We start from the raw sequence: 67191 nt of genomic DNA, 5'->3' as shown, positions 1-67191 counted from the left end.
AAGTAGAAATCGAACAAGAATATGAAAGTAACATCAACGATTTATTCAAAATAAAAAACTAACACTACAGGCATACCAGGAACCACATAGGAAGCTCACTTATGTCACTCTCGTGAATTCCTCCGTGAAATCCAGTAACAAAATCCCTACTCTACAAAAGCGAGTAAAACCCTAATCTAAAGAATGGAGAAGTGTAGCGAAAAGTTGTATGTGTATCTTTACATGGTGAAAGCCATTTATATAAGGTCGAATAAAGAATGAAAGAAAAAGAAAAGAAAAGGGGAACCTAGACGACTCATCAATCTTCTCTTCGATGCTTCCTCTTCTCAATCGGACGACCCTCTTCATCTTTCTTTCCAAGCCCTCCAATCAACTTCAATCTCTTTTTCACCGGTCAGGTCCAGTCAAGGTCAGTTAGGGTCGTGAGCTTTGCTCTTCTTCCTCTCTTCTCTCACGAACCCTAGAGGAGGGTTGTTTTCTGCCAAATGACTTGCTCGAGTGTTTTACAATTGAGAATGAGGGTACAAAGGCAGTTGCTGCCAAGACTCCAATACATTGTGTTTCACTTAAGATGTGGCCCAATTGTAATAGCAGCAGCGGCCAAACCCAAAGCTTCCAAATGAGATGCACAGTCATGACCCTTTCAAAAAGAAAAACAACAGCCCAAAAAAATTCAATCAGCAATCAAAGAAAAACTTTTCAGAAATTAAGGAAAATAAAAGCCTATCTAAACAAAAATAAAGAAAAGAATTCTTATAAAAAAAATACTAATTTTCTATTTATGAACAAACACTAAAAAAAATACTCCTAAAAACCTAATTTTAACTACAATTATGCAAAACTAAAGAATTTAAAGAAAAACCTAAAACTAATCTAATTCTACAAAATTAAAGACAAAAATACACTATCCTAGACTCCTAAGCACAGAAAAATATGCAAAATTGGAGAGTTATCATTAGCTCTCTTATTTTATAGCGGTCAACGCCTTCTAGAGCTGCTCAACGCTATACCAGATGACAACAACCCCTAAACTTGATTTAGATGCACTATAAACACATTCAAAAGACCAAATTGGTATCTTTAGCATTGTATTTGATTAGTAAACATGTTGATAACTTAGTTTGGATACAAATTTGATCAATTAAATATGAATTCAATGCATTTACACCAAATCAAGCATCCAAACACTCATGTGACAGTTATTGCTCTATAAAAACCATATTTGTTCTGCAAAATAAAAGGCCAACTAAGTCCTAAAAGGCCCAAAAACAGTTTCTAAAGCTGTTGAATTTCCCCAAAACAATTACTGTAGAATTTGACCTGTCAAAACCCCATTTTTTGCCAAAAAAAACTCATCATTCTTTTAACTTATTCCCAATCAAAGTTCTAGAACAATTCATTAATTGAGAATAACCAATCTACATTCTCAAATTCATTAAGAAACAACTTTCACATCAACAAACCAACTACACATGAGCATTCATAAGTTTTCAGTTCTATATACCACTTTTACAAGCAACTCAACATACCAAATTTCATAATTCAATTAAATTTTACTAATCAACCACCATCTCATCATACAAACATTAAATATAACATGTTTATCAATCAAAATCAAATAAACTAGTTTTCTTTACCTGGTTTATGCTAGATGGTTCTAAGAACTCTATAATTCCTCCTGTGACTACAAGAACTCTATTTGCTCCTACAATTCATAATAATTTGATCAAAACATACCCTTAGTACCATCGATCAACATAGAGTCTTAGAGAAGACTCAGACCCTAAAAGAGTGGAGAAAACACCTACTTGCAAAGTCACCTAATTTCAAGGAAAAAAACATAAATCAACTTACTATTTAGTTGAAATCAATCGGCTATAAACGAAGATCTCGCCTCAAGGATCCTTCAGGCAGTCTCTGACATTCAGATAGATGAGTAGGGAGTTAAAATTTCTATAAATAAGATAGAGAATTAGAATTTTTATAAGAAAGACGATGAGTTTTAAAGAAAGGAGTTTTAGAGAATAAGTGTGTGTTTTTTTTCTCCAATTTATTATAGGAAAGTTGTATTTTGTTTTAAAACTAATTTATAAAATATGTAATCTTTAGTAAATGATATGGAAAATGTTTTGCATATAAAAAAAGAAGTTTCATTTGATATAATCTTCACAATGAAGATATTTCATATGAAATTTTATAACATAGAGAGAGAAAATATTTTATAATTTAATTTAAAAATAAAATAAATTTTTTATAATAGTTTAAAAGAATATATTTAACTATTTTATTGCTAATTGATGCATAGTAATTTTAATAATGGAGAAGTTAACTGAATCTTTGTAAATAAATAAATGAATTATATAATTAAAACTATTGTGAAACTTTTTATTACCCGTGAAAAAAAAACCGATTCAAATAAATAAATAATATGATTAAAAACATTTAATTTACAGTTTACAAAAGTAATGTTTAAAAGGGGTTTCCAAATAAGAAAAATCAAAAGGGTTCATCTTGTTGGTCCATTCGTGCCGTTAGTGGAGAAAAAGAGCGTCTCCGTGACTTACACAGCTCAGAACTTCAGTATCGTTATCCGTCACAATTCAACATTCTTGCCCAAAACCAACTTCAGATTTTTCTTTTCGCTGGGTACTATTTCTTTACGCTTTCTTTGTCGTTTTTAACGTTATCTGATTTAAGTTTGGACTCTTTCGTTGAATGAGGAGTTTTTGTGTGCACCATCTGTTTGATCATTTGCCCAAGGGAGTTAGACGCTGGAATATGTGCTTTTGGTTTATGTTTTACATGGACCTTATTGTTTGGGCTTTGACTAGGCTGGCGGGGTTCCAATTTTATGAGCTGAGTTGTCGATAGCAGCTTTGGAATTGGTGGAGGGTTTGTTTAGTTTGTTTTTGGAGGGTTTAAAAGGAGCGGTTGTAGTCAGAAGCTGGGTAGTGTCTATTCACTTTATGGTGGATAAAACTTAGATACAGTTCCTTAAGTACTTTTGGTTTTTGTTTTCCATTTGAAATTGTTTTATCTCAGTAATCTGTGTTCACTTTTTGTGCAATCCTTTATTGCATGAATTTACAAGATGAAACTACAATTTTGACAGGAAAACATCACCCAAAAGACCTAAACAACTGCTTATAATATTTTTCATTTTACGTTTTGATGGTGGTTTGTTGGTAATGTGTTTTCGTGCTTATATTGCTGTTTAGAGAATGAATGGAGTTGGATTTTAATGCTGTAGAGGTTGCTGGATGAATTGCAGAAGGAGAGCACTGAAGATACTGAGTGTGTTTGTTGCCACTGCATCTTGCCTGTGTTGGATTCCTGTTTACATCAACGGGTTATTGTTGCTGTCGTTGTGATTCCTAGTAACTCACCGTATCAAAGGATATGGAACTGCTTTCATCCAGTGCATCTTTGGTTTTGTGATATTTGTGTACTTTTCTCAAAATTTGATTATTATTTTCCCTCAAACAATAATGGAAGCAACAAAGGTTCTTTCACACTCCAAAATTGCCCCCTTTGGTTTCTCTATTGTGAGCAACAAAGTGTCTCTGAGACCTTTCAGCAAACATTTTCGTGTCGATGTACTTGCTAACCGACCCAAGAGCATTAGTTTTCAATTGAATTGTACCCATGGAAACCCTTTTTCCTCTGTGCCTAAATCAGCAAGAAAAAGGGCTGATTTGTTGCCTCCTCTCAGTTGCTCGATTTCTAGCAATGCCAGCACTGAATCTGAAAATCCAGTCCTAGAGTTCTTCGGAAGTCTATCATTTGATTCAATAAAAGCTACTCTTCTGCACTTGACTCCAATTAAAGTTGTGAAGTGGTCTGGGTTATTGTGCATCATAATTGCAGCCACAAAATGGACAATGAATATGCTTTTCAGTCCCTTCTTTTGGATGTATTTTAGCTGGACTTGGTTGTTCTGGCCATGGTGGGTGGCCATAGCGCTTGCAGTTTATGGGTTATATTGTTTTCGGAGACATCTGCTTGGTGAGGCAAACATATTTGAGCAACTGGCAATTGTTACATCTGTTTTTACATGGCTCACTCTTGTTCCTCCTGGTCACTTCAATGGCTACCTTGAAGGCTGGCCTTTTGTTTTCTTTTTTGTGTATCATTATTTCTTTTTCTTCAATGTTAGCATTAGAAAGCGGTTATATGGAGATTTTTATGCTCGGCCTCATGACCCAAAATGGGACATTAATGTGTCAACCATGTCTCGCCTACTGTTCAGTGCAGGGGTCATGGTTGGCCATTGGCTTGCAGCATTTGAAGGGCCGGAGCTTCACCTCATTCCCGGTGGGTGGAGCAATCTTGGAATCTGGGCTTTAATCATCACAACCTTACTAATGCAATATAATGCAACGTTGTATCTTGCCAAGTATTCAGAAAATGTGGTGGAGCCAAGTGCCGTGGTGCAATTTGGACCTTATCGTTGGGTTCGTCATCCGATATATTCATCAACAATGCTTTTGTTTGTAACATACTGCATTGCGCTACGAGCACCTCTTAGTCTTCTATTTATTGTAGCAGTATGCTTGTTGTATTATAAGCAGAAGGCAGAGATGGAAGAGGCTTTGATGGTTGAGACTTTTGGCCAGAGTTACACAGACTATGCAAGCAAAGTAAAGTTCAAGCTTATACCCTTGATTTATTAGTTGATCTCCCGAAGTTTAGTCAGTCATCAAAATCTGATTATAGTGGCAGGTTTAGGCAAAAGAGTGTCAATTCTCAAAATCCAAGTGTATTTTGTCTCCTCTTTTCTTTTTTATCTTGGTGTTTTTAACTTGCCTTAGGTTTCCATTGATGTTCTGTTCAGCACGTTGCAAACTTTGGCTGTATATTTGTCTATCTTGAGCTATTTGCCTTGATTGGTGCTAAACTATACATTGCCTATTTTTAGAAGCTAAGGTTTCGACCATACAGCTCCTTTCTGCCTCCGGTTTTTACTTGAAATGAAAGGATTTTCTCGTGGATTTTGCTGTTGTACGCAGACTTAACAATCAATCATGTTTTCCTGTTATAATATGAGCAGTGATGAAAGTCTCATTTAAATATTTGAATACTTGGCATGCAGATATGGGGGGTTTCCAGTACAGGTGTTAGCACATTACCTTCCTCTAACCTGTGTTAGTTAATTTTGTTGAGTTTTTGTTTTAAAGATTAGTTATGATGTAATTTGAGAATGATTTCAGGTTATATGGAGTTATCTTAGTCTATAGCCTAATCTCTTGTATTCTTTAAAAAATTAAACATTTTTTCTGACAATTCTGTATTTCTCGACTTAATAACTTTTTATATATTATCATATTCTATCTATATTGCTAATACTTACTTAAAACTATATATACACACACACATTATAAAGTAGCAATTTTAGTTCTATACTTTTTTAATTTTATGATTTATAATTTCAACCATTACTTTTTAATTAATGCTATAATTCTTTACCTTTACAGTCAATACACACACACAAGTCAACCGCTTACAGGACCTAAATACATGCGTTTTAATTGGTAAATGAACTGCACTCGGGAGTGCGAAGAATGAAATCATGGTTTGCACCTACCATTGCAAATGGTGTATACATAATTAAATTTACCTTTAGTCCTATATTTATCAACTTAGATTTTCTGTGACCCTTTATCTTAAAAAAATGTTCAATTTAGTCTTTTATATTTATAGCAAGTTATAGTGGTTCTTTCTATTAGAATGTTAAATTTATCATTAAAAAGTAATACCAAAGGATGTGATGGAGGAAGAAGGAGGTGAGGGGGAAGAAAAATGAAGACAAATTTTTATTTTTAATTGTAGTTGTAATATTTCATACAACTATTAAAAGAGACATTACCTACAAAGGAATGAGAGAAAAAATTTCTCAAAGAAAATACATACAAAAGCCTATTAAAGTTATATCTCACATAACTATAAGAGTAATTGAATATATTCATACAAAGATTCTATATTTCTAAGAGTACAGTTGTACCAAATCAAAAGCCTACCACTATTTTACAAAATTTAATAAGACAAAAAATCTAATAATCTAACTTTAAACTTCAACATCAGTACCGATCCTGCACTAGATCAATTAGAATATCTTCATTTATTCACTCCATTAAGGTGATCATTGCAAATAAGAAGAAATACACAAAAAAAAGGATACGCTAATGTTCCAAAAATAATCATATATCCATTTATAGAAGTAGGCATATAACAAATAAAACAATCAATCTTAAGTCATACAATCTTTCCCTCTAGACTTGACCATTCAAATACATGAATTGATATCAAACTTAGGGGTCTTGCACCTAGTGGTGGTAAAACAACTTGCCTACACATACTATCACATACTGAGGTTAATTTGTCAAACATTTATGGTCAAGAAACAACCACTAGACTAAAGACCTCCTACTATTCTTCACGACGTAATCATCCTTCTCTACTTGAGATTGAAAGCTATTAAGAGTGTCGAGATAACCCCTAATATACAGCTCCTATATCAACATGTACACTATACATAACCAACTTAAGAACTTCTCCTTGAAATTCTTCTCATACCATATACCATCCACACTCACCATATTATCACATACCACTTATAATCATATTCATATAACATCCATTAAACATAAACATATAATTCAAAATAACTCAATTTAAATAGATTTAAGATCAAAACAACACAAAAAATATGAAATATCATTTGAAGCAGGGAACACTCAACGCCCATTCTTGACGCTTATTGCTAGTGCTCACGCAAACAAGCTCACTCAATGAATTAAGAGAAACATATGTACAAACCTGATACAAAGAAGTGGCACTCAACCCCACTCCATACCGCTCAATGCCCAACAAACAAAGAGCACAACGCTCAATGACCCAAAGTGCCCCCTTAGTTCCCAAAACACAAAGAACTCATTATCTTCACAGTTCTCAACATCACTCCAAGCCCCTTAACGCCATACCAAAAACTAGCAACTCTGATTCTTGATCTTTGTGTACTCAAGTCTTATCCAAATAACCATATTGGTATCTTAATACTTATAATTTTTTGGAAAGCATGTTTGAACCTTTGTTTGGATATCAATTTGCTCAATTAGTTAATGACTCAGTCCATTAGATCAAACCAACATTCACCACAACCCAATTACAACTTAACATACTTAAATATCAGATTTCAACAAAACAAGAAGGTAACCAAGTCTTATATACCACAAACACAGACCTTTAACCTCAAACTCAGTCAATAAACAATCCTCACAAAATTTCACATGTCAAGCCACTAATTATAGACCAATTTCCAATCACCTCTCCAATATATTATTAAACCAAATTTCATCAACCAAAAGACCAATCAAAACAAAAACTCTATCATCCACAATTCATCAAAAACTGATACAATTTAACAAGCGGTCTACAACAAGAATTTCACCATACCAAACCACCAATATCAACATATCACACAACCCCATTATCATATAATTCAAAACAGATTTCAAAAAATTATTCCATACAATTACCACGTACAAATTTAGGTTATTCAACTACAAAAATTTAGAAACAAGATATTTAGCTTTATTTCCTTATAGATGACCAAATCGCACAAAAAAACCTAAAACATATCAGCTCCTACGAACAATATGAACACGATCAGGGTACACTATTAGAACCACTTATCAGTATAGAGTTTTATAGAAGACACAAATGTCACATGCATCCACATCAGATTTGCATGCAAAGAAAAACAAACCAGACCAAAAAGAGGAGCAAAAAACAAACATGCTCTATTTGAATAACTGATTGTTCCAAACTAAAGAGTTTGCCGCAATGATCAGTTCTACCGTATCGGTTCTTCAATCAGACGAACAGAAGACAAGAAATCCTAGAGAGAAGTCAAAGAACTGTAACAAAGTAATTTTTAGAGAGATAATGTGTTTTAAAATTATGAAACTCATTCATAATGAAACTATTTATATTAACACCATTTAATATTAAAATAATCAAGTCTCACTATTTTAAACTATCACTTTTAAAATAATGTAATTTTTTAGGTCTTTACAAGAGTGGTAATCAAAAGGTATCACTACAATTTAGCATAATATATTCAATACACAAAATGATATAAAAATAATTTTTGTTCACTTTAAAAACACACAGACTCAATTTATTTTTAATATATATGATTATTTTCTACTTAGACAAATATTTTAATGCATACTAGGGTTAGGCGACATGTAGAACAAAGCCAACCAGAGATCAGATTTCAGATCTCAACACCAACTATTATGCCACAATAAAATAAGAAGGAAAAGGAAAAGAAAGCCAGATTATTTAAACAAAGGAAACTTTGTTTTGCATTTTGCACCCCAAATGCTAAAAAGGTTTTGATCTTAACATATACTGCATTTTCTCCTAAGATGAGGATTAGTTTAATTTCCCCTCTCCATCTACTCCCCCCACCCTCCAAATCAGATTTTTGGTTTTTGCACCTTTAAACTAAAATCCATTCTAAAATGAAAAGAGAGTGTTTGAAGAAAGTAAATCCTAAAACCAATGAACACTTTCACAAGTCATCTATTGTTCACACCCATCCACCACCTATCACAACAAATCCCAACAACATACATAACAAACCCAATAATCTAAGCATAGTTACAAGAAACTGAAGTTGTTGTAGATGATGGAGAAGAAGATGCAAAAGATAGTATCTCCTTCTGCTTGTTATCCCCATGCACCATGTTTCCACCACCCTCACCACATTCAATGCTATCAAAAACTGCTCTCATATTGACATCACTCCCAGTCTCACAACAAGGCTCTGTGCTCAACAGAAAATCAATGTCTTCCTCAAACCCTGAACCACCTCCAAACATGGCTACTAAATCCTCAGCTTTGCTGAAAGCAAAGTCTTGATCTTGAAACTCAGACACCCCAGTGTACATGAAGCTCCATGGCAGATCCTGTTCAAGCACATGATCCATAATAGTGACCAGTGATGATGACTCTTCCTTAAGGGGTGTGTGTGGAACTTGGTTGTGCTGCACTGCTGCCATGTGCAGATTCTCAGAAGGGGTTGGCGTAGTTGTGTTCTGTTGTTGTTCTACTTCTGCTTCTTCTGAGTCTGAGGAGTTGGGAACTGTTTCTCTTTGTGCTACTGTTTCTTGAGTTTGGTCCTTTTTCCTTTTGTCAATGTAGTTGCTTATGTCAAAATTGGTCACTGCATTCAGTCCTCTGTACTCTATTGCTGCTAAGTCATATGCCACAGCTGCCTCCTCTTGAGTTTCTTTGCAGTTCAAATCAAGCAAAAGAAAAAATAAATACCCCTAAATGATTAGCACTTAAAACAGAAGAAATGATTCTTACACAGGGAAAATATATGATCATATGATGTTTTAAAGACAAAATTCTATATGATCTTATGATGTTATCTTAACACATTTGAAGTGATAATTGTAGACAGTTTATTTGATGACATTATCAGATTCAGAATCTGATCACTGGATTAAAAGACAATCAAAATTGTTAAGAAACACAGCAGTGTTAACTAAAAGTAGTTGGTGATTATTTAATTAAGAAAGAATAAGGTTTGAAAAAAAGACAACTTTATGACATACATAGAATCTCACAAAGTTAAAAGCTTTTGAAGTATGAGGACAGGATTAGTGTTCACGTGCTTACTGAATTTGGGGGGTGTTTGTGTCCTGCTTCCTGATCTACTTCTCTTTTTAATTCTTAGCATATCTTTTCAGCTATCTATATAACTATTCAAACAAGCCTTTTATTTTATTCTGCCCTCAAGATTGACAATTTTTAAATTCATACTTTTGACCGACATGCTGGCAAGAGATTGTGGACACTGCATATGAACAAAGTACAAAGTCAAGCATATGCTGTACCCTCCAACATGCTTGTCTATGAGGTTTAGGGTTCTATTGTCAAATGTTAGATTCAACTTGGCCAACTAAATTCTCTTCAAACTAACCTAATTATCACAAATCACATTGCTTAAACTTTCAAAAACTTCTTAATTAGAACAAAATATTTCAATAGAAGAAATGGCATAATGTTTTTACTTGCTTACACTTGTCATTTTATGAATTTGATCTCTGTAAAATTTTTGACATGATAAAAAATCAGCAGAAGAATTAAAATTTTACCATGAATAAAAGTTAAAAAGTTAACTAGTATAAAAGTTATATAAAATTGCAACTGAATTATGGTTATGATAACCCCACAGAGAAGGGTGTGGTGGTGACTTTGAATAAAGTGGACCCATGAAGAAAGGAAGAGGGGGGTAATGCACGTGCCATGTTGGTGAGTGTTTGCAGCTGTAACTTTCCTATGCTGCTATTTTTATGTGATCCACAGCCACATATTGTAATGTCAGACCAGAAATTGATGCATACTGCAACTACTGGACAACACTACTGCAGCTACAGTTCAAGCAATGAGAACAACTCACACACATGATGCATCCTAGAACTCAACCTTTTCTCTTTTTTTCTTTTTTTCACTGTCATTAATTATGAGAACTGCAGGTTTACAACCTGTACTTGTCAAATATTTTCTTAAAAATTAAGGAAACATTTATTTGTTCTTTTATTTTCACCTTTCATTATAAAATACCATGTTCTTTTACATGTCACACACACAACAAAGAGATTTTATGTCAAACACCCCTTCTCTTCAACTCAACAAAAAAAATTCTTTAAAAACTATTCTTTCGGAATAAAAATGAAGCTAAAACAATTCTTGAGTTTTTTTTTTCTTTTACTTGTGTTTTATTTCTTGAACAATTTTTTTTTGTCAAAATTATTTTTCAATTACAAAAATAAATAGAGTCAGACAAAGAGAATAGAAATTTTGTAATCAGCCGTGACATGTACTTGGAATTTGTGAGCGAATTTTTGTCTTATATAACGTGAAAATGTGATTTTGAAGAAGATTATAACCAAATACTATTTTGTTTAACTAGAGGGAGGTTGAGTATAAAGAGAAGATTTTGAAATTTGAATTGAAAATTAAAAGAAAGAAAACTAAAATTTTGTAAATTTTCTGTGTCTCTTCTATTTACACATATTTTCTTCAGCTGAATACAAATACTGTTTAACTCTAACTTTTATCATTCAATTATTAGTATTTTGTGGATGTTATCTTTAAATAAAAAAAGAGGGTATAAATCTGATTGAAAGTTTGACTTATTTTTGTGCAACATATGGATAAGAAAGAAGCCGAAAAATAGCAAGTTTCTAAATTGTAACCAAGATATGAGTATTCATAGCTTTGGGGTCTACAAAGTGTACTTTCTCCCACTTTATCAATTGCCACATGTGAAATTATCTGTATTTTTATTTAGCTTTGGAATTTCACAAAAAAAAAAATATACAGTAAAATTTAATGATTGAAAAATAGAAAATAAATGTGACTACTTACTATATGTTCCCAAGTAAAGGTACTTGTTTCCACACACTCTTCCTATGCGCGCTTCCCAACGCCCATTATGATGATGCCTGTGCAAATATAAACATAAATATATTAATATCAGAATAACAATATTTACAGAAAAAAGAAATTTAATTTTACCCTTAATTTATTAGGAAAATTACAATTACAATTGTAAAATACAGTGAAAAAAAAAAGTAAAAAAAGAAATGATTTTAATCACAATTCAACTAACCTAGCAACCCCACGATACTTAGATATGCCTCTAGAAAAACCACTGCTTTGGCGCCGCAAAGAAGCTAAATATTCTTCTTTTGAAACTTTGTCAATTTCCTCAAGATCCTTTGTGTAATTTCCTATCTGAACAAAACAAAAACACTATATTGTCACAATTTTTTACATTACACAAAAAAATAAACTTTTTAATCATATGATTATATTTTTTTAGGTTAAATATTTCTTCTAAACTATTATAAAAAAATATTTTTTCCCTAAATTAAATTCTAAAAAATTCAGTCTCAATGTTTTATAAAATTAATATAAAACATTGATTCTAATGAACAACATCTGAAATATTTTTTATATTATAATTAATTTATCAAGGAACTGTAATATATTATTTGTCAAAAAAATGATTTACTTTATTTTTATAGAGAATAAAGATTAACTATTATATAATACATTATAAAGATGAAATACAACTTTTTATAATTTAAAAAATTATATATTTAATATACTTTAGAGAAGAGAATTTTACATCATATTGTAAACTTTAAAAAGATTACATTTTTATCTATGGGATAAATTGAAAAAAATTGATATACCGGAAAATTCAAAACTGCATCTTTTCCCCAGTACTTCAGGGCTGCAAGATCATAGGTACGGGCTGCAGCTTCTTCAGTATCGTATGCTCCTGCAGAAAAAAAAAAAGGAAAATATTAAAAAATAAAATTAAAAAAAGCAGAGAATTGGGTCCAAACAACAGCATCATGATCAGAATCTTTCTTGACATTAAAAAAAACAATAACAATCCAGAAAAAGAAATACTGCAGTTCAATTAATAATTAAGAATTCAGAAAAAAAAAATGAAAAAGTTGACTAGGATTTTGTGAGATCCAAGTGCATGAGAAAATGACTTACCCAAATAAACTAAACAGCCCCAAAAGCGTGTAAACGTTGCAATCAGAAAGATTAGCAGAAACAAAACAAGGTCAGAAACTGATAATAACAGTAATAATAATATTAATTAAGAAAACATAAAGAAAAGATGTTAAATTAGATTAGATCTCCTTGATTTTCTCTCTTGTTAATTGGATAATTGAAGAGAGAAAAGCAATTACCTTGTTTACCCTTCTTGCTTTGAATGTTGTTCCAAGAGGTCTTATCCCATAGGTGAGCTTCAAACCTACCTGTCCACCTATGTCTGATGATCAAAGAGAAATGAGAGACATGCAAATGCAGATGAAGAATCACTGAGGAGAATTCAAAATTTACAATTGAAAAGTGAAATTCATGAACCTTGTAACTCCTCTATAGACAGAACTTCTTCTGCAAGTGGTTTGATTCTGCTTGCATTTCTGTGACTTCAAGTTGTTCCTCCTTGGATAATTAGGTCTTCTTTTTCCTTGCTCAGCAATGGGAGTTTCAGAAGATGATGAACAAGAAGATGATGGAGACCTCTTCATTGGTGCCTCAATCTGAACACCCTTTTGCCCCAAAAGAACAGAAATGGAAGAAAAACTCAAATGGGGTGTGTGAATGGAGATAAAAAATGGATTTTTAAATGTTTTGCCTTGCCAAGTTTCTCTCTTTTTCCCTTCTATGATGTTCTATGATGGCATATTTATATGTACAGTTGTGGGAGCAATCTGGTTACCTAAAGTGGTTCACCAAAATAGAGAGAAAGAAGGAAAAAAAGGAAGAAATTTGGATGTATAAAAAGAAGGGGAAAATAGTTATATAGACAATTGAATCTGCAATTGTAAGAAGGGTGGAAGTGGAAAAAAGGAACTGAAAGTAAATGGAAGAAGAGAAAAGGAAGTGATGATGGTTGGTTTAACCTTGGGTTGGAATTTAACTTGATGAATTAACCATGGCTAATTATGTGGCTTGAACTTGAGGAACAAGGGTGGTGCAGCCATGCTACCAATGGGATTATGTATTCTAAGCTGGCTTTCTTTTGTTTAGGAATCTCAACCTTATTTTTTAACCATTTTTAAATTGGTTCTCAGTCATTAAAATAATGAAAAAAGAAGAGAACTTTACCTGACTTAATTGGGTAGTGTCAAGAGTCCACGTCAGATACTGTCATTTTAGACTGTGTTTTTTCTTTTTTGTGTGTCTGTAATATTAGTTGTTGGCACAAACATGTGAGATATGAGAGAATGTACCTTAATCAGAAATTAGTTGAGAATGTTTTGTGCAAGAAACAAAGAAAATTCAGAAGTTATGAAAGGATGGAAACACTCTCAATCTTTGTTCTGTTTGTTAGCTATATATGTTTTAATCTTTTTATCTCATTCTCATCATAATTCTTGTGTGTGCAATTTACAAGATGAATAGTGCCACTTTGAAAGTTGAATCACATTAAGCAATGCTTCCTTTAAGTTATTTTCATATATGTATAAGTTTAGATTGTCTATTTTATCACTAACAACTCTTTGATCATTAAAAAAATCAATTTTTGTATTTGTAGAAAAAAGTTAAAAATTAAAATAATGAATTTAAAGTTATAAAAATTTATTGGGTATTAAAATAATAGTACCATTATTTTTAAGTTTAGTATTTGTTTCTTTTGTTATATTATCTGTGTGTTAAATTTTTAAAATATATGATATTGATATACTAAAAAGTTTTAAATATATTTTAAAAATTAAAAATCAACATCGATTCATATATTTTGAAAATACAAGAAAAATAACACACAAAAATAAATATGAAATTCAAAATTTTTATATATCAAATAAAGGAAATTCAAAATATATTACTTTATTGAAAGCAAAAAGAAAAAATAATACATATATTTAATCATTTTCATTCATTTATTATTTTGACGCATCATCTCAATTTGAATAGAGTTATGAATGTTTGAAACAATATTGTGTTATAGACCAAACATTAATGTGGTATTTTTTCCTTCCGTGGTGTTGTTGAAGATGAACTCAGTTATTCTTAATTATGCATGAATCACGTTTTCTCTCTTATTAATTACTTTGCAGTGATTCTCTTAACATCTCAGATATTGATTTACTGAACAAAATAACGTATAAAACTGTCTATAAAAGAATATTGAAACACCCAAATTCATTAATTAAAAAACATTTAAGACGTTGTTGTCTGAAAAACTATACATATTTAATAGTTAGCATTAATTTTTTACTATTTAAATGATTTGATTACATATCAATTCATACCATTTCAAATACCAACTCTGAATATTATTCATGAATAAAAAATAATCATCTTTCAACTCTTACAATTATATTTTCAATTAAAAAACTGGCTTGAAATTTGTCATTTCACAATTTCACAATGTTTATGCTTTAAAATTATTGTTAAGATATCTCTATGCTAATACGTATACAATTTCTACAAATTAATTTGGTTAATGAACAACGTTAGGCAAAGTGTTTGAATTTTTGGCACTCAATATATTATATTAATCTTACTACTTTTTAATCAAATATAAATAAGAATATTTAGTTTCCATAAAAAAAATGTTCAAACTTAAATATGAAAATATTTTAAAAATAATAACATCAAACATATTTAACTTGGTAAGAATTTACTTATAACTAAGTTCACTGAGCATGAATTTATATTGGTTAATTTCAGATAAAGTATCCTGAAAAACAAAATAACAGATGAATAACTGTAAGGTTAATTTTATAAAATAAGTGTTCTGATCTTATAATTATTTATTTTATTTTTATGCATAAAAAAATGGCAAACTATGAGAGAGAGTTTTCGGTTGACAACTTTAGATATTGATACTTTAGAAATTAAATATTTACTTTATAAAGTTCCTATTAAGGCATGTAGCATACATATAAAATTATTTTAGGAATTGATACTTTAGTAATTAAATATTTACATCTTAAAGTTCCTATTAAGGCACACATAAAATTAATCTATTAAATGACGTAAAACTAATTATTTGCATAACTTCTAAAATTAAATTTTAATTGATGAATTATTATTATCAATATATATATATATATATATATATATATATATATATATATATATATATATATATATATGTATATGTGTGTGTGTGTGTGTGGACAGTCTTTGATTTTGGCCAAATAGTTTGAATTTGTCTCTCTAAATTAATTGTTGATAGGTAATGAGTAGCACGTTTCATAGGCATTATGAAATTGAAAATAATATTATGAAAAAATAAAAAAAATGTTAATATATTAAACACAATAACATATATATATATATATATATATATATATATATATATATATATATATATATAATGGCTTTCATTCATTTATGATACGACATATATATGACAGTAACTCACTCACCTCTCAAATTTGAATGGAGGTTCTCCTAATCATGTATCACATTTTCTCTCTTATTTATTACTTTGCAATGATTTAAAAACCCAAATTTTGATTAAACAGTCTGTAAAGGTATATGTAGTTTTTCATAACTTCATAGTAGTGATTTAAATTTATTTTTTTTATCAAAATTAAGATTTTTCTTATGTAATTTTGAGTGATATCTATTATATTCTTTATGTTCTATATATTATTTCTATAATTATGATTTTGTATTGAAAATGTTAGTTCTATATTTCTCATATTAAATGAGAATATGATAATATTTTATGTTTAATTTTCCAAGTGACATGTCTAGTATTATGAACAAACTAAACAAGAAGAGTAGGCTACTTCTTAAAAACTTTTAAAAATAAATTTAGTTAAATGGATAAGGATTTTGAATTTTTGTACTATTAAGACATTTTCTTTATCATATAATAACTCATGCAAGTACAAATAACTGTTTTTTTTGTTCGTTTTCATTCTAATATTAATTATTTTTTTATTTATACTAATAATAGACAAAAAAAACTAAAACTGAATGGATAATGATATAAATAATTTCATAAATCTTCCACCTATTTTACGTATAATATATATATATATATATATATATATATATATATATATATATATATATATATATATATATATATCAAAATACACCAAGCCTAAATATGTAATTATATTCAAATTTAATTTTGTTTTACATAAATGTGTGTAGAAAATATAAATCAAGGAGTAATAATCAACTAAAACCATTTAAAGTATATAGATGTTAGGAATTAAAGTTAATTTTCAAATATTCTTATTTGAAACATATCATGATCTAACATAGTTGTAAAAAAAATATAAATAATAATTGAGTTGTGTGATTTATAAGCATATTTGGGGATATTTTGATTTTAGCAAAAATTTGGATTCACTCCATTCAACTTGATTGTCACTGTGCAATGATTTGCACGTTTCGAAGTGATTTATTTTACGAACACGTCAACTCCAGAGTTTCATTGGTGCGGGTTTCTTGATGCAAAGCCACTTCGTTTCTCATGAGGCTTATTTATTTTTTCTCCTGTTTTTTTCTTCAAAATTTAACAGGAAATAATTTAAAAAGCTCTTTTTATTTTCTGACAATAGATTCCATTTTATTTTTCCAAAATAATATTTAATTTTTTCCATAATATTTAATTTGTAATATTTTTCATTAAATCTTTAAGACTAAAATAGTTTTAATTAAAAGAAAAAAATGTTGTAAAAAATATCTTTATTTTAAATAATATTTCAAGATATTTTATGTTTATTTTAAAATAATAATTCTTTTTATAATATTTCACTTACTTTTTAAGATATTAGTAAACTTTGGACAGTAAAATTAATGCCACACAAATTTTATTTTCCCTAAAGAATTTGTTGAGAAAACATATTTAATTAACTTTAAGAGAGTATAAAATTATATTGTATTAAGTTAGTTTAGATTCACTTCCTGTGGGACCCTGGAAAATTAATTCTGATAAACTCGTTGTCAAATCAAAATTTATGAATGGAAAACCCTTCTGCAGTGCATTAAAAACGCACTTTCATAACTCTGCCACTCACTGCCAAGTGTCACCGAGAAAGAATGGGAGTCAGAAATGGGGATACAGGTGTCACCAGGAGAGACGCACGTTCGTGCGGATGTGGGAAGAAACAAAAAGAATTTTCTGGAAAAACCCTTCCTCTCTCCTGCACTCATCTTCTTCCTCCAAACTCAGACCCCATTCTCTCCTCCTTCTCTCTAGAACCCTTTCATCTTCTCTCTACCGTAACTCACCACCATCTCCTCCGATCCCATTTCAGAAACCGTAGGACCGTTCACGGCGTCGTGAGCTTTCACTGGAACCGAACACTTTAGAGTTCTGTGACCGGTAAGTTCTCAAACTCTAAACACCCTCTTCTGAGTTGCATGCGAACCCTGGTACAGCTGCATGTTAGAGTATGAGCTAAGTTCTCCTACGTTTCTTTTGGTTAGATTTAGTGAAGCACTTGAGAAGCACGTTGAGGGTAGAAAAACCATAGTTGGACGAGTCAAAAAATCCTTTGTATTTGGAAGTTCACTGCTGAACCAGGTAAGGGAAGCTTTAGTAATTTAATTGATACTTGTATGATGTGTGTGAAAGCATGAAGTGTACTGGATGTATGAAATGTATGATGTTTAAGTATGCATGAACGAGCCCTGTTGTACTGGTTGTGTATGAGTGATATTGTATGAACTGTATGTTGAGGATGAAACGTATGAATTGGAAAATGGATAATTTCTGGAAGGTATGAGATGATAATATGAATTCTGTAATGTATGAGATTTATGGTGGAGATAAGTTATAAGATGTGAATCATATGAAAAATGTGAAGTTATTGTAGATGAAAAATCTGGAAAATATAATAGTCCTTACTTTGATAATGCACGCTCGTCATCGAACGGTCTTCTACCGTTCGGTTTTCCCCTGAAAATGACTTAGAATAGGAGTTCTTTCATTTGGAAAGGATTATGCTTAAGAACGAGCGTCCTCTTGTGAAAGGCTAGGTTTGAGCGTTCGGCTCGGCCTAGTGGTATCCAACGAGCGAAATTAATTGAAGTTATATTAGTAACGCTCGGTTCTATAATCCGGCGTTCGTTATAGGTAGCGCTTAGTCTTATATTAAGCGTTCGTCCAAATGAGCTCTCGATCTTATATCGAGCGTTCGTTCTAGTTAGTGCTCGGTCATCTACCTAGCGTTCGTCCTAAGTAGTGTTCGGTTTTATACTGAACGCTCGTCCTTACCCTTGAATTTCCAACGTATGAAAATAGCGTTCGTCCAAACATTAAATTAATATCCGTTACCGCGTTCGGTCATTGACTGGCGGTTAATATCTTTTTATAAATTCGTATCCGTATCAACATCTAAAAGTCTTGCGATGTCATTATTCATTTGGATTCGATCCAAAGTCCTTGAATTTAAATTATTCTAAGTTTCAGTTGAATCGTTCTAGAGTCAGTCCATTTAACGGATTCAAGTGGTCATGACGTCCGTCCTTGGAAAGACGTTCGTTTTCTTTCTTTCAGAAACGAGTATCTCTTGGTATCATGTTAACGTTCGTCCTCATTATGAAGGGGACTGAACGCTCGTCTTTTTATGAAAGTGGAACTAAGAATGAAAATGTGATCTATAGGAAATTGTATAATGTGTGAACGGTATATGAGGTGATATTATGATTATGGAATTTGAACGAGCGTTCCAAGGAGGAACGTCTCTATGATTTGAATATGAGAAGTTGTGTAGTATGACCATGGTAAATCTGCTGATGGCAGTTCATCCTGATGTTCCGTGAGTGCTCGTCCTCAAGTAGAGGGGAGTAGTTCATGTGTGGGAACGGCAGGAGGTCCTAGTCCTTCTGAGTACTTTGGACTGATAGGGCTAACCTCGGGTGGCAGCTGTTGTGTGTTTATCAGTTACTACATCACCCGGGTGCACGAACGCCTGTAGATACATGGATACATACAGTCCGGACGGTCGGTCTTGTGAGAGTTTGGATGATTTGTTATATGCTTTGATATATTGTTAAATGTCTTGTATGTTAAATTTTATGTTGGTGGTATGAATTAAATTACCTAAGCTTACCCTTGTTATTTCCTTGTGTTGTCTACTGTTTATGTACGTCCGTCCTGTTAATGCAATGATCATCCGTGTGGATGTGAGCAGAAGGAGACACTCTTTTAGAGGAATTGGTTGAAGAAGAGAACCTAGTGGACGTCGAAGTGAAGGCCGAGACTTAGATCGTACAGTAGGCTTAGTTTACTTAAATTTTGTACGTTCGGTTATTAGCTTTTGTAAACCGTTCGTCATCGGGCCTTGGTTGTTATTGTATTATTAATCTTTGAACCCTGTATTTAATTAACGTTCGGCTTTGATAGCTGTTTTAGTTAAGACTGCACTGTTTAATCATGTAAATGTGATTAGTTCTAATTTATGGTAATTATTATATTTTGGGATGTTACACTTCCCGTGCCGTTTTATTTACTTTTTATAAATAAAAGGAGTCATTTCTTTTTTATTGTGATAAGGAAAAAAAATTCAATACCAAACATATTTGTTCTATTTTATAATAATCTTTAAGAGTAATTAATAATTAATACAATATTATTAATTTTTACAGAGGATATAAAATTAATTAAAAGTTATGAATGATTTTGGTGAAGTTTTTCTTAATTGAGTATTCCTTAACAAGTGTATTATTATTACTCCTTTAGTTATTTATATTTTAACGTGTATTTATTCAAAATTAAAATTCTTGTGATTTGTGTGCGTCTTTTTTTTTTTTTTTTATTTAAGTGCAATCTCGTGTAGTGGAAACTATTCAATACAATGTGTTTTTCATTTTTTATTATTTAGAAGAATGATTTGGTATATTGTAATTAGTTAAAGAAAATTTTCTACCGATCCACTAGATACATAATGTTCATTTCTACTTATGTAAGTTTAATAATAAAATGTTTCAACGGGTTGTGTATTTTGTCTTTAATTTACTAAGTATAATATTTATTGATTTTAATTTTTAATATTTTAAACATATTTTTATAAATATTAAAAAACGATATTTTACTATTCTTTTTAATTCATAAAACTCAAATTTTGTTGTAAAATTTATATTTTAAATAGATAAACAATAAACAAATTATATAAAAAGAATAAATATTATTATTATTATTTCATTGAAAATTTTATCTCACCAAAATTTAGATTCTTTGAATTATTTTTATGTTTAGAGAATATAATTTTAGGTAATTGGATTAATTAATTAATTAATTTTTTTTCTATTTTTCTATTTTTGGTGGTTTGTTAAAAAGTTTGATTTTGAATGTTTATAGGATTGATTTTAAATTCAAAAAGTATGAAAAAAAAGTTTTCGATAGAAGATATACTTACAAGTATGTATATAAGTCAGAAGTGAAAATAAGGTTGATTTAGATATATATATATATATATATATATATATATATATATATAATAACAAAATAAAAAATAAATAATTATTATAATGATTAATTTAGATATTAATTTATAAATTAAAATTTATTAATATTTAAAATATTTTTTATTTTAAATAAAATATTATAATTAATATTTGAATTATATTTTAAATTGATTTTTAACATTAAATTGACTGATAAAATAATTAGTATTTAAATTAATCTCTAATTAAATAATGACGGTGACATTCCTAAAATATACATCATGTATATATAATAAAGACGTCATTGGATTATAATAATAGAAAGCAGTTGGATACATAAGACAGGATATAAGGAGTTACAGTCATCCTTAATAAGCTGGGAATTCAAACATAAGGTACTAAAGTCTTCCAAAATGGCGTAGGTTCAACAGATACAGTTTCAAAACTCATAATTCAAAGTATAATTTCCTAAAGATGCTAGGATTCAACATTCTCTTCCTCCAAGGCTTGCTCCAAGGGTTCCTCTTCGGCATCTGCTCTCATCCAAGTAGATGATCATCACAAGAAGAAACATACGCAAACAACACAAACATGCAAGGGTGAACTAATTATATAAAAAGCATACAATAAGACAAGATGTGCATGCAAGAATTAAATTAAATTAAGCAAGGTAAGCACACATCCTAACATGTTACATTCTAGACTTGACTCGTCCGGATTTTAGAATGATAGTCGAGCTATGGTGGGTCTTGCACTCATGGTGGCTTATGAAACTTGGGCTCCCCCGCCCTACCACACTCACAAGGTTAGCCTGTTCCGGGCCTTGAGGCATATTGGAAGCCCCCAAGACTAAGACCTCTTACTACTCCTCACCACATGGTTTAGTCCTCTATACATGAGAAGAAAGACCATTGGAGTTTCAGGATGACCCCCAAGACTGAGCTCCTACTTTCATCCTAAACACTAAGAATCTTACCAAGAGATCCTACAACGATGGAACTTGGATTACAACTTTGATCATCTTACCACCACTTATAACCATACACTTTTGATACCAACCATATACTTGTTTGAACATCACATTACAGTACTATTGATACAAGGAGATACTTCACCAATCAACCACAGAACACATCAGAAGTTTCAATTAAAGAACTAAACTCAACACCTGTCGCATAGCGCACCACTCTCGCATGGCGAGACTGACACAATTCGCATAGCGCACCCACCCAGGTCACCTTGCGAACTAAGTCTGAATAAGCATCAGACTTTGGGTCTCTCGCATAACGCACTCAGGTCGTTATGCGAGAGTCCAGACAGATACCAACCCTCCCTACACTCTCGCTATGTGCCCCACTCACCCTTCGAATTAAATGGGCAGTGGTCCCAGACCACTACCAGTCGCATAGCGACAGGACTCGCTAGGCGAGTCCACAAACAGAGAGTAACACCCTCTGGTAATTCGCACAGCGCACCAGCTCGCACAACGAATTACCCAAGGTAACCACCTCTGGTAACACCCTCTACAAGGTCTCGCTATGCGAGATAGCTCGCATAAAGACTCTGTATCATCTGCAGAACGCGAATTCTGCAGAATCACACACTCACACCAACCCTTACCATTTCTAGACCTCTTTGTGGTGGCTTTGTGGTGATTTCTGGTGGCACGATTAGATATTTTTCTTGGGGCTTCCATATGTGCATATTGACAGCTCAAGGAGATGGTTGAAGATGTTAGCAAAAATCAAAGATGAAGTTTTGATGATGAACAGATTTGCACAAGTCAAGATCCATAAAGACAAATTGAAGATCTCTGTATTTTATAAAGCTTTTATAATAATCAAAGTTGATGTAATAGTGCTCAAATATATATTAGGGTTGATTCTTGTAATTTATATTTGATTTATTTAGTTAATCGATTATTCCTGAGAATAATCAATTAACACTAGCCGTTGGGGGTTTCAGATTTGAAAAACTAGCCGTTGTACTCATTATTAATCGATTAATATTTATGTTAATCGATTAAATGCGTTAGATGGCCCGTTTTCGAAGAATGGAAGGGTATTAGGCTGAGTCTATAAAATGGCTCACTCTTTATCTCAAAAATAACTCTTCCCTTGTGCAAAAGATCTCTGAACTCTTTGAGAACTCTGTGAGATTGTTGAAGCTAAGGAAACTCTTGTCTGCAAAGTCCTGAAGTGCTACTGCGGTGACAGAGGAATAGCTTGTTCATCCTTGGTGTGTCCGAGGAAGTGCCTGGAAGAGAGTCATCCTTCATGAAGCATTCGAAGGAGGTGGGCATCCTTTGTGAAGATTCAAAGGAAGTGTAAGTTCATCTCTTGTGGTTTCAAGAGAGGTGGTATTTCTAAACTCTTACAAATTGTTTTTCTTTGTGACTAATATTTGTAAGTGTTTTGTGTTAGTGAAAAAGGTTTATCTTGTTTGAGATAAACGACTGGACGTAGGATCCTAGTGATCTGAACCAGGATAAAATCACCTGTGTAATTTTTCTCTTTCTCTTACTCTGTCATTTATATTTAATCATTCGCCCAGTAAGAAAAATTAAGAGAAAAATAATAAAAGGCACAATAAAAGTATATAACCAATTCACCCCCCCTCTTGGTTTGTTCCACGCTAATAATTCCGTTGCAGCGATTCTAACAATTGGCATCAGAGCTTGCTTTGATAGTCATTCAAATGGCAGGATCACATCAAACCTTTGTAGAGGGTGCATCAATCAATAGACCCCCACTAATCACAGGTGAGAACTATGCATTCTGGAAGGTAAGAATGCAAATATTTATTGAATCTATTGATTGTGAAATTTGGGATGTTATTGCGTCTGGCTCTTCTGTTCCTACTAACAATACACAGGAACCAAAGCCCCGTGGTCAATGGACCATTGAAGAAAAGAAAAGATTTCAGAATGACGTAAAAGCCCGGAATATCATTGCATCAACATTGACTATTGATGAGTTCTACAGGGTCTCTGTCTGCAAAACTGCTCAAGAAATGTGGGTCGTACTCAGAGTGACGCATGAAGGAACAGATGATGTAAAGAGGGCAAGGAAGAACTCCTTAATCCAAGAGTATGAAATGTTCCGGATGAAGCAAGGAGAAACAATTTTAGACGTTAAAAAACGCTTCACCAACATTGTCAATCATCTCATTGGATTGGGTAAGTCATTTGACACCGATGAACTTAACATTAAAATCTTGAAGTCTTTAGACAGGTCGTGGCAACCAAAGGTGACTGCAATCTCGGAGTCACAGAACCTCAACACCATGACTATGGCGGCACTCTTTGGAAAGTTGAGGGAACATGAACTAGATCTTGGAAGACTTGATGAAGAAGAAGCAAAAGCCAAAAACAACAAGAAGAGTTTGGCATTAAAGTCGAAGGTTGAAAGAAGCAAAGGTAAATTGGAAGATGAAGACTCAGATGAAGAAGAAAATTTGAGACTCATGATAAAAATGCTCAACAGGTTCATGAAATCAAAAGACAAAGGAAGATTAAAATTCGAAAAGAAAGAAAATCAAGGATCTTCCTCACACTATAAATGTTATGGTTGCGGAGAAAGGGGGCACCTAAAAGCAGATTGCCCAAATCAAAAGAAGGGTGAAGACAAAAAGGAGAAAATATTCTTCAAGAAAAAGAAGGCCTACATTGCATGGGAAGATGACAACGAAACAATTTCCGATTTGAGCGAATCTGATGAAGAAGCAAACATTTGTTTAGTGGTGAACGACGACGCTGGAAGCCAAGTAAGTACATCTAGCGATTCTGATAATTATAGTCAAATTAGTGAAGATGAATTGCATGAAACTTATGCTGCTTTAATAGTAGAATCTGAAAAATTAGATAAAGCTCATAAGAAATTGAAAAAGGATTTCAAAAATTTAAAATTAAATTTTGAAAATATTTCTGAAGAAAATAAAAATTTGAAATCAAACTTTGAAAATATTCTTGAAGAAAATAAAAATTTAAAATTAAATTTTGAAAATATTTTTGAAGAAAATAAAGATTTGAAAAATAAAGTTTTATTTTTTGAAAAGGGTAAATTTACTAATAGTGATGAATGTGCTTCTTGTGAAAATTTTAAGAAACTACTAGAACACACAACCTTAGGAGAATGTAGTAAAAATAACGAAAATAAGGTTGTTAAAAATAAGTATGTTCCTAAAATTAAAAATAAACATAATAATAGAACCCGTAGAACATGGGTAGAAAAAGGAACAACTTATAGGAACACAAAATTTGTATCATGCTTTTATTGTATGAAAAAGGGTCATACTTCAAATAAATGTAAAATTAAGCATTATGGTGTTCCAAGTGGTAGATATGTTTGGGTTGTAAAATGATTTCTTTTTTCTAAATCTAACCCAAAGGATCCATACAAGTAGTTGGGTACCTATTGTTTAATATTTAGAATTTCTTTAAAACAAAATTTAAGAAAATTTTATTCCAAGGCCGATGAAACTATTTTTTTGGATATCTTCTAATATACAAAGCATATATAGTTTTCAATCGGAAAACATTTGAAATAGAAGAATGTGTGCATGTTGTCTTTGATGAAATTGTAGACCTTGAGGCAAAACCTCTTGAGTCAGTTGAATTAGATGCAGGCAATGATGAAGATTTGTAGAAGACAACAAATGAAGCGAAGAATGATGAAAATCCTCAAGATGAAGATCTAAACAAAATGTGGAAACAACCTAGAGGATTATCATTACGAAGTTGGAGGCATATCTAAAGGGGTAAACATTAGAAGAGATCTAAGAATCTTTAGAAATATCTTAGGATTGAATTTTTAAATGCGTTCCAGTTTTGCAATTTTGAAAAACTAGCCATATTTTTGTATGCTTTAAAATTCCTATCTTATATAGTTCAATGTATGTTTAAACAATGTTTTATAAGTTCTTCATCCTAAAATTATTTACTTTAAATATCCTATTGTGTATGTTTGAATGAATCTTTAAATTTGAAATATTTTTAGGCCATATGCATACATGCTTTTATTAAGGGGGAGTATTATCTTAGGGGGAGAACATCAAACACACCTTTTTAATTATGATCAAAAAGGGGGAGAAAGTGTTTAAAGCTTATTTAAGCTTATTTGCTTATTTGTGTTTATTCACTAATGCACTTTTTCTTCCATAAGTTGTGTTTTATCCAGATTATTTCTAAAAGCTTTAAATCAGAAGAATTTTTGATCATCATCAAAAAGGGGGAGAATGTTAGCAAAAATCAAAGATGAAGTTTTGATGATGAACAGATTTGCACAAGTCAAGATCCATAAAGACAAATTGAAGATCTCTGTATTTTATAAAGCTTTTATAATAATCAAAGTTGATGTAATAGTGCTCAAATATGTATTAGGGTTGATTCTTGTAATTTATATTTGATTTATTTAGTTAATCGATTATTCCTGAGAATAATCAATTAACACTAGCCGTTGGGGGTTTCAGATTTGAAAAACTAGCCGTTGGGGGTTTCAGATTTGAAAAACTAGCCGTTGTACTCATTATTAATCGATTAATATTTATGTTAATCGATTAAATGCGTTAGATGGCCCGTTTTCGAAGAATGGAAGGGTATTAGGCTGAGTCTATAAAATGGCTCACTCTTTATCTCAAAAATAACTCTTCCCTTGTGCAAAAGATCTCTGAACTCTTTGAGAACTCTGTGAGATTGTTGAAGCTAAGGAAACTCTTGTCTGCAAAGTCCTGAAGTGCTACTGCGGTGACAGAGGAATAGCTTGTTCATCCTTGGTGTGTCCGAGGAAGTGCCTGGAAGAGAGTCATCCTTTGTGAAGCATTCGAAGGAGGTGGTCATCCTTTGTGAAGATTCAAAGGAAGTGTAAGTTCATCTCTTGTGGTTTCAAGAGAGGTGGTATTTCTAAACTCTTACAAATTGTTTTTCTTTGTGACTAATATTTGTAAGTGTTTTGTGTTAGTGAAAAAGGTTTATCTTGTTTGAGATAAACGACTGGACGTAGGATCCTAGTGATCTGAACCAGGATAAAATCACCTGTGTAATTTTTCTCTTTCTCTTACTCTGTCATTTATATTTAATCATTCGCCCAGTAAGAAAAATTAAGAGAAAAATAATAAAAGGCACAATAAAAGTATATAACCAATTCACCCCCCTCTTGGTTTGTTCCACGCTAATAATTCCGTTGCAGCGATTCTAACAGAAGAGACTCCAATTTGTAGTGGCGTGACAGCGTGGAAGAGCCCATGATGGCTGCTTAGGGTTTCTAGGTGGGTTGGAAAGAAGATGAGATGTCATGGTGGGTCACATGGGAAAAAATAGAACAACGTGGACACTGTGTCGTTAACGATCTAGACAACATCAAGCAAAATGATTAAATTCAACAAAATTTATAAAAATTGAGACCACCATTCATAAAAGTTGAGTCCCAGATTAAACAAACTAGATGAAAATAAAGATAAAAAGTGATATTAAGCCTAAAAAAAATTCAAAGGGAAAATGGAACTAAGATTCCTAGTATTGATGAATTATGAGCAGCAGATTAAAGTAAGGACTTTTGTATGGGAATATTTGAGAAGATTCAAGAATCTTGTGTTAGGAAGAGAGAGGATGCGCCTCAACGCGATTTTCGTCGTCCTCGTCATGTTATGGCAGCGATAGCGTCGCTTCGCGATTGAGTTGTGAGGCAACGACATCGTTTATAATAGAGATGTCAGTGATGAAGTTAGAATTACAAAGCCACTAAGGAGGATTCAAAGTGGTGGTTTGGAGAGACGAAGAGGCTAGGAACAAAGGGAATAAAGAAGGGTTAGATAGATGAAATCCTAGATTATGGGAGTGCATGAGAAGGGAAGAAAGAAAGGTTAGATAGATGAAACCCTAGATTATGAGGTGGGAATGGGAGGAAAGGTTGGTGCCTGAAAACCTTAGAGATCTTCTGTGTGATTAAGCTGAAAGAGAGGGTGGAAGGGTAAGAGTGATCATCAGAAAATGTATTTTTTTTACCATTAATTTTTAATAATTAATTATTTCAAAATCCATATGTAAACGTAAATTTTGTGCCCTCTTTACATATAGATTTTCCTTACGAAAGATTGATAGAAATTTTTTTTTTGACATTACCTACGAAAAATTTATATGTAACTTAATTTTTCTTATTTGTAGGTAAAATTTGTATATAATGACTAATTTACTTATGAATATAAATTTATATGTAATTTTCTATAAATAAATTGCATTTGGTGTTAAAAAATCTTATAAAATTCAAGACTTTTTACATATATTGTATTTTATTGTTTTCTTAAGCTTATATTAAAAACATAATATTAATAAGAGTGATTAGACAGTTGAATGTAAATTTGTCTTGATAACTAACATAATTCTTAATAATTTTTGCTTTTCTTATTTGAAATTTATATATATATATATATATATATATATATATATATATATATATATATATATATATATATATATATATATATATATATACTGTTTCATTATACAAACTTGCAAATTAAAAATCTCCTAACTAAACATCTCAAATCTTTTTTAAAAGTTGTTTACAACATTAATTAATTTAATTTAGTGAATATTAATTGTTTTATTATGAAATTCTTTCAAAGTTCAATTCGCTCATTTTCAATTCAACCTAATACTTTTGCAATTTCTAACTAGCTTCTCGAATGGGTTAACTTGGTAAGCAATCAATTTTCAGCATAGATGCAACCCCTTCAATATTAGGACAAAGTTTAGAAAAAAATGTTATATTAATAATAATTTAATGTATAAAGGAAGAAAATATACTTAAAAAGCATTGCATGAATTGGTAAATATTTTTATTTATCTATAAAATTTGGCTCATATCTATATAATTTAAAATAAATTTTAACTATTATTACTATTTAATAAAAGACATTTTATTACTTTTTGAATATCAATTAATATTATTAATATTAATATTTAATAAATGAAAATTTTAATTGTATTTTTAAAAGGCTAAAAAAGAGTATACCATTGTTTATATATTTGAAACTCTTTAGTGTCTAAAATTATTTATAGATAATTGTAGTGTTTAATTTTAGTTATAAATTATAATTACTAAAATCAAAAAACGGTTGACTTCAACCGAGATCGTCATGACTGAAACTTAATTGAGGTTGTCTCGATCGAAATTTGGCCGAGTCAATTTCGATTGAAAATAAGTTCAATTCTAAGACGGTCACAATTGAAATTTGGTTGATTCATCATGACCAATGTTTGACCAAATTGACAACAACCAAATTGAACTTTAACTTTAGAGATTTTCAAACAAGTAAAAAATATAAAACAAAGTAGTTTTAAGTTACTGAATCGCTCACTAAATAATTTTTTATAAAATGGTACACTTTAACTTTTAATTTAAATTATTTAATATTTTTGATATAATATAGTATGATTAATTAATAGTTGAATGCACTTCAGTTAATTTTGTTCACCAAATTATAATTAATATAGATCAAGAAATAGCTCTATATCTTATACGTTTTAAATACTAAAATCAATATTTAAAAATTTAAGTGAATAGAAATTCTACAATTAGTTTTTAGCTTATTTTATTCATAAAAAGTTAGTCTATTAAATATATTATTAATGACTAAAATTACTTTTAACTATATTTTATTAAAAGTTATCTTTAAATAAACAACCTTTTTATAATTATTAGTGTAACATTTTAAGTTTGATATATGGTTTAAATTTAAGATAAGCAGCAAGATGTCATAAAAAATGTTATTTTAAGTTTGATATATGGTTTAAAATTAAGATAAGCAACAAGATGTCATAAAAAATGTTGTTTGACTCGCTGATTTATAAGATGAAGGTTTTGTATAACATGTGACAAATTAAAAAGTCTAAAAAAAATAAAGCTTCGTTTATGAGTATTCATATGTAACCTTTTGTTTCATGAAATCCTACAAAGTAAACAAACTTAAGATTTTGTAAAACACTTTTAATCTAACAAATTCTACATATCAAAGTAAACTCAAAGTTTTATCTTCAAAGTGAAGCAAATTAGACTTCATAAAACATTGTCTACATAACATATTTATAAGCTCTAATCATTTTCGAGATTCCTATTTGTACATATTTGTCTCAAATTGGTCATTTGGTGAAATTTTAACTCAATTAAGTCCCTATTTATGCAAAATTGAATCAATTGAATCCTTTCCGTTAATTTCAGTAAAATACGTTGAGAGATCAATCACGTGGCATGCTGACTTTGCAAATTTTAAACATGTGGCACGTTAGGGTATTAGTGACGTGAGTTTTGTATCCCTTTCCTCCCAACTCAAGGGTTTGAAGATGGGGAGACCGTAACTTTTGGGAATTGATAACGGTTGAAAAACCGTTATTTTTATACTTAATTTTGACCTTAAAAACAACCTTTATGACTTAGAAACTAGATTGAAATCATGATTTTGCTTAAGTTTTGGAAATAAGAGAGTTGGATGGGTTTTATGCTTGATTTTCCTTGTTTTGACAGAAATTAAGATGAATTGGATGAAAGAAGTTGAAGTAGCAAGGAGTTGGACTCAAGAAAAGAAGGAAAAATGCACAAAAGAAGAACCGTTGCAAGCGCTCAACGCCATTTGCACCGCGGCCAATCTGGCTGATGAGTACACTGTCTCACGCTTAAGCGCTATCGCTGAGGGCCAATTCAAGTATCGCACCTACTGCTGAGCGGTATTTTCTCTACTGAGCGTCAGACTGTGCTGTTGAATACATTGTTTCGCGCCTGAGCGTCACCGCTGAGGGTCATTTTGAGTGCCGCACTTACCGCTGAGCGCCAAAACTGCCGCTGAGCGCTGTTTAATTAGGCTTGGGCCATTTTTCTGTATTTTTAATAAACTATATAAGAGTTTAGTCGACCTAGGGTCGATATCTTTCGACATAAAGAGGTGAAATTACACTCTTTCCACCCTTTGGAGGCAGATTTTGGATGCGGAAGCTCCTTTCTTCAAATTCTAGGGTTCTATCTTTCATTCTTTTCATTATTTTAATTATTTTCATCTAGTTTCACCATGTCTATGGTGAACTAAACCTCCATTGTTGTTGGGGAAACGATGTAATCCTTTGAAAGTCTCATGTATTGAATTGATTCGTGATTATATATGCTTTACTTCATTAATTGTTAGGGTTTTTCCGCTACACTCTATGCATGCTTTGTTTAACTCATTCAATTGCATGATCATTGATGTTGTCGATATGGACACATACGGGGAAATCTAGAACTGGAGAAAATCTCCGGAAGCAATATTACCTAGACATAGGAATAGGAGGATCGATTGCTTTTAAGCTTCGGTGCGAATGTAATACATGAGCAATTGCTAGGGAGACAAGACATTGTAAACTAGTGATTAAAAGTAGGCTTTCTTCACCGACACATCGCTTTTAAGTTAAATTAGAAAGTGACGTTAACATTAATGAAGAAAGATGAATTCATGAATACATGAGAGTGGATAGGATAAGTCGGAAACCCCAACAACATCATCATTCCATATTTTACATCAATCACTTTTGCATCTTTCAATCTAATTGATCAAAACTTGCATTCATGTTTATTTATCGCAATTCAACCACAATGATTTTGTTTACAAGTCTAATTTAATCAAGAAATCACATAACTGTCTAGGCTGTGAGTCCTTTGGGAAACGATACTTGGTCTTACCATTTATTATTACTTGATACGATTCGATACACTTGCCGAAGTGTTAACAGGAATCTTCTTGAGGGGAAGCTTGGTGTCAGAAGTAGCCATTGACAATGGTTGATGAAGGTTGAACGACAATTTGAAGGAGGATGGGGACTAAGGGTTCTGAGGGTGAGATGCTGAAGTTGGTTTTCGCTGGTGATTCTGAAGCGCGATCTTCCACTGATTCCCTTCTTTCCCACCCTCCCAAATTCCTCTTTTGTTGTTTCCTCGTAATCCTAACTAAGACAAGATTTTAGCATAAAGCAATCAAATATTTAGCTTTAAATTTGCAAAGTCATCACTGTGCTCCAGTATAAGAACCCAAGAACAGAAGGGCAAAAAGAAAAGTTGAAAGGCATGTCCCCTACCTTTGCTGAAACAAAGCTGTTGGTCAACAAAAAGATCAAAAGCTTCACACTCTGGCGTGTTAAAGGGATCCAAGCATTCACTACAAAATGGTGACAAATTTCCAAATTAAAAAACTGAAAGGTTAAAGAAATGAAAAAAATTATCACTACCTTTCAATTAATTTCAATGAGTAGTGAAATTGGAAGGAGTGAATGGAATAATGATGTTGATGATGGTGGTACTTTGGCACGAAAAACAACTTTCATATCAGCGACGAAGAAGTTAGGGTTCAGTCCAAGCACAGTGTAAGCCGAAGCAGAGGTCATAAGACCATCATCGTCTCTACGACTGCAACTCGCTCTTGCTCTCTTCTTCATAAACCCTGGAAAACCGCAACTTCCAAAATAAAGAGACGTAGGTATCATTTTAAAGCTCATGATGTTCATTTTCGGTAGTTAGAACAAAAAAATAATGGTTCCAATTTTTAGTTTTTTTGCAGATGAACATTGAAGGGTTGAAGGATTGGGGGAAATGGTTAATGGGCATCCGCTTGTTTGGAGGCTCCTAAATATAGATTCAAATGCAATTTGTGACTATGGAGAGCCCGAATGTGATTTAGGGTTCGAAAGAGTTTTTCGAATTGGGAACTTTTCTAGATTAGAGCTCTTCTGCGTTTGATTTTCAGGTGTAAAGCGCGAGCTCTCTAATGAAATTGATATAGGTTTTTTGCAATTAGGTCTGGTGGTGTTTCATGGAGGCTTGCATGGTGGCTATCTGTGCGAAGAAGATGATGCGTTGAAGCTAGTGGTCGACGCAAGGAAGCGTGACATGATTCATGGTGGCGGTGACTTGAGGGTTTGGAAGCGTGAGGAAGATGATTTCGGTTTAGGGTTTGGTGGTGGCTTGATTCATTGCTCCGTGATTTTAATGCCACCAAGTCACTACCACGTGGTTAACATTTGCTATATCAACATGCGACGTGACTCAAAATATAACGACATTCATTCAAATTAACAATAAGGGTTCAATTGATTCAAGTTTGCATAAATAGGAACCTAATTGAGTTAAATTTAACTGAAGAATCAATTTGAGATTGCACAAATAAAAATCTCAAAAATGATTAAACCAATTTATAATAAGGTTAAACGATTTACATTGAAGGAATAAGACTTCCATGAAACACATATAAGAGTAATATTCATGAGAAGTTATACTAAAACTCATATATATTAAAGAGATAATAAGGTCTAATTGATAAAACTACATACACAATATTCATTTACTTGAATAAGAAAAAAAAAATTCTTGTACCCTTAATTATTATTTATAACATGATAAATTTAATGAAATAAATAATTTTGATTAAATTATTTTCTTCTTGTCAGTTAGAAAACCTTGCGAGTGATACTAAATTATGATTTTACAAATTACCTGAGAGATTTATCATTTTGTTATCTCTTATAAACTAATCATTAAATTCTAAAATTGAATTCACAACTTAGAATTTAACATTAGAGAAATGTAATACAAAATTTTCTATAAATAAAGGTATTTCAATTAAGTAACTAGTTAACTTTTTGACAAGAATGTTTAAATTTATTTTAAAAAAATATTTGAAATGAACCAATTATCAGTCACTGTACAATATTAAAATATTATCAAAAAATTGTTAAAAAAATATTTTTCATATACTCACCCTTGAAAGAAAAGAACAACCAATAAGAAAAGTTGTAGTGAACAAATTAAAATTTATAAAAGAGAAGAAGATATTATTTATTCATAATTTTCCCTGTTAATAAAGTATCTCTAACTTCATTATTTCTGTTTTGAAATGTATTGTTTGACCTGAATAAGATATTCTTGGTTTTACTTTATATCTGATGTGACCTATTTTGATAATGTGCAGTTAGATATTTGGCTTAGGGGATTTAAATGAATGGTATTTGCACCGCACGAAATGGTCTCAAACATTGAAGTTCATTTATCTTGAGTCGGACATATCAAGTGAATCAAATATGTGTGTTTGACTATATATATATATATATATATATATATATATATATATATATATATATATATATATATATATAAAATAATAATACTAATAATAATAATAATAATAATAATAGTTTTAGAGATTATATAATATATATAAAATTTTGGGGAGGGTTAAATATGTTTTTAGTCCCTAAACTATTGGCCGTTTCTGGTTTTCGTCCCTCTTTCAAAGTAAGGTACAATTTGGTCCTCATTCTTTTCGAAACGTTCGTTTTAGTCCTCGAAAACTAAACACTGTTTAAAAATTTGGTCCTCATTTAGCAACAAATGAGGACTAAAACCAAAATTCTGAGGATTAAAACGAACGTTTCGAAAAGAATGAGGATCAAATTGTACCTTACTTTGAAAGAGGGACGAAAACCAGAAACGGCCAATAGTTTAGGGACTAAAAACATATTTAACCCTTTTGGGGATTATAAGAGTGTAATCATATTATGAATACTCCATTGGAGTATCAGAGGGGGAAAATGGGGTACGTAAACAATTCCTTGGATTTATATTATAATATATATATATATATATATATATATATATATATAATATTTATAATAATATTATTAATAATAATATATTATATATTTATATATAATAAATAATAATATTAATAATACATAATAATATATTAATTTTTACCATAACGTCAAATAATAATATTTATTTTTTAATCTATTAACACTATCATATCAATCAAATAATTATGAAACTCTTACAAACTTTACTCTCAAATCTACTTACTTTCACTCTCATTTATTTTAAAAAAATGTTGGGTTAAATATGTTTTTAGTCCCTGAAGTATCAGACGTTTTTGTTTTTAGTCCCTACTCAGAACTTTGATGGTTTTTAGTCCTTATTGTTTTGAAACTCTGAGTATTAGTCCTTAAAATTGGACGGCGTTAACTTTGATCAGACGTGGCAAACGGCGATGCTACGTTTTATGCCTGCTGTCTTCTTCACCCTCTGCCACGTTGGTTGTTTAAGTTTTGAAATGAGATTAAGTATGTTAAGTGTGTATTTGGTTCGTCATCTATTATAAATGAAATTTTAAGAAGATAGATTCTTCTTCGTCAAAGAAAACTGAGGAGGTAGATCTGAAGGTTGGAGTTCGTCTTCGAGGAGGTAAGTTGATACGATTTATTAGCCCTCATGTACATCACCTCCCCATCACCTCCATCGCTTTTATTACTCACTGGAAAAAAGAGTAAACAGAGCGCAGCGAGGGCGGCGAGTTCCGGTAAGTGCGAAGGCAGCAGCCGCCGGTGAGTGGGACTGCGGTTTCAAGAATGGTCGTCGTGAAGCTCGTGCCTCGTGTGGGCCTTCTCCTCTGGTTCTGATATGCGAAACAGAACACTACCAGAAAGATCGACACGGCGCATGGTCTTCGGATCCAGCGAGCACCCTCGCATAATTGCTCCTATCTTCCAGCCTCCGCGTCAGCTCGCTTGGTGATGTAAACTCGCAGGACCGTACGAGTTTGCGAGTTTACTCGCGATCTTAACAACACTGCGCCCAGGTACTACATAATCATATTCGGTTTCTAGATGTTCGTCCAACGCTGAAGCTTTCTTCTTTGGGAAGTGGTAACAGGGCCTGGGAGTGGAAGACCCTTGTCATCTTGTTCTTGTTCGTCTTTTCCCTTTGTGTTTGCGTCTTCCTTTATGATTTTGGACATTGTTTCAGAGGAGGGGACTTGGATGTCTTTATTTCCAGCATTGTTGGTCCAATGGAAATGCCTCTTGGAGGATGAGTCTTGAGGTTGAGGGGTTGAGGTTGTATCCATGACTGGGGTCTTAATATGAGAAAGAAGAACAAGCTTTAAAGGAAGGTCAGATAGTAGAGAGAGGGAGAGAGACAGAGAGACAGACAGAATCTGGTTTCTTCTTTTTACTGTTGGGGATAGATATGTTGGGCTTTTAGGTTTATTTAATTATTTCTTTGTTATTCTAGCCATCTCCCCCTTTCATATAGTGAGTACAAGAGATTCCTGATAAAAGAAACATAACCAGTCCCACCCAGATCTACCTCCTCAGCTTTCTTTGCCCCAACTGCATTGACGAAGAAGAACCCAACTTCTTAAAATTTCATTTATAATAGATGACGAACCAAATGCACACTTAACTTACTTAATCTCATTTCAAAACTTAAACAACCAACGTGGCAGAGGGTGAAGAAGACAGCAGGCATAAAACGTAGCATCGCCGTTTGCCACGTCTGATCAAAGTTAACGCCGTCCAATTTTAAGGACTAATACTCAGAGTTTCAAAACAATAAGGACTAAAAACCATCAAAGTTCTGAGTAGGGACTAAAAACAAAATCGTCTGATACTTCAGGGACTAAAAACATATTTAACCCAAAAATGTTTAATAGCCTATTTTGTCCCGAGTTTTGCTGAATGATGTCAATTCAGTCACTGATTTTAAAAGTGTTTGAAATTGGTCCTCACTTATTAAATTTTGCGTCCACTTCGTCTCTTCCGTTAAATAGAAATAAACGACATTAATAGATTGATGATCTGGCAACGCATTTCACTTACTCCCCTTCCCACCACGTCGTACGTTGGATTTCTACACTTTCCCATTTCCACGGTTTCGCTCCTCTCACTACCGTTCTCATCGTTAACTACTTCAACATGTTCGTTAACAGAAGGAGCTTTCAGATCGAAGATAAATCGTGGAAGAGAAACACAAACTCACAACAACCTCTAAGTCTCTTTGCGCAAAAGTCCTCTACATCAAACAAACCAAGAATACCAAGAATAACCAAGACCCCAATCAAACCCTAAACCGCAAAGAAGAACAAAATCCCCACCCATTTGCGAGAACAGGGAAGAACTAAAGATTCCCAAATCTACACTCTCGCCCCCAAATCGTGTAACCTACACAGAAGATTCAAGAAACCCAATTCGCAGACCCAAATACCCAAGGAAAACCCCAATCGTAAGAACCAGATTTCAAAATCCCCAAATTCCAGATTTCATAAACCCTAGTCAAGAACAGAGCACAGGGAAAGAACAAAAGTCCTTTGCAAAGTTGAATCAGAGAAGGAGAAAACGAAAATCCAAAAAGGGACCCCAAGATCCCCCAAATGAAACCCCAAGCCAACGTCATGCACTGCCATGAAAACGCCCACTGACTAAGATCCTCGCCGCTGTAGAGATGTCGGCGAACAAACCCACACGTCGTGGACATGAGTCACGTTTGAGGCACTAGACCTAGCCTCCCTCCCTACGAAACGAACCATAATGGAAAGAAGAAGAAGGCTACTTTGCAAGATCGAAACAACAGCAGAGATGAGGGACAAGAAAGGTGTCTCCCTTCTTTGCCAAAAATATTAATTATAATTAAAAGTCATTAAAAGGAAAACATTAATTCAAATTAATTATAATTAAAGGAAATACTAAACACGTCACCACGCATACAACTTAAAAATGACACGTTACCACTATTTTCTGCTAGATCATCAATCCATTTACACCGTTTCTTTCTATTTAACAAAAGGGACGACGTTGACGCAAAATTTAATAAGTGAGGACCAATTTCAAACACTTTTAAAACGAGGGACAAAATTGATATTATTCAGCAAAACTGGGGACAAAATAGGCTATTAAGCCTTAAAAAAATAACACAAACTTTACCTCCAAATCTACTCAAATTCATTCACTCATTTTCTCTTAAATTGATTCACCCATTCTCACTTAAATCCATAATCTCAAAACACACCCTAAGTTAGTTATTAAATACTTTTTCTTTACATTAATTAATATGCAATAGAAATTTATTGGATTTGGTAATTTTTTATATATATTACGAAGTGAAGTTTTAAACCTAATTCAATAATGCAAGCATATTGTCGCAATCGGGATCGCGACGGGGAAGACGACGAGACTCTTTAAATAATAAATAACTAAATAGTTGAAAATCAGAGTTTGGAGTCGCCACCATAGTTTATTATGGAAAACTATGGAAAAACCATAAAAGTAAGGCATGGTCTACGAAATCAGAGTTTTGAGTTCAGAAGTCGGTTACGCGAAGGAAAGGTTTTAGCACCCCTACAACACCTGCCCAAAAGCAGTACCTTTAATTAAACGTGCAAAGTTGATGTGGTTTTCAAAATGGTTATTTTCCCCGAAAATAACTTTACAAATAAAAGAAAAATGTTTTTAGAAAATTGAGAAATTGTATGGAAAATTGTTTGGAAAATGATTGTGGGAAATTTTGGATTTTTGGGAGGTGAACCTGACAAGGATTAACCTTGTTCCTACGTATCTTCACTTTTGATGGAGAATCAAGGATCACGTAGTTCTGGCGTAGATTAAATGCATGAAAATTTGATATATATATTTTTAGCTTTTTGGAGATTTTATATTTTTTTGGGTATTTTGATATAATATTTAGATTTACGTAATGAGCACTAGGCTGATCGCACGAGTACTCATACGACTTTCTGTTTCATTTTATTGTTTTGCGTAATAAGTACTAGGCTGATCGCACGAGTACTTATACGACTTTTTGGTTTATTTTATTGTTTTTTGTATTGAGTACTAGGAAGATGATGGCACGAGTACTCATACGGTTTTTTTGGTTTATTTTATTGTTTTGCATATTGAGTACTAGGCGAATGATGACACAAGTACTCATACAACTATTTATATTATTATGTACTTTTTAAATTTTTATATATTTTATCATTTTTATTTTTTTAATTATTTTTTTTAAGAAGAGATGAGTTGAAAGATCTATTACACACAAATGTAAAAAGCATAAAATAAAATAAATGTGGTAGAAAACAAAGATAAATTTACATACATAAAAAAATTATTAAAATGCATACATAAAGGGAATGAGAAGAATATGTGTACCTTGTTGAGGATTTGAATGATGGAGTAAAACCTTACTTGCAATAAGTTGTGAGAAAAAGGTAGATGAAAGGGGAAGAAGATGACCTTGGAGCAGAAATGTGGTATGAGTTTTAATGTGTATAGAGGGATTAGGAAATGGTAAAGTGTGAGAGGAAAATGAAGTAAAGTTTTGGGATGAAATGAAGAGATTTTAAGAGAAAGAGATGAATATTATGTATTTGTGTGTGTAAAAATGGAGTGAAGAATGGATGGGTATTTATAGAGTTAAGGATGGAGAAAGTGTTAAATAAAATATAATTTATTTAAAAAATGAGTGGAAAAATAGAAAAAGTTAAGGTGAAAAATAAGTAAAAGAAATAACATAAAAAGTTGGTGGAGAAATTAGGTGAAATAAAATATAGTAAATAAGAAAAGTTAATGTGGAAATTAAGTGAAAGAAATAATATAAAAGTGGGTGGAGAAAGTAGATGAAATAAAATATAGTGAATAATAAAAGTTAATGTGGAAAATAAGTGAAAGAAACAATATAAAAAGTGGGTGGAGAAAGTAGGTGAAATAAAATATAGTAAATAGTAAAAGTTAATGTAGAAAATAAGTGAAAGAAATAATTTAAAAAGTTGGTGGAGAAAGTAGGTGAAATAAAATATAGTAAATAGTAAAAGTTAATGTGAAAAATAAGTGAAAGAAATAATATAAAAAATGGGTGAAAAAATAAGGTGAAGTAAATATAATAAAGAAAGGTAAGTGGAAAAATTAGAAAAGTTAGAAAAAAATTAAATAAATATATAAAAAATGTAATAGTAAATGAAAAATGTATGTGATGTGGAGGGTGATGTGGAAGGTGATGTGGAGAGTGGGTGTTATAAGAAAAAAGATGTGGTGAGGAAGTAAAAAAATGTAGGATTATTTTTGGCCATTGGGTTAAGAGTTAAAAATTCAATTTGGGGTGCAAACAGTAAAACAAATAGTATTTTTTTATTTTTTTTTCTTTTTGTATTTTTTTTCTTTTTTTATTTATTTATTTTTGTGATGAATTTTATTTACCGGGCAAAATTGGGTGTTGACACATATACATATCAAACATGAAACTAGATATTAATGAGAGGTCCACTAATGTCTTGATAACGAGTGAAATTATAGAACCAAAAAACAATAAATTTTGGTAGGTTAGACTTTAATCCATAACTCTAATATCCTAAGTGATATAGTCCAACAAGACTCATTCAGATTTAGTGACCAAAAGTGGTTGAAAGATATTCTGAAATATATTTTTTAGTACAAATATTCATATATTGATAGTACATGTAACTAAATCTCGGTATTTTAGTTACATCATGATATTCATTGATAGCATATAGTTACAAAATATTTGATATATCAAACCAAGTATCACATTATTATTATTATGCCGTTAATTATCATATATATGGTAAATTATTATATTTATTGATATTATTTGATATTCTCCTGATATTATCAGTTTTTACAACAATCCTCATATGGCCCATAAACCCTATAAAAATACATGGCATTGCACCAACATAATTCTATTATACTCTCTTTTATTCATAAAGATCTAAAACTCTCTTATTGACTTGAGCGCCAAAGAGTAGTTTGCAAGTGGATCTTCCCCTTCTAAATAATGAAAGAGTCAATTTCAACAATCAAAAGCATCCAAGTCAATAATAGGGTCTTGCCACCTATTTAAAGGTTCACACACCGAATTTGGTAAAAACATTTGGCACCTATCGTGGGGCCTTAGTAAAACTTTTCCTTGACCTCACTCTTTCTACATAGTACCGTGAAGTCCTGCTTTTAGTGTGATAAACCCCCAAGATTGAAAGTTTGATTAACATATGAGGAATCCTTGTTATGAATGTAACTTATCCTTTGGTAGAGTTGATAAACAAATTTTTAATCCCCGAAAATGGAATAAAAAACTAGTTAAGACCTCAGCAAGTGTACCGAATCGTATCAAGTAATAATAAATGGTAAGACCAAGTCTCGTTTCCCAAGAGACTCACGACACTAAACAGTTATGTGATTACTCAACTAATTAAGACTCTAAAGAACAAATTTTGGGGGTGTTGAATGCAAATTCAATAAAATAAACATGAATGCAATTTGATCAATTGAGGTTAAACACAAGAATGAATGAATGAAGTTGATGATATTGTTGTTGGAGTTTAAATTTCACCTAATTTACTCTCATGCATATATGAATTCATCTTTCTTCATTAATGTTAATATCACTTTCTAATTTACCTTAAACCCGATGTCTCGGTGAAGAAAGCCTACTCCTAATCACTAGTTTACAATGTCTTGTCTCCCTAACAATTGTTCATGCATTACATTCGCATAGAAGCTTAAAGCAACCAACCCTCATATCCCTATGTCTAAGCAATACTACTTTTGGGAGAGATTCCCCAGATCTAGATTTCCCCGTATGTGTCCATATCGACAAAATCAATAATCATGCAATTGAATGAGTTAAACAAAGCATGTATAGAGCAAAAAGGAAAAACCCTAACAATTAATGAAGTAAAGCATATATAATCAAGAATCAATTCAATACATGAGAGTTTAAAAAGGTTACATCTTTCCCAACAACAATAAGGTTTAGCCCTCCATTATTATGGAGAAACTAGATGAACAATGGAATGAAAGAATGGAAGAGATAGAAAAAACCCTAGAGTGAAGAGAAGAGAAGAGAAGAGCTGCCACAATCCCCAAATCTACCCCCAAGGGGTGAAAAGTGTGTTTATGTGCTTACGCCATCAAAAGATACAAAAACCTAGGACGTGCAAGTGCTTAAATAGAACATAAAAAAACAGAAAATAGGTCCAAGCCCATAAAAATGGCGCTAGCGGCACTTTTGCCGCTTAACGGTAAGTGCAACTCTTCAGAATGAAGCTCAGCTACATTTTTAGCCCTCATCGGTGATTTTGGCACTTCAAAACTGCCTCTCAGCGGTAATTACCGCTTAGCGCAACTTTTTCTGCACTCTGGTTGACTTTTCTGCATTCTGGTTGACTGATTTACTTTTCTGGTTGACTAGTTGCTTTTTTGGTGGACTGGTTGACTTTTTTGCATTCCAACCATTTGGTACTTTAACTCTTCTTTCAAATCATTCCAATAGCCTACAAAATCAAGGGATTCTAGCACAAAACCATTAAATTCACCTTCAACCCTCTTATTCACAAAACTAAAGCAAAAATATGAATTCGAGCAAGCTTTAAGTCAAAAAGGGTGTTTTTAATATCAAAATTAAGTATAAAAATAACGGTTTTTCAATCGTTATCACAACCCCAAACTTGAAACTTTGCTTGTCCTCAAGCAAAACAAAACCTGGCTTAAATAAAATAATGATACTACAATTGTCTAGCATACTAAAAAGCATTTTTCTCTTAGGACAAGTAAATCACTCATGAATGCTCATCATAAAAAGATTAGTCAAGATATAATGATTCTTTAGCCAATCAAGCTTTAACTATGGTGCTCACATAATCAAGACATACACAACAGATGCAAACCTCATGAATAATCAACCAACCAAGCACGAATGTTATCATATAATGCATGGAATAATTCCTCACCAAAGACAGTGTTTCACTCAAGCACTCAAAAGTGTTTCACTCAAACTCAAAGGTGTATGGTGAGGTGACACTCTTACATAATACCATCACAATGTCACATTAATCAACTTTGCCTTACATGTAACCACATATCAAACACACTCACAAGCAAGTTATCATCACAAGGACTTTTCAAGGCTTGTATTGAAGCTGGGCTAAGAAGAAAATTGGTTTTTCTAGACAACAAAATCCTTGAGTTAAGAGAGTGCACAATTCATTTATTCTCATTAAATCTGAACTCTCTTTCTTCTTTTATGTGAGAAACCAATATTCAACTCATTCCCAAACTTTAATTGCATTGAGCTTAACCTTTTCTTTTCTTTCTTTTCTTCTCCTTTACTTTTTGCTTTCGCTTTTTGCTTTTGCCCAATGCTTTTTAATGAATTTCACAAAGTTCTTTCCGGTTTCTCACCACCCCAAGCTTGAACCATTCTCCATTACTACAAAACATACTCTACTTCACTCAAGGTAAGGATTTCAAAAAAGGTTTTTCCACTTTTCAAATTTAGGTTCAAGGTGCAAAGGTTAGAGAAAACATTGATGCTTATTGGGTTCAGCTATAAACATTGGCTCTAAGGGAGAAGAAAAAACATGGCCTTGATCATTTGTAACAAGCAAGCAAGTGGTCCAATCATTGAAAATTAGGCAAAATCAATCATGCTTCCAAAGCAATAGCACTCAATCAATAAAAAACTCTAGAGCCCAATCTCTCACAGGTTAACTCAAGTTCCAACATTTAGATAAATATCATGTTCAGTATCATAATCACAATCACAATTCATCATGCATCTGTTTCACAAAATTATGAGCAACCACCTGTGTTATTAGCATCATGCATCATCTCAACATCAATCAATATAATTAGCATCATAAAGTAACACTCATCACAAACATAACATCATCATCAAACCATTGCATCAAAGATTAAATTTTAAGCCAAGTAAATCATAACCTATTCTAGAAACAGAAGCAAATTAAAGTTCACAAAAATAAAAAGACAAGTTTAGAAAACTGGGGTGCCTCCCAGGTAGCGCTTGTTTAACGTCACGAGCCTGACCCAAAATCCTTCAGCATCCTTTAGTAGATGCATATCTTTATCACCAATACCCATCAGTAGGTGTATACAAGCATAGTATCCTTCAGTAGATACTTCTCCACTAACATCCATTAGTAGATGCAAATCCTTTTCATCAACACTCATCAATAATTGTCTGATAACATAGTATCCTTCAGTAGATACTCAATCACCTAGCATCCATCAGTAAATGCAAATGCTTTTCATCAACACTCATCAGTAAGTGTTTGATAGCATATTATCCTTCAGTAGATACTCAATCACCTAACATTCACAGTAGATGTTGTGCTTCTTCTCTTGATGATCTTTTGCTCCTAGTACAAATTTTCGAATTTTATCCTGCAAACACTAAAGAACACTGCACTAGAGCACCCAATTAGCACAAACAGATAAAAAATTAAAAAGGAAAAAAATGAAGAGATAGAAAGGTAAAAAGATAAAATGATAGAAAGATAGAAAGAAAAAAAATAAAAAGGTCAAAAGATAAAAAGATAAAAAGATAAAAAGATGAAACAATAAAAAGATGAAAAAATAAAAAGATGAAAAAATAAAAAGATGAAAAATAAAAAGATAAACAGATAAAAAGAAAAGGATAAAAAACTAAAAAGATAAAAAGATAAAAAGAGAAAAATATAAAAAGAGAAAAAAAATAAAAGAGAAAAAAAATAAAAGAGAAAAAAATAAAAAAGATAAGAAGATAAAAAGAAAATAAAAAGATAAAAAAAATAAAAAGAGAAAAAGATAAGATAATAGGATGAAAAAATAAAAAGAGAAAAAGATAAAAAGATAAAAAGATAAAAAAAAAATCAAAGGATGAAAAGATAGAAAAATAAAAAGATAAAAGGATAAAAAAGTTAAAGATAAAAAATAAAAAGATAAGACGATAGAAAGATGAAAAGATAGAAAGATGAAAAGATATAAAGATGAAAAGATAGAAAGATGAAAAGATAGAAAGATATAAAGATAGAAAGATGAAAAGATAGAAAGATATAAAGAAATAAAACGATGAAAATTAAAGATAAAGTCTAATCGGTTAAGAATCACACAAATAGAATAGTTATACCACGAGTTCCTGACAACGGCGCCAAAAACTTGATAAACAAATTTTTAATCCCCGAAAACGGAGTCAAAAACTTGTTAAGACCTCGCCAAAAACTTGTTAAATTTCACCTAATTTACTCTCATGCATATATGAATTCATCTTTCTTCATTAATGTTAATATCACTTTCTAATTTACCTTAAACCCGATGTCTCGGTGAAGAAAGCCTACTCCTAATCACTAGTTTACAATGTCTTGTCTCCGTAACAATTATTCATGCATTACATTCGCATAGAAGCTTAAAGGCAACCAACCCTCATATCCCTATGTCTAGGATTTACTACTTTTGGGAGAGATTCGCCAGATCTAGTTTTCCCCATATGTGTCCATATCGACAAAATCAATAATCATGCAATTGAATGAGTTAAACAAAGCATGCATAAAGCAAAGAGGAAAAACCCTAACAATTAATAAAGTAAAGCATATATAATCAAGAATCAATTCAATATATGAGAGTTTAAAAATGTTACATCTTTCCCAACAACAATAAGGTTTAACCCTCCACTATTATGGAGAAACTAGATGAACAATGGAATGAAAAAATGGAAGAGATAGAAAAAACCCTAGAGAGAAGAGAAGAACTGACACAATCCCCATATCTACCTCCAAGGGGTGAAAAGTGTGTTTCTATGCTTAAGCCATCAAAAGATACAAAACCTAGGACGTGCAAGTCGTTAAATAGAACATAAAAATAACAGAAAACAGATCCAAGCCCATAAAAATAACAAAAAACAGATCCAAGCCCATAAAAATGGCGCTCAGCGGCACTTTTGCCGCTCAGCGGTAAGTGCGGCTCTTTAGAATGAAGCTCAGCTGCATTTTTAGCCCTCAGCGGTGATTTCGGCACTTCAAAACTATCGCTCAACAGTAATTACCACTCAGCGCAACTTTTTCTACACTCTGGTTGACTTTTCTGCATTCCAACCATTTGGTACTTTAACTCTTCTTTCAAATCATTCCAATAGCCTAAAAAATCCAGGGATTCTAGCACAAAACCATTAAATTCACCTTCAACGCTCTTATTTACAAAACTAAAGCAAAAACATGAGTTCAAGTAAGCTTCTAAGTCAAAAAGAGTGTTTTTAATATCAAAATTAAGTATAAAAATTAACGGTTTTTGAACCGTTATCAAGAGTCGTATTCGACTATATGTTTGTAGGTGAATTGACTATTTGGTCAGACTGTATGTGGTCGTCTTTGACCGTGCTGAGCTTGCTGTTAACTTAGGTCGTTCTTGACTGAGTTATAGGTTGTTATCTTTGATTTTGTAGATGGATTGGTTGTTTGGTAGAGTTATGGGTGGTTATATTTGACCTTGGATGTTGTCTTAAGCATTTTGAATTATTGACTTGGACGAGATCTAATGTCGCTTATTTGAGTAAGCTTTGTGTTGTCGACTTATGCAAGCTTAGGTGTCATTGAGCTAGTTTAATTTGATGCTACCCTATAGGTAGACTAAGGTGTTGCCTAAATGGGCTTAACATGTGTTATTGTCTAGGAAACTCAAATACCGCATTTGTGAACTTTCCTTAGGTTTAAGTTACTCGGTGTCTCGTTTGATGCCTTTCATTTATGTAACCCTTTAAATAACTCAGTGTCGCATTTGAGGGATTTTTTCTATTAGATTTAATAGCCAATTTTGTCCCTAGTTTCGTTGACAAATCTCAATTTAGTCCCTCAGTTTAAAAGTGTTTGAAATGGATTCTCACTTTTAAAATTTTGAGTCAAATTAGTCCCTTCCGTTAAATAGAAACAAACAACGTTAAGGATTTGATGATTTGGCAGAAGACATGTTATTTTATAGATATATTTATGCTGACGTGTTAGTGGATGGGTGCATAGATGAAATTTAGAGGTGCACTTTATACTTTTTAGGCGAGGCCCAAGCCCTCAAGGGTTTTTTTTTTCTTTTTCAGGTCTCTTCTCCACCTTCATTAGCGGCATCTCTGTCCTCCACTTGACCAACACCAACGTGCCTTCCTCTAGATGACCAAAACTGTCGTCGGCGGCACCAATCGTTGCCAGAGACACCACCAGCCACTATAGTGTTCCTCCCTCCGTGCGAACTTGATGACGTCGTTGCCGCTGCCATTAGGTTCCGATTCTGAGCAAAACGCCGTTGGTGACAACGCCGCCATCCTGTGGAGCAAATTGCGTGTTTCTCCTCTTCCAATCCCAAACACAAATCGCAACTCGTCTTGAGCCCTAATTCCTCTACTTCAATTCAGCCTCCGATAGCATTGCCGTCAAAGTCAAAGGCGTAAAGGTAAGGGATTTCGCCCCTTCTGTCCCCCATTTTCTGCGCCATCCACCACAACTTGAACCAGAAGCATGCCATGAACCTCACATCCCTCAGGTTCCCAACGAAACCATGTGTTTGCTATCTTCCTTCTCCATATCCACTCCCAGAAACATTCCTCCTATCGTGGATGTCTCCACATTCTCTCGTATTCCTGTTAGAATAGTTCGCTCCTTCACCACCAACTTCCCCTCCGAAACGCGAACAACATGTTTTATCGTCATCTCTTCAGCTCCCTCTACGCTCCTCTGCAATTAAATCAAACCAATTTTTCATTTGTCCAATGGAACTGAAATGAAATTTTGAATTTAGGGATTTTATTAATCAATACCTTGAATGACACCACTGGAAACACTCGATTAAGAAAATGTCTGCGAATTCGAAAACATGGAGATGGAAACCATTGTCGTTAGCAACATAAAAAAACGACTGGATAAATAAAATGGAACAAAAAAGACAATATTAAGATGATGATGAGGGGTCTTTACTCTTTCACAGTCAACTTCTAATTCAGTAACATGTCAGCACAAATATATTTATACAATAACATGTTAGCACTGTTTTCTGCCAAATCATCAAACCCTTAACGCCATTTGTTTATATTTAACGGAAGGGACTAATTTGACTGAAAATTTTAAAAATTAGGATCTATTTCAAACACTTTTAAAACGAGGACTAAATTGAGATTTGTCAACGAAATTGGGGACAAAATTGACTATTTAATATTTCTATTACTATTTAAGTAACTTAATGTCTTATTTGAGGGCTTTGCTTATGTTATTGTCTAAGTAACCTGGTGTCTCGTTTGAGGGCTTTCCTTAGGTTATTGTCTGAGTAACTCATTCCCTCATTTCAGGGCTTTCTTTTGTTATTGTCTAAGTAACTTTGTGTCTCATCCGAGGGCTTTCGTTTATGTTACCCTATAGATAACTCGATGTCTCTCTTGAGGGTTTTTCTTATGTTATTATCTTGATAACTTGGTGCCTCTTTTTAGAGCTTTACTTATATTATTATCTAAGTAACTCGGTGTCTCGTTTGAAAATTTTCTTTTGTTAGTGTCTAAGTAAGTTAATGCCTTACCTGAGGGCTTTCTCAACTTGTAGGTTTTTCTCATTTTGCATTTCTTCATAGTATTTTTGGCACCGAGAAGTTTCAACGGACTCTACTAGTATCATGGAATCAGTGTTATACACTAGCCGAAATTTCCTTCGTGGATGACTAGGGAATGCAATGGTAACCCTATAGTATGGTTAGTATCTCCTTACTTCAAAACCTTTTAGCCTTCCCTAGCTTCTTCTTCAACTCAGTAAGGATGACTTTGTCGGCAGCCTCGATTTGCCCATTGGTTTTGGGGATGTCAAACTGAAAAGGGTTGCTGCTTTATGCCAGTTGGCTCAATACCTGTTTGAAGCCGCTATCGATGAATTTTCTACCGTTATTAGTGACTGCAAAATGGGGCAATGTATGTCGGCATATGATGTTTTTTCAACGAAACTTTTGAGCTTGTTGGGATGAGATTCTGGTTAGTGTGGTTCTACCTCCATCCACTTAGTGAAATAGTCTATGACAATGCTGAGAAACTTGACTTATCTATTTACTAGTTCAAAGGGGTCGAGTATGTCCATTCCCCATGTAGCCACAAAGCGATTATCGTGTGTAGCTTCTCAAGTAACACCCGATGTAAGGGGCCAAACTTTTGACATTCTTAGCACTTCGTGATGTACTCATGGGCATCTTTTTTCAATGTAGGCCAGTAATATCCTACCCTGAGTATTTGTGCAGCCATGCATCAGGCTCCTAAATGCATGCCACATATGCCTCGATACGTCTCAATAACTGTCTACTAAAGTTGTTCTTGATTCAAGCATTTGAGGAGTGGGACGGTGAACCCTCTTCTAAAGAGTTCCCTGTTCTGCATGGTTTTGAATGTTGCTTCCTTATGTATGGACTTTGCATCTCTTGGGTCGGTGAGCAACCTATTTGAAGTCATATAATTTAGTATAGGGTCTTCTAGCTTAGCGAGCTTTAGGAGATCTAAAGCATGTCTCTCTAGCCCCAACTTGGTGTTAAGAGGGTCTATTGGATAAGAGTTTTGAGTATGGATGACAACGGGTCGGGTCGAGCACGAATAGTGTCTACCTGCAACCCAACCCACCGGATAAAACTGTATCCGAAATCCGACCCGCTACCCGCTGGATATCCACCTTGAAAAAATCCTCGGATTTTTTTCAACCCGCGAATACAAATTAAATTTCAAAAAAAATACAAATAATATTTAAAATATATATCCAAATAAAGTCAATGGATAAGTAAGTAAAAGTTAAAATATAAATTCAAATTAATACAAATTAATAATACAACATATATCCAAATATAAGTAATTTTAAAAATAATTGTTCTAAAAATAACATTCCAAGATTTATGTTTCTTCTCCCATATCTTCATTTTGACCACTTAATTCCTGAAACAAATAAATACAAATAAAGCCATCAATCAATGAAAAAGTGACACTATTAATAAAACTAGATTAAAATATTATAAAGAAAACTACTAACATCATCGTCAATTATCTCCTCTAATATTGTATTAAGCTTTATGTTATCCACTTTCAATTTTGAAGAACCTACAAAAGAAAAATAAATTCATTTGTCATAGCCAATCATTTGAATGAATATAAAAATGTAATTTGAATTGTTCATTTAATTACCTTGTATGTCACTCCATAGCCAATCTTGAACACACATCAATGACTCTAAAGTGTTTGGGTGTAATCTACTCCGATGTGAAGTAAGAAATCGACTACCAGTACTAAAAGAAGACTCCAAAGCAACTGTTGAGATAGGAATGGCTAGAAAATCTCTTGCAATCATTTGTAAGATTGGATATTTTAATCCATTAGTCTTCCACCAAATTAAAATGTCAAATTCTTCATCTGAATCAGGTAGTGTCGGTTCCTCCAAGTAATAATCAAGTTTTAACTTATAATGTGATGGTTCATTTTTCTTTGCAATCTGGTGTTTTGCAAAATCTCTCCTCCAAGCATCTTTTCTTCCATCAACATTTTGGCCTACATTTATGTTCGGATTTTGACATGAAGAAACTGACTTCTTACCTTTCATGTACATTTCATACTCTCTCACCAAGTCCTTAAAAAGAATTTTCACCTTTTCAACTTCAAAGTCAGATTCATTACCATATATCTGAGGGAAAAAATAATCCAACAAATCAATTTTGTACCTGGGATCTAAGACAATACCTATAGCCATCACTCCACGGATCACACTTCAATACTTGTTAAACTTTATAACCATAGATGCAGCCATTTGGTGAATAATAGAATTGGGAGAGTTAAGTCATTCCATCAAAGCCAACTTAATTTCACATACCTTTGGAAAGAAAATGTTGGCAGTTGGATAAGAGGTACTAGAAAACAAGCACTAGTGCAGCGAGGGTCTTTTACCGCGGTTGATTTTCACTATACGTCGCGGTTCTTGAACCGCGGCATATTCAGCCGCGGTAGTAAGTCAGACACTTTATGCCGCGGTTCGAACCGCGGTATATAGGCTGCGGAATATGCCGCGGTTGTCTAGGGAACCGCGGCCATATGTCTCGTTTTTAAAAAAAAAACGAAGCACTATATGCCGCGGTTGTGGTTAGAACCGCGGCATATTCCCCTGCAGTTTTTTAAAATTGCAGGTCTGTTTTTGTGATATCCACTACCACAAAAACAGACCTGCATATAAAAACATTTACAGAAATTCAATTTCAACATAACAAACACATGTTCAAATGTATTTCAACATCAAATAAAGTAGAGAGTCTAAGAAAATTCTATCTAATCAAATGCATTGTTTAAATCTAAATCTAAGAGCTATTGTATAATCTAACTATATACTTCGCAGCAGCGTTCCTAATGAATAGTAGTGACTTCTCAGGAACTGGTGTAGTAGTCTTGAATCTCTGCAAAAGACAATTCATTTTAATTAGTGTATATGAATTCAACATTTGTTAAAAAATCAAAATTTGTTAAAGTTAAATATTACCGTTTCCCAGCTTCTTGTGATGTGAGAACGAACAATATGGGTCATCCAATACATTACATAGTATCCACACTCATATGACCCATTTTGTCTGTTACACTACTATAGAAACTTCATACATTACCAAAACTATAGCATTATGCAAAAATTAATGAAGAAATCACGTTAAAAATGCAAATGGGCATAAATACCTGGAAGAGGAACGGCGGCGGAGAGGGTGAAAAACGCAACACAACGGCGGCGGAGAGGGTGAAAAACGCCAGGAAATCACGATTTTGAACGGCTAAAACTCGTTTTTATCGTCAAAAACGAATAATGACCGAACAATTTTGAGTTTAAACGGTTAAAAACGCAAAATCTGAGATGAAGGGTGGTTCGGAGGAAGAAGAAACGCGAAAACAGAGAGAATGCGCGAGGAAGACGATGCACTGTTCCAAGTTTTGTTTTTTAACTCTGAACGGGGGAATCTACCGCGGTTCACTACTTAACCGCGGCATAAACCTCGAAATATTTCAAATAAACATTAAATTAATTTCATATAGGAGAATATGCCGCGGTTCCCCAGAGAACCGCGGCATATACCCCTGAAACGTGTTCAACACAACTGTCTCCCCAACTGCCTTTCACAGAATTCGAAAAGTTACAGGGGGTATATGCCGCGGTTCTCTGGGGAACCGCGGCATATACCCCCTGTAACTTCTGAAATTCTCTGACTGGCAGAGAAGTTGAGACGTTACAGGGGTATATGCCGCGGTTCCCCAGAGAACCGCGGCATATACCCCCTGTAACTTTTCGAATTCTCTGACCCAGTCAGCACCTGCAATAAATTGGCAGGGTATATGCCGCGGTTGTGCAGAGAACCGCAGCATATACTCTGTTATTTAATTTTTTATTCATACGTGGCGTCAAAGGCAATGGTTGACTGGGGTATATGCCGCGGTTCCCAGTAGAACCGCGACATATAGGTTCGTTTTATTTACAAAACTGCCACCGCGCACCATTATGCTGCGGTTTTCGTTGAACCGTGGCATAATGTGCGCTGTAAAAACCCGATTTTTTACTAGTGAAGAGTGTCACATCATAAAATATTTCCAACTGTTGACAAATTTCATGTGCCATTTGTCAATCATATGTGCTGATAAGTGTGAAAAAAGAGTTGTTTTTACACTTATAAATGATCTCAATCTTCTAATTATTCATGTTATTACTCAGTGAAATGTTGTAATAGGTAGTAGAATGTTTTTATAAATTATTGTACAGGAAAGGATGTATAGTTGGGAGTCTGTCAGCCAATTTTCGCATAGCGCAAGCCAAAACTCGCACTGCCAGGAAACATAAATTCGCATAGCGCATCATTACTTGTGCGCTGTGCGAATAACATCAGTTGAGAGGCAGCAGTTACATGAAATTCGCATAGCGCACACACACCTGTGCGCTGTGCGAATTACGGAAGTTATTGGTTTTAAAAGACGTGACAGAAAGGCAAAAACCATCTTCTGACACACGAACATAGCCAGAAAAATACTGGAGAATACAGGACGATCAGGAGACCTGTCAAGACATCAAGACTTCACTTTCTGCAAGGAATTGCTGTAAAGAGTACGTTTGAGATGTCTAGGATAGGCTAAATTTTCTGTTCATTGGAATTGGTTGTATGACGAATTATTAATGTAAATTTCCTGTGCAATATATGTTTCTGTTCTTGTTCTTTTCTTGACTTACTCTTGATTATACGGAAGTATTAATCTTCTTAAAGGTTCTTTTGTACTGGGAAGTATTTTTAGAACCAGAAATGTAAGAAAAGAAACTAAAAGTAACTACGCTAGGAATGGCTTCTGTGCTTTTGGTCATTCTCAACATCTGATGTTAATGCAAAGTTATTTGATGAATTAATTAAGGAATTAATAATTCAACAGATAATTTTAGAACTTGTTTTAAGGAATTAAACCAAGATACTTTAATGTGAATGCTTGAACAGAGAATATATGTTGTCCAGGATTTTACTCTAATATTAGTCAAAGACCAATTCCAGTGATCGTTTGTCGCATTGTTCAATCTTAATTTTCGTCTACTTGATTAATTTCATGTTTAAGTCCAAAATCATAAATATTTTCATCAGTAATTGACCTTGATAAACAATTATAATTGATTAACGTAACTCAAATTCCCTTGGGAGAACGATACTCTTTAACTTATTCACTGTATTACTTGGAACGATTTGGTATACTTGCCAAAAAGATATCATGTGCTAGGCAAAACTTTATATTGACTCTCTCGTTGTGATAAACGATCAAATACATCTTTGTATTGTATGGCTACTTGAAGCATTAAAAATGTAGAATTCCACCTAGTTCTACAATCAACAACCAATTTTCTTCTGAATGAAATATTCAATTGAGCACATGTCTCTATAAATTTCTCTTCTAGTAGCTATCCAAAAATTAACACTTTCTCTGACCTTTTCAATGACATTAGCAATTATGGACAAACCATCCTTCACAATCAAATTCAGTATATGTGCACAACATCGTATGTGAAACAATTGGCCACCCAAAATAAGAGACCTAGGTGAAATCTTGTCTAAAATGCGATCAATCATAACATCATTTGTAGTGCAATTATCAACTTTTCTATCTAGATTCCAATTAATTAAACATTCAACCAACAATTCAGCAAGACTTGACTAGTATGAGGAGCAGGCACATTCGTAAACCTAAAATTGAAATTCATGTTTTATTAATTTAGTGAAGAACAATGTTAATATAAAAATTACACTTAAAATAGAGTATAGTGTTATTACATCACAAGTCGACTTTATAGCCTCCATAAATCATCGATAAAGTGTGTTGTTATAGTCATGTAGCCTCTATTTTTATTACCAGCAGTCCATATATAAGTTGTAATTGCAACTCGACTGTGAATCTTTGACAACAATAATCTTAGTTTCTCTTTTTCAGCATTGTAATCCTGCATAATATCCTTTTTTAAGGTGTTTCGAGAACCACTTTAAATAGAGGTTGTACAACAGCACAAAATTCTTTAAAGCCTATGTGATCAACCATTGACATTGGATACTCATATAGAATTATCATCTTACGAAGTGCATCTTTAGCTATTTGTTGATTAAACACATAATTTCCAACAACTACGGTTTCACCCCCTTCTTTATGAGTTTTTAAAAATGATTGCCTGATGTCCCGAGATGTTCGAAACTTGCAACTCTTGAAATGGTTTCTCAAATATGATGTACCTTGCTTTGTATCACCTACAAGACTTTTGGAACAATAATTGCACATCACTTTCCATTTTCCATCTACCTTTTGTCTCTTAAAGTGATTCCAAACTTCTGACAATAATCTTCTGACAATAAGCATAATTTCATAAATAATTGGATAAATAAAAAATTATGCTATTTATATAATTAATCAAAAAAGATCTTGCATAGTTATCTGATCCACCAGTTATGTAAAAAAAACTAAAGATTCATCACAAACAATTCAGAATAATATATGCCTTTATTCATAATAACCATTCAATAATAAAAGTTATTAAACTACTAACGTTTTCCTGTTCAAGGAATCAAAAATTAGTCTAAATTTATGTAGAATCAAAAATCACAGTAGGAAACAATGTTAGACAGATTGGCAACACCTGATCTGAAACAGGATTTTAAAAGCTGATGTTGTCTGCTATATTAGTGCACTTCTGCGACGCAAATGTAAAACTAATCTAAATGGAGATGCAATGATTCAAACCTACAATATTAAGATAATACTGCAGATGTATGAATGCAGATGCAGCTTTTATTTATGCAGTAAGATGACTTACCAATTCAATGCAGCGTGAATTCATCCTAAAAAACAAATAATTAAACTAAAAGATTAGTGAAACGAAAAATCCCCTATTGGGTAAAATTCTAAAACAGAACCAATGAACTGGATTGCTAAATTATATTATGCAGAAACTAGAATTTCCAATGAATGCTCAAATGTCAAATGTAAAGATTTAACAACTGGGCAATGTAAACAATTGGTAGTGAGAAACAGGAAGGAAGTTAGAGAATGGAAGAAACTGAAAATTGTAGTTGTCAGGCAAGATAGGATGGAACCAAACATAAATATAAGGCCAACAGTTAGATGAATTTAAAAGATATATCAGGATCAATCAGTTTCCATCCCATATACCGAAAACCCTATCATACCCAAAACTCCAAAACCCTATTTCGGTTCTAAGGTGACTTTCGATTCTGCTTCTGCCCTGCATTTAGGTACTAGAAACGGAGGAGGGAGGTATATGCATGTAGATTTTCTAAAACCAATAACAGAACTCACAGGCAAAAAGAAATTAAAGAAAACAAAAGACAATTGTTGTTGGTCGACAAAAAGAAATTAGAGAAAACGAAAAGAGGTAGATAGAAGAAATATTGTTATTGGTCGACAAAGTGCGACTCTGATATTGAACGATGGTACAATATGAAAATATGGTAGTTGGCAGAACTCTGATGGTGGCACAAATGTTAGCACAGGTAGAAAGGGAGCTTGTTTGTTGCACAGATGAAAGAGGAAAGGGGTAGATAAAAACCTAGCTTAAACATAACATAAGGATAAAAATGTATTTTCAACTTTTTTAGCGGGTAATAGGTATCCGCGGGTCGGATAGTGTAGTACCCGAACCCGACCCGATTATAAGCGGGTATTAAAATATCCGCTACCCGCGGGTTGCGGGTAATAAATATCCGCGGGTACCAACTATCCATTGCAAATTTTATCCACGGGCGCAGATTTTTTTGCCATCCCTAGTTTTGAGTGAGCTAGGCTTCTTAGTACTAGCCAGTTTGGACAACACGTCGGCCTTGTCGTTTTCTTCTCTTAGCACATGATTGATCTCAAACTTGTCAAAACATTCTGGTGTCCTATTACAAGCTGGGAATCGCTTTAGGAACATAACTTTTGAATTCTAAGCTCACGGGATAGTTATAACCCGATGATCAAGACCTCATACTTTGTTTGTTTAACGCACTAAAGTTAAACCAAATGGCTTGATCTATAATGAGATCGTCAAGTCCTTCTAGAATAATGCCAACGTCACTGCCTTTCTTATTGGAAGACCCATCAACACTTAAAGACCACCATGTGAATTGTTCTCCTTTGGTTTAGAGCTTGATGAGGAAATCTGCTAGGAATTGCAACTCCATTGGTTCTCTATTTTAATATATGAGCTCAAACTCATAGAGTTCCACCGTCTAGGTGATAATGAATGAAAATACCGTTATCTGTGATGTAATTTTAATACTAAATGCACCCTTTTCTGCTTTGAAACTTGCTTGGAATCATATTTTTCTGTTAAGTTGTGTGAATAAGAGAGTTGAGGTTGAATTTGATGATTTTATGACTAATTCCATTTGTTTTGATAGAAAATGAGTAAATATGGAAAGCAGGGATGAAATCCTATGGAGATAGAGCCGAGAAAGGTCTAGAAAAAGCACCAGAAGGAAAGAAGCTCGAGGCTTGGGTACCCTTTTTGGAGGCTTAAGCGCAGGAAGTGTCGCTCACCGCCCGGGCGCCCCTTTTTGGGGCGCTTAAGCGCCGGATGTAGAAGGCTTGAGCGTCCTCTGGAAGGCTTAAGCGCAGGAAGTGTTACTCACCGCTCGGGCGCCACTTTTGGGGGCGCTTGAGCGCCGGATGTTGAAGGCTTGGGCGACCTCTGGGAGGCATGAGCGTGGAAGACTATCGCTCGCCGCTCGGGCGCCCTAAGTGGTGCACTTGAGCGCCGGCGACTCAGGCTTGTGCTTTGTTTTTGTTATGCTTCTGTTCTATTTAAAGGACCCAGGCGTCCTAGGTTTTGTATCTCTGGCTGGAGCAACACAACAGCATACTCTTCTACTCTCTGAAGGCAGATCTGGAGGCGGGAGCATCCATCCTCTACTTTTAGGGTTTACTATCTCATGCTTTTCCATTATTAATCTAGTTCCTCCATGTCTATGGGGAACTAAACTCTACTTGTTGGGGTATGATGTAACCTTGTGAACTCTCATGTATTTGAATTGATTCTTAATCATATATGCTTTTTCATTAATTGTTAGAGTAATTCATTTGTGCTTATTACATGCTTTGTTTAACTCATTCATCACATGATCTATGAATTTCATGAGTGTCGGGAGGCTCCTTACAATTCAGGTTCTTGTTGAATTCTCCCAAGAGTAATATTTCTCAGGGATGAGGGTATGAGTCTTGGTCATCTTAAGCTCTTGATCTTAAAATTTAATTACTAGGGATGCTAGGAATTGTATGAACTTGTGATTAAGGACAGACTTATTCGCCGAGAAATCGGTTTAGGTAATTTAGTGAGTGACGTTAACATTAATGCATAAAGAAGAATTCTTACATACATGAGAGGGAACTTAGTGAAATATAACCCCAACAACATACTCATCTCATTATAAACAACATTCGTTCATCTTTGTATTACTCTAGTATTGATCAAACTGAATTCATATTTAATTTTTTGTCTTTGCATCTCAAACCAATGATCTCATTTTATTTAAGTCTTAATTAATCGAGTCATCACACAATTGTTTAGTGCTGAGAGTCTTTTGGGATACGATACTTGGTCTTACCATTTTATATTACTTATGCAATTTGGTACACTTGCCAATCCATCAACACTAGGCCATCATGAGTCCTGCAATTTTTAGCTTTTGTAAGATCTACTTGATAGGATAATCTATGTGGACACTTATATTGAAACTACGAAAGAAGTGTCTCAACCATCGAGCTAAGAAAACACTACCAAAACTCTATGCTTTGGTACCATCCTTGGATGGGCTAGAGAGTCCAGCATGTGAAGTACACCAGGTACTACTTCTTGTCTTCCTTCATTATAAGGATCGAGTTGATTGTTAAGTGTGACATGTCTATGTATATTTCCAAAGGTTGGTTTTGTTGAGGATTTCTAAGAAAGAGGAAGGTAGTGACTTTCCTAATTTGTTGGAACATAGTATTACATTCTTTAGTCCAAACATAGGTATGAACTACCTTTAGCATCTTAAAGAGGGACCTTACCTTTTGTGCTGAACGTGGTAGAAAGAAGTGAAAAGTAGGAAAAAGTTGGAATCAGAAAAGGAAGTGAAAAATGCACAAAAAGAGAAGACACAAGTACCGCTCAGCAGAAATTACCATTGAGCGGTGTTCTTGAGGTCCCGTAGTCACCGCTGAGGGGCAAAACTACAGTTGAGCGTCAATTTGAAGTACCGCACTTACCACTGAGAGCCATTTTTATGGGCCTTGAGCCACTTTTCTGTAATTTTTAGAATAATATATAAGGTTTTAGTCCACCTAGGTCAGTCATCTTTGGTTGGAACGAACCGGAATATACTTTCTTCACCCCTTGGAGGAGGATTTTGGATGCTCAGGCTCCACTCTTCAAATTCTAGGGTTCTATCTTTCATTCTTTCATTGTTTTTCATCTAGTTTAAACATGTCCATGGTGAACTAAACCTTCATTGTTGTTGGGGAACCATTGTAATCTTTTGAAACTCTCATGTATTGAATTGGTTATTTAATTCATGTGCTTTCTTTCATTAACTGTTAGGATTTTTCTTCTATACTCTATACATGCTTTGTTTTACTCATTCAATTGCATGATCATTGATATTATTTGTATGGACACATATAAGTAAATCTAGACATGAAGAAATTCTCCCAATAGTAGTATTGCCTAGACATAGGGATATGATGGTTGGTTGCCTTTAAGTTTTTGTGCAAATGTAATGCATGAATAATTGCTAGGGAGACAAGACATTGTAAACTAGTGATTAGGAGTAGGCTTTCTTCACCAAGACATTGGCTTTAAGGTAATTTAGAAAGTGGCATTAACATTAATGAAGAAAGATGAATTCTTGAATACATGAGACTGGATAGGATGAATTGGTAAACCCTAACAACATAATCATCATATATTTCAATCACGTTTTGCATTGTTCTAGTCCATTGATCAAAACCTTGCATTCATGTTTATTTTTGCATAATTCAACAACAATATTTTCGGTTACAAGTCTAAGATAATCAACAAATCATATAATTGTTTAGGCCGTGAGTCCTTTGGGAAACGATACTTGGTCTTACCATTTTTTATTACTTGATACGATTCGGTTACACTTGTCGAGGGTTAACAAGTTTTTGGCGCCGTTGCAGGGGACTCGTGGTTTAACTATTCTATTTGTGTGATTATTGATTACCTTTGACTTGATTTTTTTAATTTTTTATCTTACTATCTTTTTGTATTTATCTTTATCTTTTTATCTTTTTAGTTTATCTTTTAATTTTTTAATTTTTTATTTTTATCCTTTTGTCTTTTGTTCTTAATTTTTATATTTCTATCTTTTTAATCTATCTTTTCTATCTTTTTGTGCTGACAATTGTTTCTAGGAACTTGTTTTCTTGTGTATGCAGGATACAGTTCGAACTAGGAGCAAAATCACTTCAGAACCTCTTCTTGAAGGCTTGGACGAAAGTAGAAGGAGGAGGAGAGTTCGAACTTCAAGAGAATTATTCCCTCCTCCAGAGATACTTTTACAACCTTCACCACAAAGGTCAAATCAAAGCATTGAAGATATGGCCGAGGAGAATAATGGTAGACGCATTCTTTGGATTACACTATTGTGGTTGGCCCTCAACATTTTAACAATATAGCAGACCGAGGGTCAATGCCGCAAACATGGAGGTGAAGCCGACGTTGATACAATTGGTGAAGAGCAACCAATTTAATGGGCTATCACATGAAAGTTCATATGAACATCTCACCACATTCAATGAGATTTGCAACACTGTGAAGATTAATGGGGTGCTGGATGAAGCAATAAAGCTTAGTTTGTTTCCTTTCTCATTGGGAGGCAATGCTAAGTTATGGTTGAACTCTTTTCCAGAGGGTAGCTTTATTGAGTGGGAAGTTGTGGTTGCAAAGTTTTTAAACAAGTACTTCCCACAATCTAAAGTCAACAGAGGGAAGCAAGAGATATCTTCTTTCAGACAAGGCATGGAGGAGACATTAGGTCAAGCATGGGACTAGTATAAAATTTTGTTGAGAAAGACTCCCACGCATGGCTTTGATGAAGCAGTAGTAGTCCTTCTTTTCCTTGGAGGTCTTGGTTCACAAACCAAGTTGATGTTAGATGCCTCAGCTGGAGGTAATATCAAATGGAAGACTCCAGAGGAAGCAACTGAGTTGATAGAGAATATGGCTACTAATGATAACGAGTTGCACAGTGAAAGAGGAACTCCAATTCAACCGAAAGGGGTTCTACAATTGCAATCAAATGATGCCTTGCTTGCTCAGAATAAGATCATAACTCAATAGTTGGAGAATTTAACAAAGACACTTGCTCAATTGCCAAAGGAGCTAAAGGGAGTTGCACAGGTTCAACAACAACAGATGTGTGAACTATGTGGTAATGACCATATCAATGGTCAATGTGCTTTTCCAGTGGAGGCCTTAGAAGATGTAAATTTCATGGCCAATCAATTTCCATACCTCTAAGGTAATTATAACCAAGGGTGGAAACCTCACCCAAGCATGGGTCAAGGTCAAGGACAAGCTGGACAAGCGGGGCAATCAGGACAATTCAACAGGCCACAACAGCAACCATCATTATGGCAACAAGTGTCTGCACTCAATGAAAGATCAACAAAGTTGGAAGAGACTCTTCAACAATTTATGCAGGTGACTATTTCCAACCACAAGAGCACTAAAGCGGCCATTAGAAACTTAGTGATGCAAGTTGGCCAAATAGCTAAGAAGTTGAAAGATATGCCTGATAAGAGTTTTTGGGCTAATACTGAAGTTAACCCTAAGGAAGAGTGTAAAGTTTTAGTGAGTGTGAATGTTGAAAGAGTTGAGTTAGAGAGAAAAGAAGAAAAAGAAGAGAGAGTAGAGAGAAAAGAAGAGAGAAAAGGAGAGGATGAGAGAAAAGAAAAAGAGGAAATGAGAGGAGAGAAAAATTTTGAAAAATTTGAAAAAATTCTTCCTTATCCAAAAGGTTGTGAGAGAATAGAGAAAGAGAGACAATATGGGCGTTTTAAAGATATCTTCAAGCAATTGGATCTACCTTTGAATGAAGCATTGCAACAAATTCCAGCTTATGCGAAGCATATGAAGCAAGTCTCGACAAAGAAAAGATATATAGATGAAGAGATTAATGAGTACAAAGTTGTTAAGAAGAAGCCACTTCCTTCAAAAGTGGAAGATCCAGGAAGTTTTACCATTCCTTACGTCATAGGGAAGGAGAAGATAAGGAAAGCCCTACTTGATTTAGGGTCAAGTGTTAATTTGATGCATTTATCTCTACTTGAGCGAATTGGTGATCTTGAAGTCAAGCCAACAAAGATGACTTTGCTAATAGCGGATGGATCTTCAAAGAAGCCTTATGGTGTAGTGGAATATGTTATGGTTTGTGTAGGCGAACTAGAATTCTTGGTGGACTTTGTCGTGATGGAGATGGAGGAGAATGTAACTCCAATTATTCTTGGAAGACCGTTTATGAAAACGGCCAAGGTCATCATCAATGTAGATGAAGGGATGATAGTGCTTCAAGACCAAGAAGAAAGGGTGGTCTTTAATGTCGTCAAAGAGGAGCAGCAGATGCAAAAGGAAGAGGCTAGTCATAAAGCTACATGTCAAGATGTACCCATGACTAGCTTTAAAGATGAAAATCTGGGCTTCAAAGGTAAAAATTATTTCTTGTCACAAGTTAGGGAAGAAGAAAAAGATGGAAAAGGAAGGACGGTTCATGATGACTTGATGGAGGCACAATTCAAACTTGGTACACCTGTAAGATTCAAGAACAAGTTATGGGTTGTGAAAGACTATAAAGAGAATGGAGTGATAGAGATTGAATCTCCATATTCAAGGAGAGTCAAGAAGGTGGACCAGAAGCAGCTGATGAGTTGGTGTGATGACAATAAGATGAACACCAACATTGAAGATTGAACTTGAGCTTTACTGGATCAAGCTAGTGACGTTAAAAGAGCGCTTACCGGAGGCATCCTAGTGATTTGAGAACATTAATTTCTTTAATTTTTATTTTTGGGTGATGTAATTGTATAAACTTTGGACATTTTTTTTATGTTGAGACTTTTGGGTATAGCATCTACTGATAGATGCTAGGTGGTTAAGTATCTACTGAAGGATACAAGGTTTGCTACACCTATTGATGGGTGTTGGTAAGAAAGAATTGCACCTATTGATGGGTGTTAGTGGATTTTGGGTCAGGCTCGTGATGTTAAACAAGCGCTACCTGGGAGGCAATCCAGTTGATTGACTTTATTTTTTGTTGTTTGTTTTGATTCTATTTTAGTTGCATGATAGGGATTGAATGTTTGAGTGATGGGAGAACTTAAATGCAGGGAGTGAGTGAGAGGAATGATTATGGGGAACTGTCGCAACCGGAATCGCGACGGGACGACGATCCAAAAAAGAAACGGGTTTAAAAAAGAGATTTGGAGTCGCCACCATAGTTTATTATGGAAAACTATGGAAAAACCTCAAAATGATAAAGCACGGTCCACGAAAACCATATTCTGGGTTCGGGAGTCGGTTACGTGTAGGGAAGGTGTTAGCACCCTACAACGCCTGCCCTAAGGCAGTACCTTTAACTAAATGCACGAATATGATGTGGTTTTTCAAAATGTTTAATTATCCCCTAAAATAAAATTATAAATAAACAAATATATTTTTTTAGTTTTTTGGGCCCGACAAGGATTGACCTTGCTCCTACGTATTCTCATTCAAAATGAGAAATCAGGGTTACGTAGTTCTAGCTGAAAGATTACTTGTAGCTGGGAATATTTTAGTATTTTTAATAAAGAAGGAAAAGGTTTTCTAGCACAAGGCCTACGCGAGCGGTCGCACGTGTGCTTAAACTTTTTCAAATATTTTTATTTGATTTTTAACTTTTGTAAAAGAAAAGGAAAAGGTTTTTTAGCACAAGGCCTACGCGAGCGGTCGCACGTGTGCTTAAAACCTTTTCAAAATATTTTTATTTGATTTTTAACTTTTGTAAAAGAAAAGGAAAAGATTTTCAGCACAAGGCCTACGCGAGCGGTCGCACGTGTGCTTAAACCTTTTCAAAATATTTTTATTTGATTTTTAACTTTTGTAGAAGAAAAGGAAAAGATTTTCAGCACAAGGCCTACGCGAGCGGTCGCACGTGTGCTTAAACCTTTTCAAAATATTTTTATTTGATTTTTAACTTTTGTAAAAGAAAGGGAAAAGATTTTCAGCACAAGGCCTACGCGAGCGGTCGCACGTGTGCTTAAACCTTTTCAAAATATTTTTATTTGATTTTTAACTTTTGTAGAAGAAAAGGAAAAGATTTTCAGCACAAGGCCTACGCGAGCGGTCGCACGTGTGCTTAAAACCTTTTCAAAATATTTTTATTTGATTTTTATAAAAGAAAAGGAAAATGAAACAAACAAGTCTAACCGATATAAATAAAACAAAAGCGTGTGGACTATCAAAAAGGGGTTACATGCAATAAAAAACTAACTAATAAAAAGAAAACAAAAGCATAAAAATAAAGCAAGAGAAAAGCCCAACATGAATAGGGGTGTAGAGATTAAAAACCAGGGGTGCGAAGAAATGAGGCTCCTTTGCTTGGGCCAATGCTGTCAGGAGTGTAAGAATGAGAAATGGGAGGTGCATCCCGAAATATATGTTCAAGCCCAATTCTCTTTGTTTTGTTTGCAAAAACAGAATGGGCTTAAGCCCAAATGGAATGAGGGTGTGAATGGAGTTACGCGTGGTGGCAGACAGAGAGAATGTGGCCCAATACCTAGGCCCAAGGTCTTTTATTCAGAATCCCATTAGGGGTCTGCTCACACCTTCTTCATTCCCAATACTCATACTCAGCCCCTCAGAGACCCGAGGTCTCTTTCCCTTCGCGGAGGTTCGTCGCCGCCCCAGCCAGAACCGGCCACCACGCCACCGCCTTCCATCAGCCTCGAAATCGCCGGAAACCAACAGCGGCCACGACGTCACTGCTTCCAGCCACCGCCGCACGCCCAAACCTCCATTCGACTGGCAACCGTGAGCCGCCGCAAGCCATCGGAGCCTTCGCGAGAGATTCTCTCCTCTCTTCGCGTCGCATCTTCGCCGCCTGAGGGAGCACAACCATCGCGAGCCGTGGCCAGTGCCACCAAACCAGGGTCGCCGCTCTCCGTCGAGATTATCGCCGACCGCCGTTCCAACTCTTCTTCCCTGCTTCTCCCTTTTGCACGCGAGGGAGATGATTATCTCCTTCCCTTCTCGGCCATGATGTAGTCTATGGAAACGTTTCCGGTTTGGGTTATGGACTTGAGTTTTGGTTGTTCTGGATTGTGATTTTGATGGCGCCTTTTGGCAGAAAGAGTGGAAGCAAACGGTAGTTGAAGGGTGGCTGGTAGTAACCGTGAGTGTCATGATATGGCCATAGGTGAATCTGGATGGTGAAGTGGGTATCTGATGAATGAATGATGATGAAACGGAAAAGGAAAATGGATGAAGATGATGGCCGTGGTCATATGGTGTTTGCCCCCCTTTTCTGTTGTGTTTTGTTGTAGGTGAGTGCTGGATGGTGCTGGAGGTGAGTGCGTGATGGACTGGAGCAATGAGGCGTGGCGAGCAAAATGTCTGTTATGTGATCAGGGAGAAAAATGGTTTCTGTTAAGTGAATGGAGGAATAGAAATTTTTTGTGTGTGCCTGTGATGGTCAATGGGAGTTGTAGCAGGGGATGGAGATGATGACAGGTATAGGAGATGATTACGGGTATTAAGTGTTGGAGATGAAAATGAAAGATGAAGGGGATGAAGATGGTGATCTTCGCTGTGAGGGCATATGGATGAATGATAATGGGTGTATATCCGTCAATGGAGGATGGTCCCCAGGTGAATCATGGATGCCGTTGGAGGTAATGGATTTTGGAATGGAAAGGGAAAAGTGGTTGGGGTCGTTCTGGGTGTGTGAGGAACATAGGGGTGGTCCAGAGCGAAAGGGCAGTGCCAGTGTGTATGCGTGAGGGAGTAACCGTTTTTTTCCTTTTTTCTTTTTTTTTTCTTTTTTTGCTTTTTTTTAAAATACTTATATGAAAAAATCAAATGAAATAAAAAAACGAAATAAAATAATAATAAAAATAGAATTAAAATCATAAAAACATAAAATAAAATAAGGCAAAATCAAAAGAGACTCATTATTTAGTCAACCCGGACGAAATTGGGTGTTGACAGCTGCCCCTCTTTACTTAGATATTACTGGATAATGTGAAAAGTTGATATTTTCGTATTATCGGAGTAAAAGCTAAGTAAAGAAAGAAACACTAATTTCGTCCGGATTTCCAAAAGAGAAAGATGGAAGAATAAACAACTTATCCAAGCAAATACGATAATGGAATTCAAAGAAAAATGTCTTGATGCAACGCAGAGAGTTCGACCATTGCCTCGCAGAGGGCCAAACTTCACAAAATAGAAATTTAAAAAAAACCGACCATTGCCAAGCGGAGGGCCGATAACAGAAAACTAAAACCTGGATTTGACCATTGCCTCGCAGAGGGCCAAACTCACAGAACAGAAATTTAAAACCGACCGTTGCCATGCAGAGGGCCGATAACAGAAAACTAAAACCTGGATTTGACCATTGCCTCGCAGAGGGCCAAACTCACAGAACAGAAATTTAAATCCGACCATTGCCATGCAGAGGGCCGATAACAGAAAACTAAAACCTGGATTTGACCATTGCCTCGCAGAGGGCCAAACTCACAGAACAGAAATTTAAATCCGACCATTGCCATGCAGAGGGCCGATAACAGAAAACTAAAACCTGGATTTGACCATTGCCTCGCAGAGGGCCAAACTCACAGAACAGAAATTTAAATCCGACCATCACCATGCAGAGGGCCGATAACAGAAAACTAAAACCTGGATTTGACCATTGCCTCGCAGAGGGCCAAACTCACAGAACAGAAATTTAAATCCGACCATTGCCATGCAGAGGGCCGATAACAGAAAACTAAAACCTGGATTTGACCATTGCCTCGCAGAGGGCCAAACTCACAGAACAGAAATTTAAATCCGACCATTGCCAAGCAGAGGGCCGTTACAAAAAGAAAAAACATGAGTTTAGGGTGCCAGGCGAAACTGGGCTTATGGGCCAGTATGGGGACCGGGCTGTGTGGGCCAATGTGAAAATTGGGCTTTTGGGCCAGTGTGGAAACTGGGCTTTTGAGGGCCAGTGTAGAAACTGGGCTTTGAGGGCCAGTGTGAAAACTGGGCTTTGGGACCAGTGTGGAAACTGGGCTTTTGGGGCCAGTGTGGAAACTGGGCTTTTGGGGCCAGTGTGGAAACTGGGCTTTTGGGGCAAGTGTGGAAACTGGACTTGGGGGCCAATATGAAAATTGGGCTTTTGGGCCAGTGTGGAAACTGGGCTTGGGGGCCAATGTGAAAATTGGGCTTTTGGGCTAGTGTGGAAACTAGGCTTGGGGTCAATATGAAAATTGGGCTTTTGGGCTAGTGTGGAAACTAGGCTTGGGGGCCAATATGAAAATTGGGCTTTTGGGCTAGTGTGGAAACTAGGCATGGGGGCCAATATGAAAATTGGGCTTTTGGGCTAGTGTGGAAACTGGGCTTGGGGGCCAATGTGAAAATTGGGCTTTTGGGCTAGTGTGGAAACTAGGCTTGGGGGCCAGTGTGAAAACTGGGCTTTAGGATTTGGAAATTCTTGAAACTTGTAGTTTTGTGAAATGTTTTTTTTTTTTTTTTTATAATTTTTGACAAAATTTTGATTTTTGAAAAGGTATCAGTGACCATTTCCAAAGAGAAGGTCCTAATATGAGGATAGGAGAAACAAAGTATAAAGACCATGGTAGAATGTTGAAACACTAACTTAAAGGCGGTGAATAGGGTATAAGAATGTGAATGTCAAAACCCCAAAATGAGAGAAAAAACATGATCACCATGAAACAACATGACCTGACGAAAAAACCATAACGTTATTCTTTTTGTATTTTCGAAGAAGGATTCGACAACCATTCATATGAATGAAGAGGG

General features: G+C 34.0%; 4 protein-coding genes across 6 annotated transcripts; 2 read left to right on the top strand and 2 right to left on the bottom strand.

The window, feature by feature from the left end:
- Positions 1-2496: 2496 nt before the first annotated feature.
- On the top strand, positions 2497-4991 carry LOC124820681 (uncharacterized). 3 transcript variants are annotated; one of them, XM_047292425.2, is made up of 2 exons: positions 2497-2646; positions 3272-4991. In XM_047292425.2, the coding sequence occupies exon 2, from the start codon at positions 3489-3491 to the stop codon at positions 4671-4673; it is 1185 nt and encodes a 394-aa protein (XP_047148381.2). In that variant the 5' UTR covers positions 2497-2646; positions 3272-3488; the 3' UTR covers positions 4674-4991. The 3 variants fall into 3 exon arrangements, with proteins under 3 accessions (XP_047148381.2, XP_047148380.2, XP_047148382.2); XM_047292424.2 differs by having other exon boundaries at positions 3251-4991; XM_047292426.2 differs by having other exon boundaries at positions 2503-2646; positions 3219-4991.
- Positions 4992-8342: 3351 nt separating this feature from the next.
- LOC124847906 (uncharacterized) lies at positions 8343-13561 on the bottom strand. Its single transcript, XM_047325497.2, has 7 exons — positions 12976-13561; positions 12798-12880; positions 12598-12606; positions 12282-12370; positions 11693-11817; positions 11449-11525; positions 8343-9298 (listed from the first exon to the last, which is right to left on the bottom strand). Exons 1-7 carry the CDS (start codon positions 13140-13142, stop codon positions 8658-8660), a joined length of 1191 nt encoding a protein of 396 aa, XP_047181453.1. The 5' UTR covers positions 13143-13561; the 3' UTR covers positions 8343-8657.
- Positions 13562-47005: 33444 nt separating this feature from the next.
- Positions 47006-50205, bottom strand: LOC148202460 (uncharacterized). Its single transcript, XM_088109614.1, has 4 exons — positions 49788-50205; positions 49636-49703; positions 47152-47328; positions 47006-47080 (listed from the first exon to the last, which is right to left on the bottom strand). Exons 1-4 carry the CDS (start codon positions 50203-50205, stop codon positions 47006-47008), a joined length of 738 nt encoding a protein of 245 aa, XP_087965740.1.
- A 10719-nt stretch (positions 50206-60924) lies between these two features.
- Positions 60925-62103, top strand: LOC148202459 (uncharacterized). Its single transcript, XM_088109287.1, has one exon. It carries the CDS (start codon positions 60925-60927, stop codon positions 62101-62103), a length of 1179 nt encoding a protein of 392 aa, XP_087965413.1.
- The last annotated feature ends 5088 nt before the right edge of the window (positions 62104-67191 follow it).

The sequence above is a fragment of the Vigna umbellata genome, chromosome 3 (assembly GCF_029865625.1).
Source record: "Vigna umbellata cultivar VRB3 chromosome 3, Vumbellata_1.0, whole genome shotgun sequence".
In the NCBI taxonomy this organism is placed as follows: domain Eukaryota; kingdom Viridiplantae; phylum Streptophyta; class Magnoliopsida; order Fabales; family Fabaceae; genus Vigna; species Vigna umbellata.
The sequence above is the reverse complement of the archived record's forward strand: the minus strand, read 5'-3'. Positions and strand labels throughout refer to the sequence as shown.

Bases quoted from the DNA above. Each gene is read 5' to 3' on its own strand.
- LOC124820681 (XM_047292425.2), top strand. From the start codon at position 3,489: ATGGAAGCAACAAAGGTTCTTTCACACTCCAAAATTGCCCCCTTTGGT.
- LOC148202460 (XM_088109614.1), bottom strand. From the start codon at position 50,205: ATGTACATGAAAGGTAAGAAGTCAGTTTCTTCATGTCAAAATCCGAAC. The intron at 49,704-49,787 runs GTAATTAAATGA...TTTCTTTTGTAG, and splicing joins GCTATGGAGTGACATACAAG to GTTCTTCAAAATTGAAAGTG. The intron at 47,329-49,635 runs GTTAGTAGTTTT...ATTTAATTGCAG, and splicing joins AGGAGATAATTGACGATGAT to AGGAGCGTAGAGGGAGCTGA.
- LOC124847906 (XM_047325497.2), bottom strand. From the start codon at position 13,142: ATGAAGAGGTCTCCATCATCTTCTTGTTCATCATCTTCTGAAACTCCC. The intron at 11,526-11,692 runs GTTAGTTGAATT...ATATTTGCACAG, and splicing joins AAGTATCGTGGGGTTGCTAG to GCATCATCATAATGGGCGTT. The intron at 9,299-11,448 runs GTAAGTAGTCAC...TGAACTGCAAAG, and splicing joins CCTTTACTTGGGAACATATA to AAACTCAAGAGGAGGCAGCT.
- LOC148202459 (XM_088109287.1), top strand. From the start codon at position 60,925: ATGCCTGATAAGAGTTTTTGGGCTAATACTGAAGTTAACCCTAAGGAA.